The sequence below is a fragment of the Puma concolor genome, chromosome B2, assembly GCF_028749965.1.
Source record: "Puma concolor isolate L17-30 chromosome B2, mPumCon1.1.hap2, whole genome shotgun sequence".
In the NCBI taxonomy this organism is placed as follows: Eukaryota; Metazoa; Chordata; class Mammalia; order Carnivora; family Felidae; genus Puma; species Puma concolor.
Window position 1 is genome coordinate 125559925 of NC_141671.1, and position 66896 is coordinate 125626820.

General features: G+C 41.4%; 1 protein-coding gene and 1 long non-coding RNA gene across 6 annotated transcripts; both read right to left on the reverse strand.

Annotated features, from left to right (window-relative positions):
* Positions 1-8912: 8912 nt before the first annotated feature.
* IL20RA (interleukin 20 receptor subunit alpha) lies at positions 8913-45164 on the reverse strand. 5 transcript variants are annotated; one of them, XM_086707963.1, is made up of 8 exons: positions 44421-44781; positions 42714-42979; positions 23929-24064; positions 17778-17956; positions 15876-16051; positions 15170-15314; positions 12012-12151; positions 8913-9799 (listed from the first exon to the last, which is right to left on the reverse strand). In XM_086707963.1, exons 3-8 carry the CDS (start codon positions 24003-24005, stop codon positions 9014-9016), a joined length of 1503 nt encoding a protein of 500 aa, XP_086564089.1. In that variant the 5' UTR covers positions 24006-24064; positions 42714-42979; positions 44421-44781; the 3' UTR covers positions 8913-9013. The 5 variants fall into 5 exon arrangements, with proteins under 5 accessions (XP_086564089.1, XP_086564087.1, XP_086564086.1 ...); XM_086707961.1 differs by lacking the exons at positions 42714-42979; positions 44421-44781 and adding an exon at positions 44937-45164 and having other exon boundaries at positions 15876-16015; XM_086707960.1 differs by lacking the exons at positions 42714-42979; positions 44421-44781 and adding an exon at positions 44937-45163.
* Positions 45165-52714: 7550 nt separating this feature from the next.
* On the reverse strand, positions 52715-54381 carry LOC147581235 (uncharacterized). The gene is made up of 2 exons (XR_015250877.1): positions 54162-54381; positions 52715-53030 (listed from the first exon to the last, which is right to left on the reverse strand). It is a non-coding gene; the product is annotated as an uncharacterized LOC147581235 (long non-coding RNA).
* Positions 54382-66896: the final 12515 nt, after the last annotated feature.

Here is a 66896-nt window from a genome sequence, read left to right on the forward strand (position 1 = left end):
ACACTGTTGTAGGTGCTGGAAGCATATCAGTAAAAATTAAATAAATAAATAAATAAATAAATAAATAAATATCCTTGCATTAAAAAAATCCCTGCCTTCATGGAGTTTGTATTCTAGAAGTCAAGTAATATATAACATATGAGAATATTTTTATTTTATTTATTTAATTTTTTAAGTTTTCTATTTCATTATTTATTTTTAAGTTTGTTTATTTTGAGAGAGAGTGACAGAGCAAGAGAGAGAAAGAGAGAGAGCATGTGCCTGTGGGAAAGGGCAGAGAAAGAGAGAGGAGGAGAGAGAATCCCAAGCAGGCTCCACACCATCAGCATGGAGTCCACTGAGGGCTCAGTCCCACAAACCCATGAGATCATGACCTGAGCTGAAATCAAGAGTAGGACACTCAACTGACTGAGCCACCGAGGGGCCCCCGAGAATAGTTTTAGTTACTCACATTTCTTTCCCAAGTAAGTACAGCACGCGCTTAAATGCCTGTATCTCCGTTTATGTTTCTCAAAGCATTTGTTCATCACAAATTTGAGCTAAGTGCTGCTCCCTGTGCAAGGTGCTGGGTATTTGCAGATGTGCCCTTCCCTCCCACCTCTCATTCCGTGTTCATTTCTTCTATCTGTTGGAAAAGCACAATACAGTTAACCCTTGAACAACGCAAGTGTTAGGGGCACCAGCTCCCTGCACAGTTGAAAATCCAAGTACAACTTTTGATCCTCCCAAAATGTAACTGCTAATAGCCTACCATTGATTAGAGGCCTTACCAATAACATAAGCAGTTGATGAACACGTATTTTGTATGTTCTATGTGTTGTATACTGTATTCTTACAACAAAGTAAGCTAGAGGAAAGAAAATGTTATTAATATCACAAGGAAAATACATTTACACTACTGTACTCTATTTACTGAAAAAAATACGAATCTAAGTGGACTCATACAGTTCAGACCTGTGTTGTTCAAGGGTCAACTGTAATATAATTTTTAGATTTAGGCATATCTGAGATGTCGAGTGCAGTAAGACATGAAATACAGGCTGAATTATACTTCACAGCTCACTGTGATATTTCCAGCACAGAAACTCCATTCCAATGTTAATGGCCTTGGGGTTTTCTGGATAACTGGATGAGAACAGATAATATTTATTCAGATTGAAGGGTCATATAGACAATGTCTTCAAAATGTGAATTGCTCTTTCTTGATCACTTATTTGTACTTCATGGATATATATTTGTCCTAGTAATATCTAGTCCTCGTCCAGAAGTCAGAAAGAGATTTACAGAAACAAGTTGCCTTCTGAGCCTTGTTTGTGTACAATAATCTTCTGACAACCCAAAAACCTAAGAAAAAAAAATAATGAAAGAGGCTTGCTAAGCAGGAGAGCAGTGAAAAGGGAAAATTAAAAAAAAAGATGACATTTCTAGGCTCAACCTAATTTGGGGGAAAAGTGAAGGCTCAGAACCGTCTGTCTGGCTGAGAATTTCTAAGCTCCTATGTATCACATTGAAGGAAAGCTTGGTTCCCCTTAGCTACACAAAAAAGGCACGTGTATGGCGATTTTTGGAAAAGAATGAGTTACTAGCTAGTGAACTACTTGGAAGAAAAAGGAGAAAAGAAATGGGGCAAATAAAGATGATTCTAAATATTGTTTTTTCATAGTAGATATTTGGAAGGTGGAAGAGACCTTAGAGACCATCTCTTCCAAACCCTTAGTTCCATGGAGGAGTTCCCTCTGCAGAAGTCTTAGCAGCAACGAGCCTGTGTTGGAACGTTTCCTGTAACAGGGAACTTAGTGCTTCATCTGGTCAAGAATTAAGAGCTGCCCATTAATTATGGAAAGCAGTGAACTGAGTTCTAACTTGTAGCAACTCCCAGATAGGTGTTTTAATTCCATTCTCTGAAGCAACAAATGCGTGTCTAATGTCCTCATTCATAGGAGGTCCTTTGCAATGGCAGCAATCTAGGCATCACTAAGTTCTGGATTCCCCCCACCCTTCCCCTTATGTCCTGCCTACTAGACCCTCTTTGAGATGTTTTCTGTTGGTTAAAGCCTTTGTTAAAATACGATGCTCGGAATGAACATATGTTCCAGAATTTTGAGGGTTTAAATGATGGAGATTTCTAAGAAGAAAGATCAACAAATGTCTTTATTGTACTTCTGTTAAATTTTGGGGGGGAGTAAAGTTAAATGTTTAAAGTTTATCATTATGCCTGAATTAAAGGTGTTCCACTTACAGGTGTTGTTGAGCCTCTGACTCATGACCTCAGGGTGGAGAGTTCAAGCCCTGCACTGGGTTTGAAGATTACGGGAAAACAACAACAACAACAAACAGTCTGTAATTTCACAAATCTCTCACTTTGGAAGCTGGTGGCAACAAGCTGGCAGGAAATATGGCACTTAGGAAAAGCAAACACGCTCTATTTGCTAATGATCACTAAACATTTGTAACCAAGGTAAGCTTATTACAGAAAGGAGGAGTTAGCTCAAGTGTAAGGGCAGAGCATTTAAAAATCCTAACCTTCTTTCTTGCATGCTAAAATCAGTTAACAGAGATCAACTATTAGCTGCTACAGAAGGAAGGGAATTGTTTACACTATGCGATTTTTGTCAGAGTGACTGCTTGACTGCCTGCCTGTCCGAGATTTTATTACTTATTAACTCATGATTCCCAGTGAGTAGGAGAAGGCGCTTGGATTTCTAAAGTTTGTGTGAGGCTGGTGTCCTCATTTTTCTGCCAGGGCTCTGGTATTCGCTCTTTGAATAAGGGCAGTTCTCAGCAAAGCCAAGGTTTTCCACGCATGCCCTTCACTGTGCACACCCAATTAACGAACGGTTAATTTCTGGTTTCAGATTTTGGACATAATCAAAACGTTGGATACTGAGAAGCTTTGTAAACAGAATAAGACCGTACGTGTAGTTGTTTCTGACTTCCAAGGGAGGACGTCTAACAGCTCTCAGCTTCCAAATGCCTGGACCAATGGCACAAAGCTGACACTGATTATGGAACCCATGAGAATGCACAAAATTCAGGAACGCTGGGGCCCTGTTATTGGTTTTTTTTTTTTTTAAACAAAATATTCATACATTAGTGTTTGTGGAACATATATACTCAGTTTAAAGGAGAATTACCAAAGAAATACCCAGTTTCTTCCCATGTTTAAAGAGAACATTGAACCAATTCCACCAAAGCTCTTGAGCCCCATGTGCACCCCCAGTCCGCGGGGGAACTGCGGTCCTGCACTTCCACGTTAATCATTTCCTTGCCTTTCTTTTCTTTTCTTTCCTTTCTTCCTTCCATCCTCCCTTCCTTCCTTCCTTTCTTTTTTTTAAGCCCTACCCCAACCTGGGGCTTGAACTCCCCTCCCTGAGATCAAGAGTCGCAGGCTTTCCCTGCTGAGCCAGCCAGGCACACCCCGTCTTTGCCTTTCTTTATATACTTTTTACCACATATATATGAATAGTGTTTAATTTTGTAAGCTTTGGGACTTTATGTAGATGGATTTATCCTTTGTATAGTCTTCTAGGAATCACTGTTTTTTTTTTAAATTTATTTTAAAATTTATTTATTTATTTTTGAGACAGAGAGAGAGCATGAACAGGGGAGGGTCAGAGAAAGAGGGAGACACAGAATCTGAAACAGGCTCCAGGCTCTGAGCTGTCAGCACACAGCCCGACGCGGGCTCGAACCCACCGACCGCGAGATCGTGACCTGAGCCGAAGTCAGACGCTTAACCGACTGAGCCACCCAGGCGCCCCTAGGAATCACTGTTTTTGTTCAACATGTTTGTGAGAATCATTCATGTTTCATGCATAGGTATACTTGATTCATTTTCATCGCTTTCTCCTGATGATAAATATTAGTGTTTCTTCAAGGTTTCTTTTTTTTTTTTTTCTTCAATGAATACTTCTTCATTGAATACTTCTTCATTGAATACTTCAATGAATACTTCTATGCAAATTTTTGCATGTGTCTCCTGGCGCTCTGTCCATTGCTGACATTTATCAAGCACTTATTTTTGCGTCAGGCACTGTTCCAAGCACTTTCAATGTATTGATTTATTTAAACCTTCCACAACCCTATGTGGTAGGTATAATTATTATCCCCATTTCACAGATGAGGGAATTTGGTCCAAAGAGGTTAAGTAACCTGCCTGAGGTGAGAAGTCTGAGAAGAGATAGGGCTGGACTTTGGACCGAGCTTCTTAGCTACAGAGTCTATCCTAGTCAGTACAACATCCTGATCCTTGTGCTAATCAATCACTCAGGTAATTTGAGAAATTCTAGGGTTTTGTTTTGTTTTGTTTTCATTTGTTCACGTGTATCTTTGTTAGTCAAATTGTTAGTAAGATGAGTCAATTGTTAGTCAATTTTGTTAGTAAATTCTTTTAGAAGCACAAAGTCAACGAATTTAATAAAGATCCCATGCCTCCCTTTTGGGGGTTGGGATTAAAATTCCCATTGTTTCTCTCCCCCCCACCCCCCCGCCACAACATCTAATATCCTGAAGTATCTGCATTTTGAATCAATTTCAGAATGGGGAAGAATGTACTTCACGAAAAGAAGGATTACTATGTAAACTATCTTAACTGTATGAGGCTTTGAAGACCAGTGGCTAATTTATATGTCCCACAGAGAGCAGTTTCAGTGGCAGGCAAATGGTGGATGGTATTTATTCCCATCAGTGTTCATTATCTCAATGGCCTGCGTATGAAAACATAAACATGAGCCATATGCACGTCTTCTGAGTTGGTGGGAAGCCTCCAAGTACCACCTAATCCAGAGAATAACAGGTTGAGAAATCAAAAGAAATCTGCTGAGGAAATAAGGGAGAAAATACCTCATTTGCTTCCAAATTTAGCAAAGAGTCAGAGACAGGTCTTAGATAGAAACACGGACAGTCATTCCTGAGGACAGAAGGAGCCTCCCTCTACCTACACAAAGACAACATAACACAACAGCCCTCACCTCTTTCTGAAGCCTTGGATGTAGCAATATGAACCTTAACCTGGCATCTTTACTGGCATTCAGAAAGGAAAATCAACTGGAAAATCTGTTACAGACTAAAACTAGCAGAGCAAGAAAGAAATCTCGCAGCTTCTACAGGTAAAGGAGACTGGAGAAATATCAGTGAGAAACATGAGTGTTCATCCAGGCTTAATAGTGCGAGCAAGGTTGTCTTCAACCACTTTCACCGAAGGTCCTGAAGACAGGAGGCCAATACCTCAAAGGGCAGATAAATGACCACCTAATAATCAACCAGCCGCTCTGCAGAGGTAGTGATTTTCAGGAAATGACATTTTGGAAAGGTTCAGTTATCTCTAAAGGACTCACGGCACTTTGCTCTTAACAACTCCAATTTTTGGTTGCTGTTTGACTAAAACAATTTTAAAGCGTTAAATTTAGAAAAAAGAGTTCACAATCTGCCATTTCAACAGTTTCTAGTTTGACTAAGACTGATGCTTCATAAAGTTAATCCAAGTATAGTTAAGATTGTTATATTTTTTGAGTGAGAAGAGCAAGTTATAAAAGAGTTCAATATGATCCCTCTTTTTGGGAAAAGCATATACCTATAAACATGGAGAGTATCTGGAAAATTCTACACCAAGATTCATCAACCTAGGCACTATTGACATTCTGGACAAGAGAACTCTCTGCTCCAGGGGACTCCCCTGTGCATGGGAGGAAGGTTAGCAGTATTCCTGGTCTCTCCCCTGCCCCTGACATTAACAGCACCTTTCCCCTGAGTCCTGAGGATCAAACATGTCTCCAGCCATTGCCAAATGTCCCCTGGGGGGTGAAATCATTCCCAGGTGAGCGTCATTTCTCTACCTTAATGTGTTTACAGCAGTTAGACCTGGGATGGTAGATCATAGGTAACTTTTATCCTTCTCCCCTTTATTTCTAGTGACTGCACACTGAATATGCGTATTTATCTTCTATAGTGGAAAAATAAGAACTACCATTAAAATACCTTTCACCATGGCACTCTTTGGTAAAAAAATTACGGGCACATGCTTTGGAGCAAGGTCTTTGGAAAAAAAGAAAAAAAAAAAAGACATAAAGCTAGAAGATTCATGGAAGATTTCATGAAGGGAACCACAAAGAAAATAGAGAAAAACAGTTCTTCCAAGAATTCTTCTGCAAAAATTCATCTCCAGACAGGAGGGTGGTAATGTGTGGGCCAGAAAGAATTTGATTTGTGATCTGGGTGTACTGATTCACGCTGATGGAGCCCTTTCTTCAATGTTCTCATTAGATTTACCATGCTGGACAGACTTGCGCTCTGGGCTGTACAACTAGTTTTTCTCTGCATTAATTTCCTTGAGTTGAGCTCAGCCCGGGAGCACCAGATCTTTCCCATGTTGTCGGCTGAGGGGTAAGTGTCCCTCTTCACGTCCTTCCTTCCCATACACATGATATGGCACTAGATTTCACTCACTTTGTAGCAGGTGTATTTTCATTCACCCAATTTAGAATTTATGGCGTGCGGAAATAGAGCCTCTAGTTGTTTTCACGAGGAAAACTTACCCAATGTGGAAGAGGTAGAAGCAACAAAATTTTTAAAATGCTCACTACTTCTGACACGCTTAGGATGGCAAGAGATGATGTAAACGCTACTCAGAATTAGATTCCCTTTTATAAAACCACTGACGATTTCACTCTGAAGGCATAAAGGAGGGAGCAAGTTAATGATTGTGCTTTTAGGTAAGAAAAACAGGGTGAGGCAAACTCTGCCTTGGAGTTGAAACAGTCATGTCTAAATGGCCTTTCTGGAGCTGAGCACACGCTCTGGCAGTTAACAGTAAGTACACAGTGCTCCCTACACATCAGACACTGTTCTAGGTGCTTCTATGGTCCCGTCTTTTCATCTCAAAACAGCCCTAAGGGAGTTGTTATCCTGATTTCATAGACGAGGACACTGTAGGACACAGCAGGTACTCAAATAAATCTTTTGTGAATAAAACCAAGAAGCCAAGCCATCATCAATCACTTTGTTCTCTTTCTGCTTTTAATAACGACTCGTTCTTTCCTACTCCTGAACTTCTTTTACAGTTCGTGTTAGAAATTTGGTCTTCAAAACCAGCAGAATCATGTCTACAGGGGTTGAGAGGAACAGGACACTCTAGTTAATAGGATTATGGTCTAAATTAAATCATGAGCTCAGAAGCTGTTTGGATTTGCGGGCAATCTCAAAAGACCACGACTCCATGGGGCGCCTGGGTGGCGCAGTCGGTTAAGCGTCCGACTTCAGCCAGGTCATGATCTCGCGGTCCGTGAGTTCGAGCCCCGCGTCGGGCTCTGGGCTGATGGCTCAGAGCCTGGAGCCTGTTTCCGATTCTGTGTCTCCCTCTCTCTCTGCCCCTCCCCCGTTCATGCTCTGTCTCTCTCTGTCCCAAAAATAAATAAACGTTGAAAAAAAAAAATTAAAAAAAAAAAAAAAAAAAAAAAAGACCACGACTCCAGAACTCATCTCTCCTCCCAGGGTTGTCTGCCTGTGCCAAAAATATAAATAGGCAAATATGGATGATACCTGTTTTCCTGCGAGAGCATCAGTGGATTAGGAGTTCATGATTAAAACAAATATTTATTAAGGTAAAATAATATGATATTGCTGTTCCTCAGGTCAAAAACTGTCAAATGTCTATAATTTTATATGGTTCAACTTCATAGATTCTGTCGTATTTTAATGCATTGGCTGCAGAGTTTAATTTTCTAGGTGAATGGTAAAGGAGAGGAAACTGGTTAGTGGAAATTAACTAGGTTGGTAGTGTTTTATAGTGTATTTTATTTTTCTTACAGTAAATTGCGTCAAATTTTAATACGTTCTCCTTTACATATTTATTTAACTTCTTTCTTTTGTATATCCTTGTTTGTTTATTGATTTTAAAATTATGTAGATAGGGGATATTCATTCATACATACTCCAAGGAACCTTTGAGGCATTGCTCATTCAAATAGAATATTTCATATTATAATAGTAACGTAGTGTTTCAGCTGCTAAACATGTGTCAATTTATAGACTACGTAAATATCTTTTTAAGGGCACATTTCCAAGGGCACCTGGGTGACTTAATTGGTTAAGTGCTCAACTCTTAACCTCAACTCAGGTCATAATCTCAGGGTCATGAGTTCAAGCCCTGCGCTGGGCTCTGCACTAGATGTGAAACCCGATTAAAAAAAAAAAAAAAAGAAAAAAAAGAAAAGAGAAAAGGCACATTTCTAGAAATAAATGTACTGTTTTATCACAAAAGGTGGCATTTTCTTTCAGGTTAGTCCCCTACTAAAAAGTGCCTATTAAGTTACTGAGAGGACATTTTCTGACTACAAAATCATAATAACAATTTATCTTTCCACTCCAGAAGTTCTCACAAAATATGAATATGGCCACTTAAAGTAGCCAAAAGCGTGTAATTTCAAGGTCTGTGCCTGATTTGCTCACTCTGAACTCAGATTATTACAACTGAATAGGGGGTTGGTGTCCTTAAATGTGACCAACTGACCACCAACTTAGTGGTATTTGTATGTTTTCAGTACTTCCTCGCTCTGACAATAATCCAAATTCTAAAAGAAGAGTCATATTTCTGAAATGAATGGTCTTCATGAGATATTTTTCTACAGTGCTATATGCTTGTCAAGTGCCCGGAAAAATAATTGCAGAAGTAAGCTTGTTACACAATAATAAACAGAGAGGCCATACATAGCCCACTCACCTGCAGGAATTCTTTATCCGATTTGGCAAACATTTTTGAATGCACACAAAAAATGAGCCGGCCACTGCATTCCAGATACCGGCCCCCCCATCACTATAAGAGACCCCATGCATGACCCAACTCCCTTATGAGGCAGGATGAAACCAGTCCTGTGAGAGCAGAGAAGAAATAAGTACTTCTCACTGACAAATCTGAGTCACATTTCTTGTATCCCGCATACTTTATTTTTCAGTCCCTTATACGTTTGCACCCATGTGCCTTGTAACAGTAGGGGTGTGGCAAAGGGAAGTTTGGGTGTCAGTCTTCCATCTGCACATAGAGTCCCCATTCCTCCATAAACTTCAGGAGGTCGGTTTCCTTGTCTTCCGACGGCTTGTCTGGAGCCTGCTCCTCATACAGTCTAGACAAAAGGCCCTCCTCCACGAGCTCCTTGGACTCAGGCTGCTTGCCTCCCTCTGAGCCATGTTCAAAGCTGGGGAAGGACGGTATGCACAGCCTGCCGGTCCGAGGGTCCCAATCCACCAGTGTGGTCGACGGCTCTTCCTCTCGCTCCTCTTCTGTGCCCACGTGCTCCTGCAGCAACTGGTCCAGGTCTCGGAGCTGAGGAGCATACGAATACAGTGGTGCCTGGGGGCTCACGTCTGCCAAAGCAGCCTGTTGCTCAAAGAACGTTCCTTGTAGGGACACCTTCTCCTGCAAATTGAGCTCAGGGCCGCCAGGCCCCACACAGACGTCTGCAGCTCTGACATCATATTCGTATTCAACAACTGCCTTCTCGGTGGGTATTGCTCTGCCTGGCGACCCTTGCTGGGTTAGGGAAGTGCCCTGGGTGCTTTCCCCAGAGTCACAGGAAATGTCCACCAGATGTGAAGCATACCCTAAGTGTTTCACCTCCATTTCCGCCTGACGCGGCCGCTGGTCCCCGCCGGGCTCATCCCCATCCGACCCATCGTCGCTTTTTTCCACTACATCCTTATGAGAAATTTTAGAATCCTCCAAAATATTGAGGGTGATAAAATTAATCACAATTTTTTCAGCAGGTACAAAGAATCTTTTGTCAAATTCATTTCCATAAATCAAAATCTATAAAGAGAGAAGAGAATGGTTTTCACCTTTTCACTTGAGAAAGACATGAAAAACAGCTGTTAAGTAGAACTTATACTGTCATCAGATAGTTTTAAAGACCTATTCTTACCCACTCATGGAAGTGAAAGTTATTCTTGGAATAAACAGGAAGCCTCATTCATGGAGGCGAGAGACCCAAGACTCGAAAAAGGCATTGGAAGTGAAAAGTGGTTCCCTGGGTGAGTGTTTATCCGACCCAAGGATCAGGGTGAGACAGTGCCCTTCCCTCCCTGGCTGAGGGAGTTCAGGGGAATTATTTAATTTCTTGAGTCTCGTTGTTAATTCTGTAAAATCTGGATTTCTGCCACGTGAGAAGTGGTGAGGACCGAGTGAGCTAGTTTTGAAACTGCTTTGTTAATTATGGGTGATGACGTATTTCTTAGTTAGCTATGGTTCCCCAGGTTACCAGCCCTGTGTTGGATATACTCCGGACATGAGATGTGGGCGGGCATGAAAACTGCATGTAAAAAAAGAAATACGCACATGAGTAGGGATGGTTTTACTCATTCCCCGGATACCACTCTAATCACAGTATAATGAGGCCAAAAAGGGAAATTCGTCTGCCTGTTTCTGGCAGATAGAGAAGCTCTAAATCGTGTCAGGGAAACTGGTTTGAGATTAAAATTGTGCTGGGGCTATGGGGAAGGTGACTGTTTAGATGGCAAGTCATGAATTATGTGACAATCCTCATTGTCCACCCCATGAAGTGATTCCATTCAACACTACAAAATATGACATTCAGGGGCGCCTGGTTGGCTCAGTGGGTTGAGCGTCCAACTCTTGATTTCGGTTCAGGTCATGATCCCAGGGTTGTGGCATTGAGCCCGATGTTGGGCTCTGCACAGAGCTTGGAGCCTGCTTAAGGTCCCCCCACCTCTCTCCCTCTGCCCCTCCCCGACTCGCTTGAATGCAAGCGCGCGCGCTCTCTGTCTCTCTTAAAAAAAAAAAAAGACAAAATACGACATTCAGCCTCATTCCTTTACAAAATTTTGGTTCCAGAAAGCCACTTGTGATCAATTCCCTTATGAATTTTCCTCCCAGGAAAGGTCTCCCTGTGCCATTAGGAAGCTAGCTCTAAAGCCTAAAAGCAGGCAGAATAATAGAAATGTTTAAATGCCAAACTACCAGCTTGCATTGCGTACATGGATGCATTGTGCATATGTGAACATATATTTTAATAACAGGCAAAGAACCCATTTTATCATTGAAATATGCCCAGCCCTTCAGAACCCTTCAGTGCGCAGTCCAGAAGCATAAGGTTTACTCCTTCTTCTTCTATTTTCTTGCTCTCCTTGCTGTGAATGATTGTCCTGGCCATTTTCCTATGTTTTCCACTCCATGCCTGTCTCTGGCCCTACATCCCACCCTCCTCTTTTAGACTCTCCCCTTGGCTCCCCTGGACAACTGCCACAGTCTCCTAGCTGCTCTTCTTGTTTCTAGTCTTAGTCCCTCCAAAGCTGTCTGAGACCCACCATCCAGTTGGATCTAAAACCCGATATTGACCATGAAGCTTCCTACTCAAAACCCCACAGAGATTTCTCCTTGCCAACAGAATGTAAAATCGAAGCCCCTTAGAATAACATCCCGATTCTCCTGTCCCCTGGCCCTAACACCCCCCTCTCCACTTTCACTTCTGTAGCTCCTCATCAGCAACTGTATGGTTCAGCAAGACCATGTGGTTTTCCAAACATCTGCTCACCTTGGTCCCTGCTGGTTTCTCTGCCAGCAGTAGGTGCCCTCTTACCCCCCTTTCATAACCAAGGCAGGGCATAAAGCTTCTCCTGGACCCTAATGTGGGGTTCAGTGCCCTGCCTGTGTCCCTAGAGTCCTCAGTGCCTGCTTTCATCTTAACCTTCACATATCATTTTGAAATTCGAGTCCTCAACTGAGCTTGAACGTCTGGAAGGGCATAGATCGTGACTTAATTTATTTGTGTACCTCAAGACCCGGTCTAATCTGCTCATTAAACCTAAAATCTTTGTCAAAGCTGAGGAATCTTTCTCTTTCGTTATGTTAGTGAGTTAACCTAGTGCCAAAGTGTTTCTTTTTTAATTAATTAACTCTTTAAACTCACCCTGCTTGTCAAAGGAATGTGTCTGTTCTAGAGCCTCATTTTCTACTCTGCTGAAAGTGAGTGGTTATAATGACTCCTGCCACACTGAGCACTCACCAAATTTGCTGGGTGTTTCTCTTTGCCAACATGGATATATCTGTACATGGAGTAGCCCATCACAGAAAAAATAAACACGGCAACAGATATGGGCAAAACATACCAGAAGATGATTTTAACCTTCAATGCTGATGTTTGATCTGTAACAAAAAGGAGAGGGATAGATAGTTGTGATGCGGTATGGTGGGAAAACATTGGCAATGTCATGAGGCTTTGGGCCAGTTACTTACACTTAGGAATTCAGTCTTATTTATTAATTGAGAAGCTTGAACTAAACGTGATAAGGGGTTTCAGAATTCTTACTCTTTGACAATAGCTGGTCTTAGGGAATCATCTGGACTTACGGATGCCTTAACAACCCCATCAGCAGACATTCCAACATTTTATGTCTGGCTATGAGATTGATGCTGGGTCTTATATATCTGAAGCTAAGTGTGTCTAACATTCAGACAACTCATATGCTTTAAGCCAACCCACAAAACCCTCTTGATAGGATCCCATTAAGCTGCCCCACTTTTCCATGTACTCATTGGACTCAATCTTTTCCATAGACTCAGCAGAAGACAGGAATGTATGGCATCACCTTGTGTGTTATTAATAGAACCATCCTCAAGTGGGTTGGCTAGACTTTCTGGGTAGGGAGCTTGGGATGTGTGTAGGGAGGTGGCTGAGCTGGTGTGTGTGAGGATGGGCAGTTACTCCTTTCCAGGTCCTGTTGCACTGTCGGTTCATGATGGATGAAAGTCCATAGGGGACTGGAAAGACCTGGTGAATAGCTTTTGAGAAAGCAGTCCTGGCCCACCATCAATCAGACTATACAGTTGTGAATAGGGCTTATTGTGACTCACTTATATTTGTTGCACTCCTGTAGAATACTAGAAGTTGTGATGGATATTTTTCTGTCCCCATTTGGCTAATCCATGGTACCCAGCTCTTTGGTGAGATATTCTAGATGTTTCTGTGAAGGCATTTTTAGATGATATTAGCATTTAAATTAATAGACTTGAGTAAAGCAGATTAATTGTAAAGATGAAATCTTTATAATGTGGGTGGGCCTTATCCAATCAGTTGAAGGCTTTAATAGAAAAAGTAGTGACCATCTCAAGAAAAAGACAATTCTTTCAGCAGATTACCTTCAGACAAGAACTATAACATCAACTCTTTCCTGGCTATCCAGCCTGCTGGATTGCCCAACATATTTTGAGCTTATCTGCCTCTACAATCATGTGAGCCAACTCCCTAAAGTAAATGTCTCCATATATATATATATATATATATATATATATATATGAGAGAGAGAGAGAAAGAGAGATGGGTTCTGATTAATAAAATCAGAGTGTCATAGGAGCTCTCTAATCTATACAGATGTTTGGATACTCTTGATGCCTAGGCCTGAGACAAAGTAGCAAAGTCACAATCCAGTTAAATACCTAGTTAAAGATTGGAAATAGAAGTGTCATGGACAATGAGGGTGGTTGCCAATAGCCAGTGGGAAAAGTCCAGGACCAGGTGTCCAAATGCAGGCTCTTCCACCCCAAACAATTCCTGACGAGCACATCTGTCCTCAGGTTCCACATAGAAAGGTGCCAACAGCACAGCGCAGATGTTCAGGTAGCCAAGCGTTACCTGCCCCTACATCAGACTACAATTCAGTCTAGCCCTCTTAATACCACCTCTGGTCTCGGGACTGAACTTGCCTAATTGAAAACCGCCATGACGACATTGACGGATGGCACTTAGTATGTAACAGCACATGTTCGCCACAAAAAAAAACTAATAAAATGTGTCTATATTTTAGGGATTGGGGGACTGTGGAGAGCAGAAATATTTTTCAAAGAACAGTCCCCAAAGAGGTAGTATGGCTGGGATACCATGGAAAGGTCGGAACCTGAAATGATGCCTCCTTATTTTGTGACCTTTCTCAGACTAGTGAGACAGGTGGTTCCACCTGTTCCCAGGAAGGATTTAATTGAACCTGTACTTGGAGCTGCTCTCAATCTGCCAAGTGCTCAAACGATCTCCACTGGAAATGCATCCCTACCTCCTGGCCACTGATCAAGCTCTTCGTAAACGGAGCGCTTTTTCCAAACACAAAGATGATCTCTTCAATCTGCTTTGTTTTGCCTTTTGCTTGCTTAGCATTTCCGTTTTATTGGCCACACGGCAGAGCCCCCTTCATTTTAAAGGGGAAGGTATGGTAAGGATAGAGATTCAAAAATAAAGCCTTTCACTTTTGATATGTACTCACAAAATCCCCTTTCTATTCCTTGGGACAGTTTCATCTTGTAATGCGGGTGGTGGGAGGGAGGATGGAAGCGGGGCTCCTGTCACCATTGTGATCCCAGAGCTGGCGATGGGACCGGGTTGGGGGAAGAGGTGTGGCACTTGTCGTAGGCCAGCATGTTTGGAAGGAGGAAATGGAAGAATGATGGGTGAAGAGCCATTCGATGAGGGTAAACTTGAGGGTTTATTTTCAACGTTCAGGCTTTGAGTTCAAGCTCCTCACAACTGTGGGGAGGAACAAGAAGACAAACACCTCGCTCTGAACTCTGTGTCTCCTAACGGGAATGAGAATCTTCAGGCAAGTTCAGAAAACAGGAGGAGAAGACAAGAGGAAGGAGAGAGAGGCAATGGCGGGGGGAGTAACTGCTGATCTGCTGACCCCAGACCCTCCTGCAGCCAGTGAGTGACATCTGAATACAACTTGCAGAGCCTGTCATCTGCATTCCCGAGGGAGAGCAACAACTGCTGTCTTCAAGTGTTTCTAGGATAATGTTTTGTTTCTAGCAGTGCAATTTGATGTTGAAGACCACAGAACTTCTATTGACAAAAGTGATTACAATTAAAAAAGAATAGACATGCGTAAAAATTCTCAATTGTTATTTTCCCACGGAAGAGGCTTGTTGGCATTGGACACCAAGGGACGGGTGCTGAGAGTTCCCCAGGGGGAGCAAACACACCCTTCACGTTGGCCAAGTTCAATGGCCAAGTTTCAATTCCAGGCTGCTCCACGCATTTCTGGTGATGGTTGTTTCTGCCTCTGCCTCAACTTGTTTCTGGTAGATATGGGTTTGTCAAAATCTTGTTTAGAACTGCCAACCTTCTTCTACTTTGATCAGATCTCCTTCGCAGACCAGCTGAGATTTTTTTAAGCTTACCTTTCTGAGTACGGACACACTGCTTCTCAGAAGGCTGAGCAAGGCGAGGGGGCCCTGGGACAAAGGTCTCCACACGCACGCAGTACAGGGTGTCTGGCTCCAGCCAGCTGAGCACCAGCGTGCGGTTGGTCACACACTGGGACCACTAGGGCAGAGGATTGCAAACAGCAGTTAGTGCCACAGAATCCCAGCACCATCCCAGGCAGATAGCTCTAGAAGGAAATAAAACGCTAAGATACCCCTAAATCCTTTGTAATCATTACAAGCTTTTCTTCCGCAACAGTTTTAAAACATCCCTTTCCTTGAGCTCGGCAGAGCATGATCAGGAAATGGACCCATTCTGGGAACAATTCTAAATAATAACACATGGATGGATTTCTTAATCTGCCTTGTCCCATGTTCTTGCTGACATCTTTTTTTCTTGCGTGGAATGTGACCGACAGATGTTATGCAAGTAAAAGCTCTCCATCAAAGTGACGTGGACAGTGGTTCTCCATCTAATAGCAACATCAGATCCCATTAACAGAGACTCTGTAAGGGAAACCTGAAGGAAGTTCTCGAGTTTTCTACGTATTGGCTTCCACTGCTTCTTGTATGGCATCTCTTTTGAATATCGTATCTTCTCAGGTTCACATGCGTCAGGCTGCCTGTTCCAGCACTAGCTGCAAAAAGTAATGCCGATGATATGTCCCCATTCCAGGCTTACCGTTCTATTAGACTTAGCATTATATACGGACACGTTGTACTTCAGGTTAGAGTAAATTTGTTGCATGGAAATAGAACTTTCTTCTGGATTTCTCTTCCACTTCTCTGGAGCCATCAGAACAATAGAAATGGATTTCTCATCTGTAGATAAAGCAACTTCTGGCGGGCCAATTTGTGCTTAAAGGGGAGGGGAGAGGGAATGATCATGTTCAGAGGTAGAAATCACTGTGGATAAAACTACAATATAATCCTACGGGGATGAAAGCCCTACAGCCCACCTCTTAGTTGAGATGCCTCAGAATGCTCTAAGGTGGGCCCAAGTTACGCTACATCTTGAAACGATCCCTTCACACACCCTGACACAATTTTAAAACAGAACATTCAAGTGTTGTATTTACTTAGTTCCTAGTCACATGGGTAAACAGATGGAAAATAGAATTAAAAGTGTTTACGGCACTCCTATGACATCAAATGAAAAGTTGGTGATAAATTGCATTAATACGAACTGTAAGTGGTGAAAATCAGACATGGAGGAATGAACCACTATTAAAAGACCTCTGAAGGGGCGCCTGGGTGGCACAGTCGGTTAAGCGTCCGACTTCAGCCAGGTCACGATCTCGCCGTCCCTGAGTTCGAGCCCCGCGTCAGGCTCTGGGCTGATGGCTCAGAGCCTGGAACCTGTTTCTGATTCTGTGTCTCCCTCTCTCTCTGCCCCTCCCCCGTTCATGCTCTGTCTCTCTCTGTCCCAAAAATAAATAAACGTTGAAAAAAAAAAAAAAAAAAAAAAACCTCTGAAGAAGCACCTGGGGGGCTCAGTCAGTTGATGTCTTGATTTTGGCTCAGGTCACGATCTCATAGTTTGTGAGACAGAGCCCTGTATCAGGCTCAGCACTGACAGCAGGGAGCCTGCTTGGGATTCTCTCTCTCTCTCTCTCTCTCTCTCTCTCTCTCCCTCTGCCCCTCCCCCGCCCATTCTCTCTCCTCTCTCTCTGTCTCTTTCTCTCTCAAAATAAATAAATAAACTTAAAAAAAGACCTTTGAAGATGTGATTGGAATGACCTATAACAGAGGATTCTCAAACTTTTGCCACAAAAGTCCATACAGGAAATGTTTTAGGCTTTACAAGCCCTATGATCTTTGTTGCAATTATTACTTATATAAATGTAAAAATCATTCTAAGTTCTTGGTCTGTAGAAAACCGGAAAGGTGGCAGTGCTTCATTTGGTCTGAGGGCATAGTTTGCTGACTTCTGATCTAGAAGGACACCAGAGGACAGGCTCTGGCCCCAGGACTTGAGGGACCAGTCCTTATAAATTTCATGATGTCAGCTTATAAATTTCATGATGTCAGCTCTGAGTGGGTCCTCTACACCTGAGTCAGCCACAGAATAGGAGATGGGAAAATTTAAAAAGCAAATATCAGGATGATGCTGCTTTAATTCTGAGTTACACCTACAAATTACATCATCACACTACCAAGTGTCTAACAAAAAGAGACTTAGTTTAGTAATCAGAGCACCTTGAATCAATCTTGTGGACTTAACGCCATGGTTTATAAACCCACAGCAATTAAAAAAAATATCTGTCAGTTCCTCAAATTTCATAGTCCCCACTAAATAACCAAACAAAATTGAACTTGGATAATATTGGCATCTAGTGTTAATTTTGGACCTGGGAGAGATCCTAGTGATGACTCAACCAAGCTTCTCATTCTATAGATGAAACTGCGATCCAGCGAGATGAAGCCCCTTGGGCTGGTCATTCTTGGAGCTGAGGGACAGAATGAGAACAGAGCCATGCAGAGCACTGGTCTCGGGCGAGGCTGTCCATGAGTCTAAGACTGTATACTCGACGGTCAGATGAATTTGATATTATACGTGTTTATAGACAATTGTGTTACTTACTCTCTAAGAATGGATAGAATCGTCCGGTTTCTGCCCATTTGGAACAATTCGTTTCCCAAATGGCCTTAACTTTGGCATAATATTGATGTTCATAATCGGAAGTTTCCACAGAGAGATCACAGCAGGTCCTATTGATATTTCTACATTCGGATTTATTCAGCCATTTTTTTTGCCCATATCTGCTGAGAAAGAAACTGAATTAATAACGAGGTGCCCTCTGTGCTTTACAATAGAGGAAAAAAAAACAGTCCTTATGCAAAACTGAATGGAAGTTAAGGCCTTCTCTGCAGAACAACAAATGTGCCTGTCATTGAGATAAAAAGGAATCCACGTTTGCTGCTGGCAATTTTTTTCATGAGCTGTCAGGAACATGAGTCAGAGTTTCTGCAAGCACCTTTCTTTTCTGTGAATTATAATGTGGATCGTACATTTTGAAAGCATGTATTTTATTATTATTCTTGGGCTACAGTAAAAATTCTACGTATTGTGTGATCAATTCTTCTAGTAATTATCCACGTAAGTTTTTAGTCCGCCATGCCTACAAAGGTCAATTTGATGGGTTGTTTTAAGAAAAATTAGTCATTTTTTTCTTGGAAGAAAAATTACCTTGACATTCTCATAAAATTTAAAAATCTACTTGCTATCAAGGGTTCTAGGGAAAATTCACTAGGTAGAAGTATATGCCACAGTAATTACAGTGATGATGACGACAGTGACTACGCTGTTTATATTATTTCTCCTTTCCTTTGTTGAAAACACAAAACCCATAGCAAGGAGGGAGGGGGAAATACTTTTAGAACTTTTCAGGGGGGGAGACTGAGGGATAGAGAGATTAAGTGACGCCGGATGAGCCAGTGTGAGAGACCGGGTTGCATGGGAGGCAATGAAGGGATTAATGCAGGTGTGTTGGGGTTCTAGAAAGCCAACTGGTGTAGCATGGAGAATGCAGTGGGTTAGGAGTGGCAGCCTGGGGAGCAGCTGAGAGGATACTGCAGTGGTCCAGGTGGAAGATGTAGGTGGCTTGGACAAGGACAGTGGTGGCAGAAGAAATGACAGGACAAAAGGAAGAAATGTTGGGAGCCAAGACTTGGTAATTGAGGTGAGCAGGTGAGAGATGAGGGAGATAACGATGTTCAGGATGATGTTTCTTTTCTGTCTGGGACAGTGGTCATGTTTGCCAAGATAAGCAATGCCAAAGAATGGGTTTGGGATATGTGGAGGACGGATGGGAGGAAAGAAAGGTAACAAGTTGTGTTTCTGCCATGTTGAACTTCAGGTATGTGAAAGCCATCCAGATGCAGATGCCCAGTAGGCCCTGGGGCTCAGCAAAGGGGTGGGAGTGGGAGGCAGTGATTTTGAAACCAATGGCACAAAACTGCTCATTGAAGGCACAGGCGCGAATGAAATTATCATGGAGACAAAGCAAAGCCTAGGATAAAATTCCAGGCTCATCAGGGTTTAAAGGTTGGATACAAAGTACCGTTGGAAATAGCAGCTAAAGAGGCAGAAGGAGAAAGAGAGATCACAGAAGTCAAGACAAGAGTATGTCTTGAGAACAAGGAAATGTCAACTTTATTAAGTGTTGACAAAGTTTAAGGGTATCCTCTCTTTTCAGAATATGGCAACAGATTCGTGAAAGCAAATGTCTCCTGTTTCATAAAGTACCATACATTCCAGAAGGCACTAGAAATACAGGTAAGATCCTGTTGACCAACTTCTCCATCAAGTGGTTACCATTGCCTAAGGGGTTTCAAAACTTTTTGTGGCTGTGAGCCACAAAAAGAAATCTGTTTTATGGGGCACCTGGATGGCTCAGTCGCTTAAACATCTGACTCTTGATTTCAGCTCAGGTCATGATCTGACAGTTCATGGGATTGTGTCCTGCGTCTGGCCCTGTGCTGACAGTGCGGAGCCTACTTGGGATTCTCTCTCTCCCTCTCTCTCTGCCCCTCCCCTGCAGGTGCACACTCTTTCTCTCTCTCTCGCTTTCTGAAAATAAATAAAGAAATATTAAAAAAAATTTTTACACTGGGACCCGGCTCCCATAAACACACATATATTTAACATACTAAAAACAAAGGTTTTATAAGATAATATTTAAACTTGACTACATGCCATGAATTCCGTTATTTTCCACTCCAATCCTGTTCATGCCATTCCAGTCCCTTCTATAAAGATAATGCTAGTTATATCCCTCAAAATTGATTTCATGGTCCATCAACAAGTCTTGACTTATGTGTGGTTTGAAAAATACTGCCATCACTGATTTGATGCTCTCTCCTCAAACTTCCTTATTCTGCCAAGGGCAGGGCAACTTCCCATGACAGAGGTGGGTGGAGGAGAAAATACTCTTTCCCGGATTCTGGACAGTATGCTTTGTAAGTCTTACAAACTGATAGACCTCAACTATTCAATGAGTACTCCAGTAATGATGTTTATGCAGGGCAGAAAGTCCTCTGGAGCCCTCAGTGGTCTCTGACTGGTTTCTAGTAATGGCAGTAAGTGCTTATTAAGTGCTGGGACCCATGCTTAGGATTTACATGCTTAATCTCATTTAATTATCCTAATGACCCTAGCAGGTAGGTGCCATTATTTTCACCCTCTTGTACAGATGAGGAAACTGAGGCCCATGGAGACAAATTCATATGACTACTAACAGGCGTATCTGGGATTTGAACCACTCTTCCCCAATGCCAAAGCTCGTGCTTTTAGAACTACACGATATTTTTTCGGCATTAAATTCTTTTGACAGATAGAATTTAAACTTTTGTTAAAATTTCATCTTTTGCTTGGAAACAAGCTTCACTCCAAAGGGTAAAAAGCATAATATGTAACTTGCCCAAGGATACCTGGGTAGGTTCCTAGGCTAGCTACAAACCACGGACTGTTGACCGTGCTGCTGCGCTTGGGAGCCTTGTCGGTGACATATGCTACTCTGTATTCTTGTCATCTCACACGTGCACAGGCATGTAAGGCCTCTAACATGGCAAGTTTCTTTTAAAATACTCACTTCTGAAAGTTGTACCATCTAAACTATTTGCTCTCCCAGAGCAGTGATGACTCTGCCTCTTTTCTCGTTATCCTTTTCTGAATCAAAGGAACATGTAAAGGACAGAGCAAGCTCTTTGCTCCACCTAATAGAAAAGGAGGCCAGGGCATAGTCAAGAGCCATTTCTCTTTGCAGGATGATGTCTTCTTTGCTAAAACACCAGCTTCCAGAGAAACTCCTTGAACATGAAAGTGAGATTCTGGATAAATGAGGTCATTGTGAATAGCAGCTGAAATATTTCACTGCCTTTAGTGGCCAGAGTTTTTTTTTTCAAAGACAAAAATGGCTTTCTTTCTTTTCAAATGTGGTATTTTTTAACTCAATCAGAAAAATATAATCAAGAGAGAGAAAGAAATAACCCTAAAACCTATTAGGCCAAAAGCAGTTGGCATACCTGATTCTGGACGTCTCATGCTTCTCTATACACACGGGAATGATTATATGACTGCACACAGAGGCAATAACTAGATTATACCACGCATATCATTTTAATCAAAGCTGTAAATTTAACTTGATTTGAACTTGAATAGAAAAAAATTGAAGCGAAAGTAAAGGAATTGCTGTGGTTCATGTGTTTCATCACCACAAGAGATACTAGTTCCTAAAAGATATTTTAAAATAAGAAAATAGTTTATGAAAAATATTGGGAGTTTAGTTATTAAGATAATGAAATATTTTCAGTTTAGATCACATTTAATGGCTTCCTGCTATGAAAGTCTGTACATTTAAAGTTTTCCCCTACCTCCTAAAGTTCCATAAGCACATTTCCCATCACTGTTTAGTCTTAGCTCTTCACTCAGATGGTTTCGGTGTGTTTACCACTCTTTTCACAGTGACAAATAATGTTGTCAGTACTAAATTCTTCATCCAGGTTCATCTTTATCTCTATCGGACAGATATCATCTTTAGTGAGTGGTTTTCTCCCCCTCAAGAAGGTCTCAAGGGAGTACCATCCTGAGATCTCTCACTTGCTTGAAAATACATCTGGTGAACTTGACAAGAATCCCAGATCACATCTATTTCTCCCTTAGAAGATGTATTGCTGTCTTCTGTCGAGTTTTGCCAGACGGAAATCACCCCACTCCCCCTGTTCCGTCCCACTTGTGTCCCGCTCTTGCTATGATCATCATAAAGTACTTCATTTTCTTAAAGTTCAATAACCTCACCAGGATATGTCTTCCAATGCTTTTATTACATTTTCCTAGACAGAGCATGCATTTATGATGTGTAATTCCAGACAGTAATTATCACTTTTCAATTATTCCTATCAGTTAGCTATAGGTTTTTCATCTCTGTAACATTCTTATTTTCCATCTTTTCCCTAAGTTCTGCCCACTTGCCTTAAAAAAAAAAAAATTCTTCCTTTTGTTTTAGAATCTCTTCTTTGTTTGCTTTTTCCTTCCTCCTTTCCCTTCTCCCTTCCCTTCCCTTCCCTTCCCTTCCCTTCCCTTCCCTTCCCTCCCCTTCCCTTCCCTCCCCTTCCTTCCTTTTTCCTCCCTCCCTCCCTTTCTCTATCCTCCTTCCTTCCTCCTTCCCTCTCTTCCTTCCTTCCTTCTTCCCTCCCTCCTTCCCTTTCTCTATCTTCCTTCCTTCCTTCCTTTCTGACTTACCATTAGAGATCATGTTATGTATGATTCAAACTATGAACACTTATTTGTCTGAATTTTTCTCCTTTTTCCATAAGAAAGCTTTTCAGGATCTTTTCACTGTTGTCATCTCCCTCTCCCTCTCCTTCTCCTCTTCCTCCTCCTCCTCTTCCTTCTTTTTGTCTTTCTCCTTTGCCAATAATTATGGAGAAATGCTGTGCCAGGTTCTGTGGGACTATTACTCTTTGAACAGGGCCAGCTATTTACTGAATATTAAGTGAATGGGTATAGGAGTGTGGGAAGTCAGACACCTGTTCTCTAAATCAGATCATTCCCTTTGCTGGAGAGCCTGCTCACCCTCAAGTTTTGGAATTACAGGAGGCTGATGTGCCCCATGGCACATCAGTAAGTCACGGTCCCCCTAGGCTGCCTCCCAGCCATCGTCACCTCCCCTCCCTCCTGCACCCACCTCACTAGGGTGACTGGGCCTACACAGTGGATATGTCATTTGAATCCCTTTCAGCTCCTCTGTCTCTGACATTCTGTGGCACTAACTGGGGCTCATGGGGACACTTCCTCAATTTCTGGTGGTGGAAATCCTTAGATTCCACATCCTAAGACTGTTAGGTAAGCCTCTTAGTACTATGACATTGATTCTTGTATAAAATTATTTTCTACTGTTGAAGTTCAAGAAGATTAGACAGTGTCAGTGTCTGTGGTTGTTTTCCTTCAGATTTCACAGTATTTGGCTTATATCCTTCATAGTTTATGGCTTGGGGTTTGGCCATTTCCTCTGTTTCTTTGAAGATGGACACAGTCTATCTGTTTTGCATTCTTTCTCGCTTTCAATGACTTTTGAGGGAGGGATACAATGTGAAAATGTCCGTCGCACTACTATTTTTAATAGGAAGAGCTAGTGGCACAGAATTCTGCACTCAGTTTCACTTAAAATTGTCTGTTAGTAACAGTAAGTTTAGACATTTCAGAGATGATGGATTTCCTTGTTTGCTCAGCTGCAGAATAACATTTTGACCAACTTCTCTCCTCCATTTAAGTAACTTTCCCTCGCCTAAGCACCCAATGCTTCTGTCTCCACAAAGAAGTGTTTTTCTTTTTTTAAAAAAATTTTTAATGCTTATTAATTTTTGACAGAGAGAGAGAGACAGAGCATGAGCGGGGGAGGGGCAGCGAGAGAGGGAGACGCAGAATCCGAAGCGGGCTCCAGGCTCTGAGCTGTCAGCACAGAGCCCGACGCGGGGCTCAAACTCACAGACCGCGAGATCATGACCTGAGCCGAAGTCGGACGCTCAACCGACTGAGCCACCCAGGCGCCCCAAAGAAGTGTTTACCTAATTTAATCTAGCAGAACGTCCCAAGAGAATTTAGTATGAAATATCTAAAACTTTTCTTTTTCCCAAATGCATACTTAATACAACAGATGGTTTATCTTTGCACAATTAATAGGTGCCTGAGTCTTATGTGTATAAACTATCAAAAAGGAAAAGAACTAACTTACATGAAATACTGCACAGTGTAAGTAAGTTCAGCTTCTTGTAGACCCTCTGGCGGACTCCACTGTAGGATATTCCTCATGTTTATGGAAAAGAAGGTGATATTCGTAGGCTTAGGTAAACCACCAGAGACGCAGGGAACTGCAAGAGGAGAGAAGAGCTGAGGTCTTAATGGAGAAAAAAGAAAACGAAGTCCCTGTAGTAGATGGTCTTCAGACATGGCCCCCACAAGCCACACCTTCTGGGCCTCATGTCCTGTGTATTTCCTCCCAAACCTGAGCTGACCCCATGGCTCACTTCAACCAACAGAACGTGACGGAAATAAGTCCAGGACTGAGGCTTAAGAAGGTCTGGCAGCTTCTACCTTTGCCCTTTGGAACGTCCTGAGCTGCCATGTAAAAAGCTGGGCTACTCTGCTGGAGAAATCACATGAAGAGGCCACACAAAGAGGGAAGCATTCAGTGGTCCCAGCTGGGCCCACCTTTCCAACCAGGGGGCCAGAAGGAAGCCACCACGGACGTTCTAGCCCCATCTGCCGTAGACTGAAGCTGCATGAGAGACTCCAAATAAGACCAGCAGAAGAACCAGTTAACCCTCAGATTTGTGAGAAATAATAAACTGATTGTTTTAAACTACTGAATTTTGGGGTGGTTTGTTGTGCACCAGCAGATAACTGAAAGAATTCATTTGTTAGATACAGAAAGAAAACTTAGGATGGATGGCCCTGACAGGTTCGAGTTTTGGAGGTTGGCGTTAGGGGCAGCTTTGCTAAAGTATGGAATAAAGCCATAATTAGAAAATAAAGCAGTGAAAGAAGACAATGCTTTGAATTAAATGCTGAAATTTTCACATAACTGTGCTTTAAGAAAACTATGCTAGAGGATTCCCTTGTAGAAGTTCTTTGTAGAGAAATTATAAAGAATTGAGTCACTCCCAACAAGTTCAAAAAGGACGAAAGGCAAGTGGAGGGTAGTTTCTTATAAAAGGATAGTCTTCCATATGACAAATAAAACGAGGATGATCCTGGAATTAAAATAAATTAAAAAGATCACTGGTAACAGGTAAGAATCGAAATATTAATTTAAAATATTGGAGAGGCTCCTGGGTGGCTCAGTAAGTTAAGCGTCTGACTCTTGATTTCGACTCAGGTTGTGACCTCACGTTTCGTGAGATTGAGCTTCGCGCTGGGCTCTGCACTGACCCTGTTTGTATGCACTCTCTCGCTCTCCCAAAATAAATAAACAAATTTTTAAAATTCAGTAAAATAAGGTATTGAAGAGATCACAAAGTCCTGGGTAATAAACAGTCAGATTTTATAAACAACATGTCTTATTAGAAATACACATTTTAGTCATGGAACTTGGAGAGTAACAAGTTTTGACCCTTCAATCCAACCTTAGGAAATGAAATTTAGCCTACTCACCAAAGACTGGTCAATTCTTAGCTAAAGTCTCATAATTCTTGTGTAAATTTGCTGGGACTAATTTGGAGAAGGAAATTAGCTTTATCCTGAGGGTAATCATTGGTTAAGATTAGGACTATGCAACATATTATAACTCCACAAACCAAATGAAAAGAAAAAAAAATTCTTCAGAGTTAAATTTTGTCATAGAACCCGGTTTCTAAGCCAAAATAAGCTCTTTAACCGTGTAGCAGAGTAACCAAAATATAGGTGGTTGAGTATGTGTTTGGGTGTATGTGCATATGCTATATACACATATATGCACAATGGCTCCTACTTTTAACCCTGATCATTTTTTTAAATATCTGTTTTATTTTTAAGAAGAAAGTTAAATACTCAAAGAGAAGCCCTATCAGCTGATTACTGTGTGGGTTTGAGTCTGGTAGGAGTAGAGAGGATCTCAAAAAACACAGCCTACTCAATGTCGTCTTTGATTTCTAACCTTTTAACTCTTTGGAACCACTGTGTTTCAACTGGTATTGGCTTTTTTTTTCCTGGAGATTATAGGCCGTGAATAATTATCAGTGATTTCGTACTGCTCTGTGCTGTCAATAGGTTCTGATTTTTAATCAGATTTTGGAGGATGAAACAGAGAACATGGAGAGGCAGTACCAGGAAATATAGTACTTTTCAACCCTTCAGAAGTGAGGAACACTTTTAACATAAAAAGCTCCAAAGGGTCTTTTCAGATCTAAAACCTGGAGTTCTATATGTTTATATGACACATACATGTGAAGAGTGGTTAGCATCTTGTAAGAACTAAACTTAAAATAGACCGTGTGTTATAATATCACAGATGGAAAATATTACCAAAACGTGACTTCACAGAACTAACTGATAAGAAACCACAGTATTTGGTTTGTGGCAACTTGAGTTTGGAGATATAAAACACAAGTTATACTAGATATTATAGTCTAGGCACATGTCTCCGTGTTTAATCTATACAAATCTTTATCTTCAACAACACTGATTTCTGTTCATCTTTATTTTTAAATGTATTTTTAAGTTTTTTTTAATGCTTATTTATTTTTGAGAGAGAGACACACACACAGAGTGCAAACAGGGGAGGGGCAGAGAGAGAGGGAGACACAGAATGCGAAGCAGGCTCAGCACAGAGCCTGACGTGGGGCTCAAACTCATGAACCGTGAGATCATGCCCTGAACTAAAGTTGGACACAACCGACTGAGACATGTTCAGTTGTTCACCCTTAAGTGAAAATAAACAGTTGACAGAATTCTCAAGATTTCTAAGACCTACTTTAAAAATTTTTAAGAAATAACCTGGAATAAAAAAAATGGATTGTTCATTCCAATTAACGTAACTTAATTTTCTCGGTCACTGTCACGGGGGAAACAAAGCATGAAAAAGGAGGTCACGTTCTGGTATCCCCCCATCTCTGTCACACCGGGACACAAAATATTCCTTGTTATGACATGGTCTGCAAGTTTCTGAACCATTTTTTATCAGAGTAAATTAAGCCATGTAATCATCTTTCTTAACATCTTGACTGTCTGCCTTTATTTCCAGAAATGGATATTTATCAGTTTTGGGGGGAGGGTTGATAGTGATTTATTTACCTGTATCATTTATGATATTTGTTAATTGTGGAATTTTAATGATTTATCTTTGATCAATGGAAATAGATATTTCTTGCTATGGTGAGGTTTGACCTTTCCGCAAAGAAGAGTTATAGGGACAGCTTGCTCCCTTGGATTAGTTCTGGTTGCAGTAGGACATGAGAGGTCTTTAGGCATGATTAACAATTATGTTGATAGTGAGATCCATTCATGACAGGCTAAAAGATTTTATTTTAATAGTAGATATAGTATGTGAATAAAACTCAATTTGCATAAGACTTTAAAAATTTTTTAATGTTTATTTTTGAGAGAGAGAGAGACAGAGTGTGAGCAGGGGAGGAACAGAGAGAGAGGAAGACACAGAATCTGAAGCAGGCTCCAGGCTCTGAGCTGTCAGCATAGAGCCTGACACGGGGCTCGGACCCATGAACCATGAGATCATGACCTGAGCCGAAGTCGGGTACTCAACCGACTGAGTGACCCAGGTGGCCCTGCATAAGACTTTAAAAAATATAATAAATATGAAAGCCTTTATATGTCATAGTATTTAGTTGAAGTGAGCAAATGGCTAGCATATAATGAAAATAGTAGCTAACCTTTATTGAATCCTTACCATGTAGCCGACACAATTCTATGCGCTTTATACAACCAAATCATACAATTCTCATAACAGCTCTATGGAAGGTACCCTTATTATCATCTCCATGATACAGATAAGGAAACTGAGGCACAGAGAAATTAAGTTGCACAAGTTCACCTAGCTAGTAAGTGGAGGAGTTGGGTTTAGAACCCATACTCTTAACCTCCTCACTCACCTGCTACCTCTTTGCAAATTAATCCTTATCTGAATTTAAACAAAGAGAAGACTGATAAGAAAACACATATTATCTTATGTTCATATATAAAATAATTTAAGTTTTAATAAATATTTGATATTTACGTAGTCAGTAAATTTCTTTAGATCCCACCACACCTTGTAGTAGGAAACCCTTTTCCTTTTCCTTTCAGAGTATTGTCTTTTATTTCTGCCCATATCTGATCCTGCAGAATGCAAATAGGAATTCTATTTTTTTTTAATGTTTATTTTTGCGAGAGAGAGAGAGAGAGAAAGAGAGAGACAGCATGCAAGCAGGGTAGGGGCCGAGAGAGAGGGAGACACAGAATCCGAAGCCGGCTCCAGGCTCTGAGCTGTCAGCACAGAGCCCGACACGGGGCTTGAACTCATGAACAGGAATATCATGACCTGAGCCAAAGTCGGATGCTTAACCGACTGAGCCACCCAGGCGCCCCAGGAACTCTATTTCTGCTTTGACACAATCCCAGGACAACGTATGGTGACCAGAAAAACAGATTTTTAGAAGGCTGTGTTTGAGTCTATTCTGGTGTCTTTTTAGTTGTTGAGTACATCCCCTCTATCAATTTGAAACCACAGTAACACTTAAAGATGTAGAAATATGTGTATCTTCCTTTGGCCTTGGGCTTTAGCTCTTTGTCTCCTATACAGAATACACTGTAGTCAATCCCCCTTATATTGATGAGAAATTTCGGTTCAGTCATCATTTTATTTATTCACTCAACTAATATTTGTTAAGTGCTATTACAAGTTGAATTGTGTTCTCCCCAAAAAAGATATACTGAAGTCCTTAGTAGTTAAGTAGGTAACTTAAGCAGTTAAGTAGTTAAGGTGAGATCATACTGGAGTAGAGAGGACTCCTAATCCAATATGACTGGTGTCCTTACAAGAGCATATGAAGACACAGGGACACAGGGAGAACGCTCTTTGCAAATGGAGGACTGGAGTGATGCTCTACCAGCCAAGCAATGCCTGGGACTACCAGAAGTTGAAAGAAGCAAAGAAGCAATGTCCTCTAGAGGCTTCTGAGGAGCACAACCCTGCCAACACCTTGGTTTTGTAATTCTACCTCCAGAACCGTAAGAATAAACGTTGTTTTAAGCCACCCATGCTGCGGTACTCTGTTAAGGAAGCCCCAGGAAATGAATACAGGGGCTACTATGTAGACATCTCGTGGTGAATACACATGTGCTCCTGACTAGAGTTCCCAGACTAGAAAGAAGAGGGACAATGTTAACAATGTACTCGTCGCCGAATGAACAAACATGTACTCGTAAATTTGGTGATCAGGCTATGAAAGGGAACAAGGTTGGAGCAGTGGGTCACAGAACCTACTCAGATAGGGTCTTAGGAGCCAGCTTGGGCTGGGAGGGCAGGCAAAGGCCCCTGAGACAGGAAAAATGTCATCCCAAAAGACAGCTCCTTGGAACGATCAAAAGACCAGTGTGTTTGAGGGGCGCCCGAGTAGCTCAGTCAGTTAAGCTACTGACTCTTGGTTTCCCCTCGGGTCGCGATCTCATGGTTCGTGAGTTTGAGCCCCGCGTCGGGCTCTGCACTGACAGACCCTGCTTGGGATCTTCCGTGTCTCTTTCTTTTTGCCTCTCCCCCTGCTCATAGTCTCTCAAAAATAAATAAATAAACATTAAAAAGAAAAAGACCGGTGTGTTTGGGGAAAAAAGTGAGGAAGAGGAGAGTGTGGCCAAGAAGAAACTTTAGTACAAAGGTGCTAGAGTCCCCATCTCTGCGAGCCCTGGGAAGGAATCTGGATTACATTTGAAATTCAGTGGGAAAGCATTAATGCCTTTTCAGTAGGGGATGCCCTGAGCCTATTTACCTTTCAAATAGATTACTTCATTACTGGGGGTAGAAAAGATCCGATGGGGGCAAGAACAGAACTGGAGGGACCGGCAAGACCATCAGTACAGCAGTCTTAGTGAGGAAGGATGGGCTTGCCCCCAGATGCTGGCTGTAGATATGGAGATGGGGGGGGGGGGCAGGCAGCTCGAAGCCCTGTTTTCAAAGTAGAAACAACAGGACCTCCTGATGAAGCGGAGCTACAAGAGTCTCATCAGCAACAGCATTACTATGTTATGAAAGCTAAGTTAACAAATGAGGATTTATCAAGGAATACTTGCCTTTTATCTGTTTTGATGATGCAAAGTGTAGAATAGAATAGAAGTAGCATTAAAAATTTTTTTTTAACATTTATTATTGAGAGAGAGAGAGAGACAGAGCATGCGTGGGGGAGGGGCAGACAGAGAGGGAGACACAGAATGTGAAGCAGGCTCCAGGCTCTGAGCTGTCAGCACAGAGCCTGACGAGGGGCTCGAACCCACGAACCGCGAGATCATGACCTGAGCCGAAGTCGGACGCTTAACCCACGACGGAGCCACCCAGGCGCCCCTAGAATTAGCATTTTTTAAAGAAGAAATGGCACACTTTCATGAAAATGATTGATAACTAGTGTTTTCTTGGGGTTTTTAAATCTTTGTGAAGGTTTTAGGTACTATGTTTGTTTCAAGTTTGGAAAACATAAAGAAGACACCCCTGAGTAAACATTTAAATTGCCATAAGTCATTTTTCTACTCTGCCAGTACTGATAAGATAATTTATTCAACACTGAAGTGAAAATACGTCACACCCACACTAATATCAGGAGTCATGTGCCAGCTTATGGGTAACAAAAGCATTTTTTTTCCACACAGATTTATGGCCTGTAAGTACAGGTCCGATTCCTTGACATTCTGTCCATTTCACATCCTAAATCATAAAGCTGTTGGACTGGCACACGGAGTTTTCCAATACCTTGTATAGATACAGGTCTCAGGTGTAGTGCAGTGGTATGTAACATTTTCTAGTGGCCTCAAAGCTAATCCTACGTCCCTGCAAGAATGTTGCAGTTTTAACTATATGCCTGACAGTAAAAGATATTTCCATCTTGCTGCACTGTGGGAAAAGCCTATGCATAAATTAGTGCCTGATGAACACCCACCAAACGTGGTGAGGTTTTCAGAGTGAACTCACGAAGGGTCAGGGTAATCAGGCTCAGGGTTACCCAAACCTCTGTCTTTGGGGGCTGAGGCGTTATGACTTTCCTATCACAGACTGTATGTTCATTCAGCAGTGAGCAAAACAACCAGGCTGTAAGAGGCTCAGCAGTCAAAGGCATCCACCTCTGGTGAGTTCCCCTTTGGGGCCATTCAAGTTTCTCAAGCCTATGACTAACTAGGGGACCTCAGCACAGAGGACACCCGGCCCAGCCTTGCCCAGAGACAGTCTCCAGTTCCCAGTCCCCTCTCTCCTTCTGAAGCTGGAGCAGAGCGAAGGAATCACCACCCTCTGAGCTGTTGGACACTGGACTCCATGACTTACAGTCTTTGTAGCCCCAGTGCCTGGTGAATGAATGCTTTTGAACTGAACTAACCAGGGGCTAGTGGGACTCACATAAATCCTGGAGACGGGGCAGGACCCAGAAGCACATGTGCACTGAATGGGGATGGAACACCCTGAACTGCCAAATCTCGGTGGTACCTTGAAACCGCCTTGGTAAACCTACATTGTACCCAGGGAATCGTCACCAGCAGCAGACACTCCACAGATGATTTTTCTTAATGTTTAGCTTTATTTTTGAGGGAGAGAGAGCGAGAGCGAGAGAGCAGGGGAGGGGCAGAGAGAGGGGGAGACACAGAATCCGAAGCAGGCTCCAGGCTCTGAGCTGTCAGCACAAAGCCTGATGCGGGGCTCGAACTCACGGACCGTGAGATCATGCTGAGCCCAAGTCGGATGTTTAACTGACTGAGCCACTCAGAAGCCCTTCAACAGATCCTTTTGAATGAAGGAACAGTCATCCATGCATGACAAGTGGCTGCTACCTATTGTATCTTTTGAAATAGGAAAATACCTTAATATGTCTGTATCAATCCTTTCTGTGGGGAGTGAGGGTGAAAGAGGTAAGAAAAAGCACCAGAGGGTGAGTAACTAATTTCGGGAAGCAAAAGCTGTAAATAACTCATCCTGAACACACCAAGTGAGAGCCAAACAGCATTGCTGCTTTTATGCATTGATGCAATCCCTTAGATATTGTTCTAACGTCACCATGCCAAAAGGAAAAGCAGATTTTCTTTTGTCTCAAGTTGTAAATCATCTCTCCTGGAAATTATTAACTCCTCTCTCTTTTCCTCCTTAATTATATATCAAGTGTTCTTAAAAATCAGTCATCTAGGGGCGCCTGGGTGGCGCAGTCGGTTAAGCGTCCGACTTCAGCCAGGTCACGATCTCGCGGTCCGTGAGTTCGAGCCCCGCGTCAGGCTCTGGGCTGATGGCTCGGAGCCTGGAGCCTGTTTCCGATTCTGTGTCTCCCTCTCTCTCTGCCCCTCCCCCGTTCATGCTGTGTCTCTCTCTGTCCCAAAAATAAAAAATAAACGTTGAAAAAAAAATTAAAAAAAAAAAATCAGTCATCTAACAACAGCCCTTAAAATGTGAGTCAGGAGCTACGTACCTAAGAAAAGATATGCAGCTGTCTATAAAGGCGAGAGCATGGTTCGGTGTTAACATTAGTTCCTGTAAACTTGATGATTTTCCCTTAACCGCCATCTCCACTGTTATTTCTCTACTGTATCTTTGCCCACTCTCTGCCGGATGTGTGTGCTCCCTCACTTTTCTCTCTAATAATAGTGTACATGATATAGGGTGGTCACTGGCCTTCTCTCTCTGGCTTCTAGTAATTGATTATGTGAGTTGGTCAGAGAGAAGTTCTAAGGCGAGAGTTCTAGAGCTACACTGGGGTCCACTCCCTTCTCCACCACTTACCAGTCGTGCATCCCCAAGTTAGTTATTTATGTCTGCACCTCAATTTCCTCTTTCTAAAACAAAATAATACTATCTGCTTCATAGGCTTGATGGGATGATTAAATAAGATTCTTTCCAGGGCGCCTGGTTGGCTCAGTCAGTTAAGTGTCCGACTTCAGCTCAGGGCATGATCTCACAGTTCGTAAGTTCAAACCCCAGGTCGGGCTCTGTGCTGACAGCTCAGAGCCTAGAGCCTGCTTCAGATTCTGTGTCTCCCTCTCTCTCTGCCCCTCCCTGCTCACATTCTGTCTCTCTTTCTCAAAAATAAATAAACGCTAAAAAAAAAAAAAAAAAAAAAATAAGATTCTTTCCATAGACCTCTTGGAACAGTGCCCGGCACAAAGAAAGGGCTCAATCATTATTAGCTCAGTGTTGTCCTCGATAGTTACTATTCTCACGTTACAGCTGAATAGACAGAGCCCCAGAGAGGCTGAATGATTTGGCCATGGTTATTCAGCCATTTGGAGGAATCCTTGGTTGAGTTCAAGTGTTCTGACCATGACTGGGCTCCTATAGTAGGCCACTTGCCTACTGCCTTTCAGAAATGATCCTGAGAACACAGTTGCAGGAAGAAGGGATTGTATGATCATTATAGATTTTGCATGTCATAGATGATTGCTTCTAAGGAGAGATATAAGAAATTCAATGAGGAAAACCCAAGTATTTCTTCTTCATTGAAGCTTTTCCTGGTGAAACTGTACATAGTCATATCATTCATTCAACATGTTTACTAGGTACCTACCGTGTGCTAGAAAGAGTGCTGACAGGCGCCAGGGCAGTAGAGGAGAGAAACACACAGAAGGCCTTGCTCTCAAGGAGCAGACAGGATCTGAATCTGGGACATGATCCATCAATATATGCTTTCCCTGCCAGGTATGTGAACATTTATGTGGATGAGTGATGCATAAGTCATACAGAAAAAGCGGTATTATTTCTTTATAGCCACACCTCAATAAATAAATTTATGTGCTTAAACATGTTTTTGACTACTGCTGTCGGTTCTTGATAGCAAGGAGGCCTTAGGAGATTGGAGTTGACCCATCAAAGACAGTGTGCATCTTCCATGTAGTTCCTGTGGGAGGGTTTATAATTATTGCTAGGGTATTGCTCAGCTCGTGGCATTTAGGGCACACTTCCTTTCAGCTATAATTGTTTTCAAAGGTAACTTACAAACATATGACTATTTCCATCTCATTTTTTTTTTATAATCACACCTTGTTTTTGCAAAACCATAACCCGACTTCTCATCTTGATTACCCAAGTTTGTTGGAAATGGCTTGGAACGCGTTTGAAAATTAAATCCCATCTCCAAGATGAAGGTTTGCCACTTAATGGGTTATTCTGACCAATGCATGCAGGCTCTACCCGGAACTCTGAAAAAAGAAGCTTAAGAAATACATTGTTGTGAGATATTTTGTGCATCGCCTTCTAAAATGCCTATCTTGAAGACACCATTAACTTGAATATGTCAGCCCTGCTGTTAGAAAACCAGTTGCACTAAGTTATATCACCTCTCATATAAATGTCTTCGTTTCTAGAAATTAGCCTTTTAAGGACAGGAACTTGATTTTCTCCACATTTTGTGATCTCTCTAAAGTAGCTTGATTTGTAATAATGAACATCAGAGTATCTGGAAAAGTAAGGTAGATTCAAATGTAGGTTGGAGTCTATACTATTGATAACTTGCCTCAGAAAGGAAATGAAAGTAAGAAAAGAGTCAAAGGCAAACCATTTGGGACCACTAAGTTATTAGAAAGAATAGCTACTGGGAATTCCAAGTTGAATCAGCAGGTATTCATTAAATATCATCGACTTTATTGTTCAAATCATTTTCACAACTAGTATTTCTTTATATTCTCACGGAAGCCATTCTTTCGTCAATACCTTCATCACTTGAAATTTTCAGAGGGAAAATCACCAAGCTAAAAATAGGGGAAAAAACATGGAAAAAGTAAGAGAGTTTCAAATATAATTGGTGGAAATTTGGAAGTAGTTATTAGTATTTGCTTCTGTTCACTGTAGACTGGAATTTTGAGGGAAATGAGGCTGATTAGTGTGGTCCCCATTGTGATCTCAGATTTTCCTGCTGAACAAGACAAGGATAGAAGCAGACAGTAGCCATCAAAAACAGTCAGGTAAATTTTTTTCAATAGGCTAGCTCTCCTCTCTAGTGACAGGTAGATGCTTTGATATTTTGGAGAATGACTAGAGTAGGGTTGAATTACGCCTTGAAGTTGTGTAACTATATGCAATAAAATGAACAGACGTTGCACGTGCTGCTTAGGCCACACTGAAGATCAGCTCTTTTAGGTCCTTAACTGCCACAAGATGTAAAAAAAAAAAAAAAGAACACTGGTGATGAGAAAAGCAGAGCAACCATGAAGAGGCCACGCACAAGGAAGAATCAAAGGCACTGTTGCACTCACAGCCTTGGAACTTGTCCATGAACAACTGAGTGGATCAATTAAGACACTGCCTTTGCTCACTAAAGCTAACAGGGCCTTCAAAGGACTGTGTTGATTAAGGAAGTGGGAAATAGCACCGAGGACAGAAGCCCCAGCTTGCAAAACCACAGCTGTAACAATTGTGCCTTTTGATAATTGTTTGTGGTTTGATTCAGTATTGCAAAGAGCCCCACAGACCACAGTGACTTGAGGCTGCCAATGACCTTGAAGTCAGGCCGTCCTACAGCTATGAGGCTTCCTACTCCTGCCCACTTTTTGTTTGTTGATGTGTAGTTTTATAAAAAAAAAAGAAAAAAGAACTGAAAAGTATATAAGAAAGAACTGTAGGTGTGAAAAAAGAATATTAACTATCTGGTAATTTATAGACTGACTATGCTTAGAGCAGGATTTAGCTTTTTGGGTTTCCGAGTGAATATAAAAGTTATGTTAACACTATACTGTTGTCTATTAAGTGTTCAATAGAAATAGAAATGTACACAATTCAATTAAAAATATTTTATTGCTAAGAAATGCTAACCATCCTCTAAGCTTTCAGCAAGTCACAACCACTGATCACAGATCACTGAGAACTATAAGAAATATAACAATAACTGAAAAGCTTGAAATATTGCAAGAATTATCAAAATGTGATACAGAGACACAAAATGAACAAATGTGGCTGGGAAAATGCACTGATAGACTTACCTGCTCGACACAGGGTTGACACAAATCTTCAATTTGTAAAAACTGGACTATCTACAAAGTGCAATAAAATTAGATATGCCTGTATTTTCCTGCTAAAATCTTAAATGAAAAAGACCTTAATTTATATTGAATGATATTATTTTATATAATATGGATGCCAGCCTACCTAGAACTATTTATTGAATTTTGTTTTTCCTAAAAGCATTTAAAAAAATTTTTTTAAATGTTTATTTATTTTTGAGAGAGACAGAGACACAGCATGAGTGGGGAAGGCAGAGAGAGCGGGAGATACAGAATCTGAAGCAGTCTCCAGGCTCTGAGCCATCAGCACAGAGTCTGATGTGGGGCTTGAACTCATGAACTGTGAGATCATGACCTGAGCCAAAGTCAGATGCCCAACTCACAGCCACCCAGGGGCCCCTAAAAGTGTTTGAAGTATTTGTTCATAGTAAGACATTTACTTTGAAATCTCATTGCTTTTCTAATGTATCTTTTCTCAAGTAGGGCAAATGTGAATTGATATATATATATAAAATTATATATACATATATATATACGTATATATATATATATACGTATATATATACACACCAGCAACTCTTGTAAGTCTCAGTTTAAAGGACCCTTTTTATAGAAAGCCCTGCCTGACTTCTAGACTCAATTGGTTAACTTGTTCTGTGCTTTTTTTTTTAAAGTGTTTTTTTTTTTTTTTTTGAGAGAAAGAGAGAGAGAGAGAGGGAGAGAGAGAGAGAGAGAGAGAGAGAGAGAGAGAGAGAGAGAGAGAATAAACCCCAATCAGGCTCCATGCTGTTGGCACAGAGCCTGAAGAGGGGCTTGAACTCACAAACCGTGAGATCACTGCCTAGGCCGAAATCAAGAGTCAGACGCTTAACCCATTGAGCCACCCAGGCACCCCTGTGCTTGTAAAGAGCTTGTTTTTCTCAATTCTGGCATTTATACTTTATTTTCTTTAGGCTTATTTATTTATTTTGAGAGAGAGAGGGAACAGGAGGGACAGAGAGAGAGGGAGAGAGGGAATCCCCAGCAGGCTCTGCACTGTCAGCACAGAGCCTGATGCAGGGCTCAAACTCACAAACCTCAAGATCGTGACCTGCGCCAAAACCGAGAGTTGGATGCTTAACAGACTGAGCCACCCAGATGCCCCTGGCATTTATACCTTAATGTAATTGCCTGTCTGAGACCAAAAGCTCTGTGAAGAAAGAGACCTTGTTTTCTTGTTCACCTCAGTGCCTAGACCTCTTCCTGATATGTATGAATGAATGACATTGCATGAATAACAAGTGTTCAAAAGAAAATTATTTAAAAATCACAGTGTGTCAAGTTATATATTAATTCCTGGGAACTCCAAATGGATGCATGGGCTGTTAAGGTAATTCTTTTTCATTAAATCTGATCACCTCAACTACCTTATCCCCCTAAGTTATTTGCTCCTGAGCTGAATGCAATATTCTATTTTGCACTTAGAAATTAGGAGCTAATTTTTAATAACAAAGTAGAGCATTTAGTAGAAATTTAGTGGGCCTTTTGAAACACATATATTTTAATCAAAATTGGAGGAGGAGGTCTGGCTTGGAATTAGATGGATAGTTAACCTGAAATATGAAAATGGTCCTTGTTGGATCAAGGGTGAGGATTTTGTAGTTGAAGTGCCCCTCAGAGAAGCCGGAGGTAGAGATCTCAGGAGAGTGAGCCCCTCTGCTGAAGAAATTTAAACTTCACTGTCTTTATTACATACCTATTGATGGCTTTCCCTTTTTATTTTTATTGAGGTATAATTGACCTATAACATTATCTTCGTTTTAGGTTTACAAAATAAAAATTCAACATTTGTGTATATTACAAGATAGTGGCTCTCTCTTATGTTCATGTTATGGAACATACAAGAGAAGACCTCGTCTCTGCCTTCAACATTCTCAGGGGAGGCTTCCAAGCATGACGCTCCCAGGAAAGTTGTCCTTCGGCAGTGGCCATGTTGAAGAGGAGAGCCACTGCATGGGGATGAAAAGGTCGCTTTTCTCCACTTTAGAAGCCAAGCCCACGGATCCTGCCCTATGAGCCTGTGCTCACTGCCCTGTGAGCCTGTGAGGGTATGAATTCAACTGTGCCTCCCAAAAAAAGTATGTTGAAATCCTAACCCCCAGTACCTCATAAAGTAACCATAATTAGGTATAGGGTCCTTGTAGAGATGATCAGTTAGAAAGAGGTCATTAGGATGGGCCCTAATCCAATATGGCTGGCATCCTTATAAAAAGGGGAAGTTTGGACACAAAGAGAGAAGATTATGTGAAGAGACAGGGAGAGCGCCATGTGAAGGCAGAGAATTGGAAGGATGTTCAACAAGCCAAGGAAGGCCAAAGATGGCCAGCAACCACCAGAGGCTAGGAGAGGGGTCTGGAACAGATGTTCCCTCATGGCTCTCAGAAGGAGAGCTGCCCATATCTTGATTTCAGACTTCTAACTTCCAGAAACATGAGATAATAAATTTACATTATTTTAGGCCACCAATTGGTAGTATTTTGTTATGGCGGCCTTAGAAAACTAATCCAGGAGGTGTCATTTGCTCGCTTCTATCGTTCCTCAAAAATGAACACGATGCTTATTGAGGAGAATGATAAATTCCTTAAGGGCTGCCAAACCTCTAGAAAGTAAAGATGAGGGGACTGACGTAGGAGATCATTTAAATGGGGGAAATGATGGAAACAAATGTTTTAACTAGGACGACGCAGTCACCAAAAAAACCCTCATGTCACCAAAATACAAATGTAACTGTATGGGCTGGAACTCTGAGGAGGCTGAATGCATAGTATACATGTTGACAATCTGGAAGTATAAGGACAACTTACTGACAAATCTGTACACGAAAAATTATGCTATTTCTCTGTGACTGGACGTAAAGCTGGCATTTGGGAAAGGAGCGTGTGTCTGTGTGGAAGCCGTTTTGTGGCTCAATGTGTAACGCGGTGACCATCACAGGCAAAAAACAGAACCAGAGTCGAATAGATAATCAGCAAAAATTTTCTTTCCAGGAAAAGGTATCCAAAGACCCCCATCACAGACCTCACAAGCTTTAGATGAAACATTATGCCATATTTCCATCCTCTATACTCTGAGAAGCCAACAGAAAGGAAACCACTTTCGCAAAGTGAGATTGTCTTAATGTGGAAGTCTGAGTTTACATGAGGGGTCAGAGTCTGTGTCTCCTAGGAGAGGAGAACAGAGAAAATGAGGGCACCTTATAGGCATCAGGAACCCTGTGTTCACCAAGAACCTGAAGCTGAGTTATTTAAGAACAAACACGCCAGGTGTAGGGCTTCGAATGTAGTAGACCAGCCATGTCATCACGATCTACGCGGAGGCAGCCTGGGAGCTTGCAGACAAACTGGAACACACACATACTAGAAAGACCAGGAGAGAGAGGCTGGCATGACATGACGGGAAAGGTGGTTAGCGGAGAGGAAAGAAGACACAGATGGCTACATTCAGTTACCTGCACAGCTCGTCCCGCATGGCCTTCGCAGCATACAGCGAGCACCAGGAATGGGTGAAGGTCAAAGAGATTAAGAACTTAGCTCATTATATGGAAGAACATTTTCACGGTAGGAAGTCTGCGATGACAGCACATCCCACCTTGAGTGCCATGCAGTGAGTTGCCCGTAATGACAGGTACTCAAATAGCAGACAGGCAATGACCTGGAAGTAAAGCCACCAAGGAGATTCACTGGAGAAGCAGCTGGATGGGACTTGAACGTCCTGTCACCCCCAGGTTTCTATACCCAAAGGAATTCTGAAGCTAAAGCAGAGGAAGGATTTAATTTTAATGTCTCCAGCCAGCAATTTTTTCCTAAAGTTTTCTTGTCCTCCAATTTTATAAGTAATTGACACATCCTGGAATTGGTTATAGTGATTTAATTCATTTTTCTGGTATCAGCATTTGTGTCAGATAATCATAAATGTGGACCAAGAACAAGTAAGAATGCTGTCAGAATATCACAATCATAGCATGAGTGTAATGTTAATAAGATGGATAAAATGATTTCACTCGTTAAAATCTGATTATTCAGATTCTAAGATGTCTTTTTCTTTTTTTTAAATAATCATGGAAGCGAATATGTCAGTAATACCTGGTAAAGCTGTGCAAAGAAGAAAAAGATGCAAATAGAAAATCATTTTAAAAATAACATGTATGTAATGAAAGGTGCTTTTAAGCAAAAAATGCAAATTTACTGAGCAGTATTTTGTGAAAAGTACTATGCCAAGCACTAGCAAAGGCAACACACAGATATGCAGTTTTATTTATTTAAAATATTAAAATAGGGGCATCTGGGTGGCGTAGTTGGCTAAGCATCGGACTCTTGATCTCAGCTCAGGTCACAATCTCATAGTTTGTGAGTTTGAACCCCACACTGGGCTCTGTGCTGATGGTGTGGAGCCTGCTTGGGATTCTGTCTCTCCTTCTCTCTGCCCCTCATCTGCTTGTGCGTGCTCTCTCTCTCAAAATAAAGACACCTTAAAAAATTAAAAATAAAATAAAATGTTATAAAAATAGCATAATGTTTTACGTTGAAATGCTTATGCTAACGTATTTACTTTATAATACTAATAATTCCATCCACCTATTCCTTTGTCCAGAGTTTATGTTTCAATGGAAAATGTATGTCCTACCCATGGCTCTGACAGCCAGAGCTATACGAAAAGTTACACTCAGAACTGTCACTCCCTCCTCATCCCTACCCCCTTGTTCCTATACCACACCACCTGCCAGAGGTAACAAATCTCTTTACTTATTCTCTGGAGTGTGAATACTGCCTTTCTTGAATTTATTCTACAGGAAGATCAATGCATAGTTATAGGCAGTGGATGCACACATTTTGAAGACTGAGGCTGATGATGTCTACAGCTACATGCTTGGATCTGAGGCACATGATTTTCTCCAGACAGGCTGGGGATGAGCCTCAGCTGATCAATGTGGAAGCCATGCAAAGATACAAGAAATTGCCTCATGTCTGCTCCAACATAACAGTAACTGCAGTGAGAATCCCTGCAGACACCATCTTAACCAAGTGATCAAGGTCAACACCACCACCAAGAAGACATTGATATCATAAATCCTTGGCTATGACGCACTGAGAAAGACAACACAATTTGCTCAAGAGGAATAACCTCACTCTAAACATGAAGAGACATCAGATGAACCCAAATGGAGGGACATGTTAAGGAAAAGATGGCACTCCAAAGTGTCACGGGCATGAGGAACTGTTACAGATTGGAGGACACAAAGGGGACAATGACAGCTAAATGTAAAGCGGGATCCTGGAACAGAAAAAGAGCCTTAATGGAAACATTGTTGAAACATGAGCATGGTCTACGGTTCAGTGAATGTATTATACCAAAGTTAATGTCCGGGTTCCGAACATCGTACAATGGTTATGTAAGATGCTAAACTCGGGAGAAACTGGGTAAGGGATTTATGGAAACCCTTCTGTTTCTGGAACTTTTTTTGTAAGCCTCAAATTATTTCAAAAGGAAAAGCTACAAAAAAATAATGAAGGGAATTTTGTTAGTTCACCGGAATCGTTTGTGTGTGTACAAATAACTTCTCAGTGAAACAGAATACCCAAATGCTGCTGTGTTGATATCAGAGAAGAGACACTTCAACAAATACCTTCACCGTGCTAATATAGTATATTAGTCTAATAAGCATAGATAGGTGTAGTAGTAATATTTAGACTGTAATCCAAAAGCTCCAAAACTAAAGTTAGGCTCATTTGTTCACAGACATAATAAACTCCATATTTTTTTCTTTCTTCAGGGATTTTGGGGAGATCTCCTTGATGAAGGCATATTGGAGGTGAGATGCCAAGCGTGAGCAAGCAGTTAGCTGGGACTAGAGTGGGTAGGAGCACTCTAGCAGAGGGAACTACAAGTATCTCATTTCTCTGAGATGAAAAGTGGTTTGGCTTTGTTCTAGGAACTGGAAAAAGGCCAGTAGAGCAGGAAGCAAGCGGTGTGAGATAAGGCTGAGAATCTGGGAGGAGTGGTCCACAAAAAACATTGTGGGGGAGGTCAGAATTATTCTACAGCAATCGGGGCACCTGGGTGGCTCAGTTGGTTAAGCGTCCAACTGTGGCTCAGGTCATGATGTCCGGGTTCATGGGTTTGAGCCCCGCGTCAGGCTCTGTGTCGACAGCTTGGAGCCTGGAGCTTGCTTTGGATTCTGTGTCTCTCTCTCTCTTGGCCTCTCCCCTGCTCACCCACTATCTCAAAAATAAATAAACATTAAAAAATTAAAAAAAAAAAAAAAAAAAAACCCAAATTATTCTACAGCAATGGATGCCCCCGAAGGGCTTGAGGAGAGGGGATACGGGACCTTGGAAAGTTTTCTCCTGCTCTCTCTTACTGGCTTTGAATGCTTTTTATATAATGCTGACTACAGCTCTTTATGTTCACTGAAGAATAAGTATGGGAATGAGCTGCCAGGGCAGAGTTTGAAACGTACAGGAATAAAACTTCCTGGTGAAACTTCTGTCCCTGGAGAGTTTAGAGAGTGAAACTGAGCATGTGTCACGCTTGCATCACAGATGTTCTGAATTCCATTAAAAGCTTACCTGAAATGAAATATAACTATTTTCCCAGAGTGTTGATGTCTTTTTCTCTCACTCTGAGTGTTTGGTATTATACAGTCTGACCCAAAGCCTGAGTTGGGTGAATGAATTTTTGTGCCAAAAAGTTCAAAAACTTAAAGTATTCACCTGCCCAAGAGTGGCAATGTCATCCAACCCTTAGAAAGCTCACATTGTTTGGTGCATATTGTGGTTGGTCCATCAGGATAGAGGTCACTCGCTATTAAGAGGTAGGTATGGTATCTAAGTAGCTTCTAACCTGCTTTTTCCAGCGGTCCTTAGGGTACCTGAGGACCCAGAAGAAAATAGCACCTGGGTCTCGTGGATCAGAGAAGAGTTTCATCTGGGCTTTGTCAAGCCGAGAATATTACTGCCTTCTGTTGTAAGTCCCCAACCCGATTATGGAGCACACTTTATGTCCGTCTTTGATTACAGAAACAAACAAATTCCTATCTGTTAGTTTAAGCCTCAATATTGGCGTAAGTCAAGAGCAGTCTCATCCCGTTGAGCCTATGTAGGAAATAACTAGAAAATAATACAATACAAAATCATATGATAATATATTATAAATAAGTTTATAAACACAAAATAAAATAACCATAATTTTAAAAAATAACCATAATTTTTGATAAATTTAGGATTTAGACGAGAAACGCATGGGGGTATAAAATCTATTGTTGAAAAATATTACGTTTTGGAACTGTATTGAACTTCTTGCATGTTTACTGAAGGGCAGTTGACACACAATGTTACATTAGTTGCAGGTGTAGACATAGTGACCCCACAAGTCTATAGTTACGCTATGCTCATAGTGATCCCACAAGTCTATAGTTATGCTATGCTCACATGTAGAGCTGCTGTCACTCTACAGTATTATAATACCACTGACTCTATTCCCTGTGTGGTACCTTTTATCCCTGTGATGTATTCATTCCATAACTGGAAGACTGTATCTTCCCCTCCCCTTCACCCATTTTGCCCATTTCCCAGCCCCCCTCCCTCTGGCAACCATCAGTTTGGTCTCACTATTTATGAGTCTGTTTCTGCTTTTCGTTTGTTTCCTCATTTGTTTTATTTTTTAGATTCCACACATAGTTAAATCCTATGGTATTTGTCTTTCTCTACCTGACTTATTTCACTTAGTGTAATACTCTCTAGGTCCACTCATGTTGTTGCAAAGGGCAAGATCCTATTTTTAAAAATTTTCTATGTTTTTATTTATTTTTGATAAATAAAATAAATAAATAAAATTCTTTTTTTTGAGTGTGTGTGTGTGTGAGAGAGAGAGAGAGAGAGAGCGCACAAGTGGGTGAGGGAGAGAGAGAGAGGGAGACACAGAATCTGTAGCAGGCTCCAGGCTCTGAGCTGTCAGCACAGAGCCCAATGAGGGACTTGAACTCGTGACCCACAAGATTATGACCTGAGCTGAAGTCCAACGCTTAACCTGCTGAGCCACCCAGGAGTCCCTAGATCCTATTCTTTTTAATGTCTGAGTAATATTCCCATGTGTGGTGTATGTATGTGTGCATCACACCTTTATCCATTCATCTACCATGGACACTTGGGTTGCTTCCGTAATAACTGTATTGCACATAACTTTTTCTTTGACTACTAAGAACACTGCACTTTCACGGACAACTTTCTGCATTCACTGTTGTTCAGCTCTGGGTTAACAGTAAAAGTTAAAAGCCTGAACCACGTCTCTACAAAGTACAGTATCCTGGGAAGCTTTGCTGGTTTTAATTAAAAAAAAAAAAAAATCCCAGATATCTTGCTTTAAAAAAAACATCTTTTTCTTATATATCAGAAAAGCAGAAGAAAGAAAGAAATCAGGTTAATGAATCATCCTGGCTTACTGGATCCCACTTGGTAGAATTTAAACTTAAAAACACAGCAAAACACATTTCGGTTACCTTATGTCAACAATAGAAGTTTTGTGATTTCCGAAACATCAAAGAGCACTTACCTGTAGACGGTCCTAACCACAAAGGGGGAAAAAAAATGACGTGCTCAGGAGAAGTGATCTTATTTTAGAAACACTGTCGCTTTCTAGACCCTGTTCTTTCCGAGCAGACCCTTCCGGGGAGTCCGGTATAAAGCGCCGTGGTCACCGCCGGCCCCGGGGTTGGCCCCTGTTAAAGGGCGGCAGGTCGGTGCGGGCGAGGGCGCTGCGCGGGGTCACTGGCGCCCAATGCAGGCTCCGAGCTGTGGGTTCCACTCAGAGCCACCACTGTCACACTTCCTCCGCCTCCCTGCCACCCGCGCAATGGAAAGTGTGAAACGCTCGGTCCTGCAAACTTGACTCAGAAGCAGGCGCGCGGCGGGCTGCGGCGAGTTTCTCCGGGGGCTCGCGGCGCAGACCCCCAGGCAGAGCCAGCGCGACACCGGCCGGCGGACGAGCCGGTCGGCGCTGCGCCGTCTGCGGAACCGGCCCGGGAACGTCCGCGTCCCGCACGGGGCGGCCCCGCCGCCACCGACCTACCTGCGCATCCCGACGGCGCGGCCGCGAACAGCAGCAGCGGCGGCAGCAGCAGCCGCAGGGCCGCGCGCCCGGGCGCCTGGACCCCTCTGGCCGCCGCCCTCGCCGGGGGTCGGCGGGCCCACATGGGCGGCGGGGCTGGGTCACATCCCCGCGGGCGTCCCGCAGCCTCCCGCGGCCCCCTCGAGCCGCGGCCTCAGTCGGCGCCCGGCACCCACCGCTCGGGCTGCGCGCGGCGCTCACGGTGGCCCGGCGCCCAGGGAGGCGGTGCCGCGGCCGCGCCCCACCCGCGTCCCGCCCCAGCCCAGCCGCCAGCGCGATCTCCAGTCCCCAGGCACGCAGCGCCGAGAGCCTGACCGAGCATCCAGGGCCCCAACCAGCGAGGGCACTGGTGCAGGGAGGACCTCACTCCGGGGAGGAGAGTGAGGGCGGCGCAGGGAAGAGGGGTTCTGGTGTTCGGGCCTGACTGTGACATTCCTCTGAATGTGAACTGTGGGAGTTCAGTACCGGAAGAATGAGATGGACGTTCATCTCTCAACATCCCGCCAGGCACTCTGCCATGCATTGTATTTGATTTCACGCAGTCCCCACCACCCGCAACTAGGTACTGTCCCATTGTACAGAAGAGGAAAGGGAAGGACGACGTATCTGCTTGAATGAAGTCTCCAGGCTTGTCAGCAGTGGCCTGCAGATGTCCACACAGGCCGGGTTCTAGGTTCCAGGCTCTTCATAACGGGATGGTGGGGGGTTGAAATTAAGAAACGTGTGCAGGGGCGCCGGGGATGGCCCAGTCCGTTAAGCCTCACAATCTGGATTTTCACTCAGGTCCTGAGCTCAGGGTTGGTGACATGGAACACCCTGCGGACTCTGCTGACAGTGCGGGGCCTGCTTGGGATTCTCTCTCTGTACCCGCCCCCCGACCCCCACCCTTCCCCTGCTCTCGCTCTCGGAAAATAAATAAATAAAACATTAAAAAAAAAAAAAAAAGAATGTGTTAAAATAGTTGAAGTAGTATAAAGAAAACCTGAGAGCCAGTCTCAGCTCTGGTCCTTAAGAGGAAGTTGTAAAGGCTGGGAGATGTACCCAGATGTACCAAATTAGATCCCTAAATTTAGATCAACTACCTCCATCCTAGAAAAAAGAATCTAAAGCAATTGAAAAGAAAGAAGTCTTTTTGCTGGGAGGAAGTGAGAGGTCGGCCAGGATTTTCAGAGTTCTCTAAATATGTTACTTCCTTCTCCCCGAAAGACTTGGAAACAGAGGTTAACAAAATCCAGGTCAGATCGTCCGTTTGGCTGGGACTTCGGCCATGTGATGCAGAAGCTGGGACCCCACCTAAACGTTTGTCATCCAGGTCCTTTAGGCTCCACCAATAGGGGGCGCTGGAGGCATGCTGGCAGCCAGGGGAGGAGCCAAGGGGCCGGGCTTCCTATTGGCTGTTCTTGGCCACACTGCCCCACCGTGTCCCTTCACCCCAGCAGGAGCTTCTGGTTCCACACTCCCAGAATCAGCCTCATTCTGCCCCCACAGAGATTCCAGCAATGGGCTGACAGTGCCCATTCTCAGAAGCCAGAGCTCCAGTTTCCGGGGTTCCTTCTCCAGGATGTAACCCCCACATCTTCCCCTTGTTCTTTCTGCCCTGGGTGCTGAAGTTGCTTTTGTAGTTACTTTCACTGCCTCAATCTGAGAATCCCCCCTTTTACATTTTTAGTTCTCCAATATCTGTTTCATCAATTCTACAGAGCACTTTTTTTTTTTTTCCTGTTAAAATAACTGGTATGGTTTCTGATCTCCTGGCTTGGGTCTTACTGATTCAGTAAGATTTAGGAAGGACCGAACACTTTAGGAAGGACTCCATGTGAGCAGGACATCATCAGCATTGTTGTGAGTTGCTGTTGTTCTTATTATCCACGAATTATATTAGTATAGCTTCATCCTTATTTTAAGTCTTGTGAGTTAATGTGACATGTATTTGCCACAAAAGTATTTTGGGCCAAATGATTTTTGGTATCTAAGGTTTAGGACTTGTATGCATTTCTGTTCAAATATGAATCGTTTGTGGCCCTAAAGGGGCTAATGCAGAAAGGTACTAGCCCTTCCCTTCTTAACTTGAGCAGTAACACTTCGTTGTTTCTCCACTAGGAAGTGGAAATGAGTAGGGGTCCTTCCCCCTCATAAGCGGGCTACCCTTTGTGAACCAACAGCCTTCTGTACATCCGCCTTCCCTCTGGCCCTTCTCAGGTTCCCCTTTGCACTTAGCAGCATGTCGGAATCTCACTGGTTTCCTACCTGTTATCAAATTCACCACTCAGTTGATGCCTGTGGTTTTTGTATGATGAGTGTGACCTAAAAAATTGCTGAGTGTTCAGTTGATGTTTCCCATGCATTAAATTAAAGACTGTAGTCATGACTCCTTTTGTTTTTACCCATGACCTGGAACTCAACTTAGGGAGTTTCCTTTGTACCTTCAAATTCTTACCCTCTTACCCACCCTGTGAAAATCAGGAAGAGACCGTCCAGTACCCTCCCAGTCGAAATCTTCCCAGTCAAAATAAATCCTAGTACATCCTTCAGATGATTTTTGAAATGACTCAACACATCCAAACTGGTATTTTCTTCTACTCATGAAGATTACAACCTTTCTGGGTTTTTTTTCCCTTTGGTGCTTTATTTCTTTTATTAAGTTTTTTATTTTAATCCCAATATAGTTAATACACAGTGTTATATTAGTTTCAGGTGTACAATATAGTAATTCAACAATTCATTGCATTACTCAGTGCTCATCATGGTAGGTGTGCTTTTAATCCCCACCCCCCACCCCCCCCCAACTCCCCCACCTCCCCTTTGGTAACCATCAGTTTGTTCTCTATAGTTAAGAGTCTGTTTCTTGGTTTGTCTCTTTCTTTTCTCCTTTACTCATTGGTCTTGTTTCTTAAATTACACATATGGGTGAAATCATATGTCATTTGTCTTTGACTGACTTATTTTGCTTAGCATTATACCCTCTAGATCCATTCATGTTGTTGCAAATGGCAAGATTTCATTCTTTTTTTATGGCCGAATAATATTCCAGTGTGTGTGTGTGTGTGTGTGTGTGTGTGTGTGTGTGTGTGTATGCCACATTTTTTTTTCATCCATTAATCTATCAATGGACACTTGGACTGCTTCCATAATTTGGCTATTGTAAATAATGCTAATAAACATAGAAGCCCATGTATACTTTTTTTAATTCAATTTTTTTAATGTTTATTTTTGAGAGAGAGAGCACACGAGAGAAACAGAGACAGAGCATAAGCAGGGGAGGGGCAGAGAGAGAGGGACACACAGAATCAGAAGCAGGCTCCAGGCTCTGCGCTGTCAGAACAGAGCCCGATGTAGGGCTTGAACTCATGAACCATGAGATCATGACCTGAGCCGAAGTCGGACACTTAATCGACTGACTCACCCAGGTACCCCTGCTTGTATCCCTTTGAATTAGTGTTTTTGTATTTTGGGGACAAATACCCAGTAGTGTGATTACTGGATCGTAGGGTAGTTCTATTTTTAACTTTTTTGAGGAAGCTCCATACTGTCTTCCACGGTGGCTGCACCAGTTTGCATTCCCACCAACAGTGCACAAAGGTTCCTTTTACCCCACGTCCTCGCCAACACTTGTTGCTTCTTGTGTTTTTGATTTTAGCCTCTCTGGCAGTGTGAGGTGATAGCTCACTGTAGTTTTGATTTGCATTTCTCTGCTGTTGCATGATGTTGAACATCTCTTCATGTGTCTGTTGGCCACCTGTGTGTCTTCTCTGGAGAAATATCTAGATGACAATCCTTCTTGCCATGATTTACCACCTACCGAGATCTTAATTTTGTGGAGTCTGATGTATGGGATTTTAGGCTTTCTGATCAGCACAGCTATAAATCAATACCCTGCACCCTCAACCCTAGTACTAATACCACAAACAAAAATACAAACTTTTTCTATTCCAGTTGAACTCCTAAATAGTTTCCAGGGATGATACATCATCAGCACTATCAGCACCATTAGGTGAAGTTATTGAATTCTTACCTTGAGCTAGGTAGTATGCTAAGAATTTTACACTTACCACCTTACAACAATGCTAGGAGTTAGTCACATTACCCTGAATTACAAAATGAGGAAACATGCTTGGACAGGTTGTTCACTTAATAAACGACAGAACTGGGATCTGAAGCCTGGTTAATCTAATTTCAAAGTCTGTGTTTGTAATGACTTCCTTATATGCCTCTGCACCTAAGAAAATAAAGGAAATACATTTACCAGGTGAACTGCAAAATAACACACATACAAAGATGTATACTTACTAATTTATGGAAAATGCAGCATTGGTGTCACTTCCATATTGTAAACTACATTGTGAATGGAAACAGATGCCCGTTTTTTGAACACTCAAGTATGGCCAGGGGCAGGTCCAGAACGTACTAAGAATCCAAAAGTAAACCTGAAGGTTAGAGGGCAGGCCATTTTGGGGGGAAAGGAGGAAAGGAGAGAGTCCGGGGGAGATAGTAAGCATCCAGGACTAAGGAGATTTCTGAAATCCTTTTAGTCTACTCTGCTGTTCTCTGTGGATATTTGGGACCCCTGACAATGTTTACATTATGCTGTCTGCTCAAATCTAAATAATATCAAATAGTTAAAATCTTATAGAATCCTATCTCATCAGATCTTCCTCCAATTCTTTCAAAAAAATTTTTTAGAAGTGGTCCACGCATTAAAATTTTTTGTAGTTGGGGGCGCCTGGGTGGCGCAGTCGGTTAAGCGTCCGACTTCAGCCAGGTCACGATCTCGCGGTCTGTGAGTTGGAGCCCCGCGTCAGGCTCTGGGCTGATGGCTCAGAGCCTGGAGCCTGTTTCCGATTCTGTGTCTCCCTCTCTCTCTGCCCCTCCCCCGTTCATGCTCTGTCTCTCTCTGTCCCAAAAATAAATAAACGTTGAAAAAAAAAATAAAAAAAATTTTTTTTTTTGTAGTTAAGTATAATACACATACAGAAAAATGCACCAAGACAGATGTTACAGTTCAATGAGTTATCACTAAGGGAATACGTTGGTAAGCATCACCCAAGTCAAGAAATAGAACAATGGTAACTCTACATGGACTGTCCTCTTAACCCTTCTCTTCTCCCCAAAATAATTCAGTGTGCATTCCATTGTATCTGGCTTCTCTTACTCAACATTATGCTGAGAATTATCTGTTACTGCCTGTAGCTTTAGTGCAACACTATAAAGTTATCCATTATGTAACTATACTATAATTTATTTATGCATTTTCTTTTGATGACATTTAGATTGTTTCCAGTTTGCAGCTATTGGCAATAGTGCTTCTTGGAACATTTTTTTTTTTTTCTGGAACATTCTTATTTGTGTCTCTTGCCTAGGTGTACATATTTCTGGCAGGTACATACCCAGAAGTGTAATTACCAAATCATAAGACAGACATAATTTCTGCTTAAGTAAATAATGCTAAGCCTGTTTTCCAAAGTGGTTATAACAATTTACACTGCATCAGCAGCAAATGACATTGAGAACTTTTTCATAAGTTTATTAGCCATTTTGGATGTACTCTGTGTCAAGGATCTGCTCCTGTTTCTTACCTATTTTTTTTATATCATATCTTTTATGTTATTTTTGTTTGGAGAAATTTGTTACATATTCTGAATATTAAGCCTTTGGCAGTTATATAAATATTTCTCCCCTTATTGTGGTTTGCTTTTTTACTCTCTCAATAGAGTAATAAAAGTCCTTAAATGTAATATAGTATAATTTACCAATGATTTCTCTTATGGTCATTGTTTTTTGTGTCCTGTTTAAAAAATGTTATTCCGCCCTAAGATCATGAAGATATTCTTCTAAGTTCTTTTCTGAAAGCTTTATTGCTTTATTTTTCACATGTAAAATTATGATCTGCCTCGAATTGATTTTTATATATGATTTAAACTAGGGGTTCAAATTTTATTTTCTATATGAGTCTGACTGTCCCGGCACCATTTACTGAAAAATCATCCTTTCCTTAAAGCATCATCTTCTTCATAAACTAAATGTCGTTCATTAACACATCTGTTTATAGACTCTGTTCAATTGGTCTCTGTCTATTATTTTGCCAAATCCTACACTACTTTAATTATTTTATTTTTTTCCCTTTCAGTCCCTCTACTTTGTTCTTATTTGAGTACCTTGCCTATTTTTTGCCCTTTGTATTTCCACGGAAATTTTAGAATCACTTGTTAATTCCCACAACTGGAATTTTTAAAGTTTTTTTTTTAAATTAAAATCATAACACACATAAAAGAAGGTGCTTAAAGCACACTAATCTTAACTTTTCATACATGCACAACCATGTTACTAACCTGAGATCAAAATCTAGAGTATTTTCAGCACTCCAGAAGATTCCCTCCTGCTGCTTCTCATATACCTCCCAACAGGAACTCACTGTTTTGACTCTCATTACCATCTGATTAGTTTTGACTGTTCTTGACCTTGTTATTAGGAGAACCATACAGTATGTATTCTTCTGTGTCTGGCTTTTTTTGTTCAACATAATGTCTTTGAGATTCTTTCATGTTGTCCCATGTATGAGTAGTTTTATTTTGTTTTGTTTTGTTTTGAATTGCTAGGAGTGTTCCATGATAAGTTGTTAATGTCTGTTCATTTTTATGCCAAAAGCAAATACCAGGTTTCCAGGGCAGAGATCAGAGTTATTAGTATTACCTACAGCAATAACTGCGTCTGTTCCCTCGCTCCATTCCTCTCTCTCTCTTCTGGGGAGACGTGGTGAGAGCTAGGTGGGTTCTGTGCATACACTACAGGAGAGGAAACCCAATATTATTATAATCTGGAAGCTTAGATTGACGACACACTGCTTAGCTGCTGTCCTGTCTTTCTGAGAGAGGGAGAGAAACTCTTTGTCTCTAAGGTTAACAAATACTTTGGAGAGTAAATGAATTCTTTCAGGAAGGCAAAGGGGAAAGTCCCTACCTTGGACCGCAAACACTTGGCTCTGGAGGAGGTAAGTTTTATCATCTTCTGAATGAGAACATATGGCTCCAGGTCTAACCCCCTTGCAATTTTAAGGAGCAGATGAGTCAAGGAAGAGGAGACATTCTATGGTGTGCCTTTTTCCTTTGCTTAAGAAGACAGACTGTCCAGAAGTTGAAAATATTCATGGATCACTGTTTCCCTGACATTCCGTTATATGAATTTACCACATTTGATTTGTCCATTCTTCTGTTGATGGGCCTTTGGGTTATTGCTTGTTATTGGGTTGTAAGAGTCCTTTATGTATTGTGGATATCAGATATGTATGTTGCAAATATTTTCTCCCAGTTCATGGCTTGCCTTTTAGTTTTTACAATCATGTCTGCAAGAGCAAAATTTGTAATTTTGAGAAAGTCTATTTTTTCAATCTTTTCCTTTATGGTTGTGTTTTGGTGTCTCATCTTCAGAAATCTTTGTGTATTCCAAAGTTGAAAATGTTTTCTAGAAATTTTGTAGTTTTACCTTTTACAATTAAATCCACAATACACTGTAAGTTAGTTTTTATGGATGGTATCAGGAAAAAGTAGAGATTAATTCTTTATCTCAGGCAGCTGTCCTTTATTTCTGTGCTATTTGTTGAAAAGATTTTTCAGTCCACGTGAAATTGCTTTGGTCACTTTTTTTTGGAAATCTGTTGACCATATGTGTATGGGTCTATTTCTGGATCTCTATTCTTCTCATTGGTCTATTTGTTTATTTTGAGACGAATACCACATTACAAAAAATAAACTTTTTTGTATTTATTTATGGACTTTTGTACAGAAAATTTGCAAAGGCAGTACAAGGAATTTACATACTTCTTACCCAGTTACATTACCACAGTAAATTTTCTAAACTAAGCGAGTCACACTGGCATATTACTGTTCAGTAAACTTCAGACTGTATTTGGATTTCTCTGATTTTTTTCCATTGCTGTTCCAGGATCCAATGTAGGGTACCATGTTGACATGTTTCCTCAGTCTCCTCTGGTCTGTGATACTTTCTCAATTTTTCTGTGTTTTGCATGACCATGGCGGTCTTAAGGAGTACTGGCCACGTATCCTGTAGAGTGAAAAAATATCTATGGGTAAATATTAATGTGAGAGTTTAGCAGGGTTTCTAGACATGAATTCAATTTCCAAAAAACAATTGCATGTCTACACACCAACTAGTAGAATGTATAAAATTCTAATGAGTGACATCGAAGAATATTTTTCTAGACATAGAAATGTAGATTGTGGTTATGGGTTGAGAAATCAATATCTGTTAAAATTAGGTCATAGATACAATGCAATACCAATGAAAATTTTAACAGATTTTTGTGAAAGGTGATTATAAAAGTCTTGACAAGGTGATTATAAAATTCATGTCAAATCTCAAAGGTCCAGAATTAATAAAGACATCTTTCCAAAGGTTCAGATGGGAGGACTTGCCCTTTCACGTGTGAAGTTATTATAAAGGTACAGTAAGATCATGCGGTAGAATAAAGGATCAATGAAACAGTCTGTGGAGTCCAGCATTTACACACATTTGATAAAAGAGAATATTTTAGATGAGTGGGGGAAAGAATGGGATTTTCAGTGGATGGTTCTGGGAAAATTGGTATCAGCAGGTTTGTTTCTTCTGAGAGGGGGAGTAAGGGGGAATCTGTTCCAGGCATCTCCCCTAAGCTTCTGGTGGTTTGCTGGTAATCTTTGGTGTTCCATGGCTTGTAGATACATGACCCCAATCTGTTAACCTTGTGCCACATCACCTACAAAAATCATTTGAGGTGGATTAAAGAAAGAGCTGTTATAGGTTAAATGATGTCCCCTCCCTAGTTCTCAGAAAATGAACTAATTTGGAAATAAAGTTGTTGCAGATGTGAATTAGTTAAGTTCAGATGAGGTCATACGGGAGGAGGATGTGTCTTTAATCCAATATAACCGGCGTCCTTACAAAAAGGAGAAATTTGGATGCAAACATGCACACAGGGAGAAGGCCATATGAACATAAAGGCACAGATTGGGGTCACGCATCTACAAGCCATAGAACACCAGAGATTACCAGTAAACCACCAGAAGTTTAGGGGAGATGCCTGGAAGAGATTCCCCCTCATTCCCCCTCTCAGAAGAAACAAACCTGCTGATACCTTGATTTTAGACTTCTAGCTTCTGGAACCAAGAGATAATAAGTTGATGTCATTTAACCCACCTTTGTGACGGCAGCACTAACAAACCAATCCAAGAGCTGTGAAGGCAAAGCCAAAAAAGATTTTAGAAGACAGTATAGTAGAGTATCTATATCAACTTAGAGGAGGAAAGCATTTCTTAAGCATAGAAAGCATTAACTATAAACAAAAAAATTGATGTTTGACTACATTAAAATTAAGAATTTCTGCTCATCAAAAGGCAATGAAAGAGAGTTAAGAGACAAGCTACAAATTGTAAGACTATATATGCACCATATGTAGCATAATGTATCATATATATTATATAGAATATATATTATATATACATATATAATACATATACATATTATATACATATATATTCATATATACATATACATATATTCATATATACATATATTCATATATACATATACATATATTATATACATATATAATACATATACATATTATATATAATATACACGTATGTATACAGAATATATGTATATATATTTCTGGATACTAAACAATTTTCATTTAATTTCAAAGAACACTTTTCACTAAGAGATTTGTGATGTTGTTTTGGTCATTTCTTTTCTATTCTGAGGTTCAGAATTACTGTGGAAAATGGAACACTAGTCCTAGAAGAAACAATGGCTTCCGGTAGGGTTTATAAACACCCACAGAAGTTATGTTCATCAGTACCATACCGAATGGTGGCAATAAAGAAGATGAAAATTCTTGAAAATATTGAATGACCTTGGCATTTGTGATCATCAGAAAGTTCTCAATGCAACAACTGTTGGTATAATAAGTCCAGCCGGTGGTTGCACCTGCTGGGAATGCTAATTAGCTAGAGTATGTTAAAAGAAACCAAAGATTCCTCTTTTCTGGTATGGGAAGACAAAGCACAACACTAATAATTTGCTTTAGTCCAAATCCAGAGGTAGTCTGGCTTTACTTGGTAGTAGCATAGTTCCCTCTGCTGGGTAATTTAGGGAATTCAGATTTGAAGACTTTTTTAGGTTGGCACATAGCTCATTGCAGAGTTTTTATTTCAAAAGGAGAGACCAAGATAATACTGAAGAAGAATGAAACTGGACAAGTTACACCAAGATATCAAAGCTTACTGCAAAGCTCTAAATTAGTAACTTAGAATTCATTAAAATTAACAACTGCTGTTCATCAAAAATACTGTTAGAGAGTGAAAGAGCACAAGCAGAAGGTATTTGCAACGTATATGCATGTGGAAAGAATGCAGAAAATATGAATAACCCCTACAGACCGATGAGAAAAAGGTAGACCACCCAATATAAAAAGGGGCAAAAGTTTTAACAGGTACTTTAACAAAAAAAAGCGATTAAAATGACAACAGGCCTTTGAACATCAGCCTCATCAGTCATCAGGGCAACACAAACTAAAAGTGCAACGGGATACTAATACCCTCCCAATATGATGGTTAAATGATACCCAGTGTTGGTGAAAAGTTAGAGCAACCAGGACTCTCATACATTGTTGGTGCAAGTGTTAAATTGGTACAGCTACCTTGGTAAACTGTTTAGCAAAACTGCTTCTAAAAAGGACCGGGTTCAGGGAGAGATGATCTCTGTAGTTGCACAGGGCCTGAAGCTCAGCAGAGCTCTATTGCATGGTTTAATGCCCTGCTGGCCACATCTTGAAATTCTGAATGATTTTCTCTTTAAACGTGTTTTTGTTTGTCTGTTTGTGTTTTGTTTTGTTTTGTTTTTGGTAAGTGAAGTCTTGTCGCGAGTAGGGACCATGCACCTGAGCAGGGAGGTAGCTATAGCCTGTGGGTCTGCCATTGTTCTTTGCTGCCTCAGTCACCTACAGCATAACACCATGCCCGCGAGCACCAAATTCTGTGCAGCCCATGCCTGAGCGGTCACTCAAAGGAGTACAGGGTGCATGGGTGCTGCTGACATCCCCAAGGAGCCTCGTTTCCACCAGAACCAGAACTTGCCCTGAATGTAGAAAGAAGGCAGTGCTGTTTTCAGAAACATGAAAAACCAAAGAATCCTGTCATATCCTTTCTTACTGATGTCACTTCCCTGCATTAGCCAAACACATATGCAAGAAATAAGAACATGGAAGGAAAGGAAAAGATAGGGCAACCTACAGTTCTTTATCCTTTTAGTCCTTCTTTCTCACCAGTAGGCGGAGGGTAGGAAGTGTTGGTATAATGTGCACATACCAAGAAACAAAATAAAGATATCTGATTTAGGGGGTGCCTGGGTGGCTCAGTCGATTAAGCTTCTGACTTCGGCTCAGGTCATGGTTCGTGGGTTTGAGCCCCAGTGTCAGGTTCTGTGCTGACTGCTCAGAACCTGGAGCCTGCTTTGGATTCTGTGTCTCCCCCTCTCTCTGCCCCTCCCTGCTCACGCTCTGCCTGTCTCGTTCTCTCTAGCTTGAAAATAAACATTAAAAAAAATCTGATTTACAAAATGGAAGAACATAAGGGAAGGAAAACAAAAATAATATAAAAACAGGGACAAAACATAAGAGACTCTTAAATATAGATAACAAACTGAGAGTTTCTGGAGGGTTCGTGGGTAGGGGAATGGGCTAAATGGGCAAGGGGCATTAAGGAAGGCACTTGTTGGGATGAGCACTGGGTGTTATATATAGGGGATGAATCAGTGGAATCTACTCCTGAAATCATTATTGCACTATATGTTAACTAACTTGGATGTAAATTTAAAAATATATATATCTGATTTAGTTCATTGTAGCATTTTCAGTGTTCTGTTAAGAATGGAATCCGTATGCACCTACAACTACGAAATACAAACTGTGTAATTGCAGTGATTCTCATACAGATGAAATGCTTTTACATTTGCATTTAAAACTGCCAATGAACAGTATAACGGGGAATGGTGAAATCCATGCTAATATCTGAACGTTTTAATTTTTCTTTACTTAAAGTGACATTAAACGGCAAATAAAAGAACACAACAAGTTGAGAGAGATCGTGGAAAAGAGGAAAGAGTTTTATGTTTTAGTACCTCGGATGGCACTTTCCCCTTACCTTTTAAGCAAGAAGCCTTGCATTTTCATTTTGCACTGAGCCCTGCAGATTATGTAGCTGGCCCAGTTTATGAATCAGTAATTTTAATCCTGGAGACGTACTCAACAAAAATGAATGCTTACTTTTGCCAAAAGACACGTATGAAAATGTTAGTAACAGATTTATTCATAATAACCCCAACTGAAAAATAACCCAAAAGTTTACCAACAGTAGAACATATCAACCGTATATGTATATATCTATACTAGAATACTAGCATACTAACAATACTGGCAATAATACTAGCAATGAAAACAGATTATTGCAACAAACAGCAATATGAGTGAATCTGACAGATGTGATGTTGAACAAAAGAAGTCAGACATAAAAAGAGTATATACTCTGTGATTTCATTTATGAGTTCAAAAAACAGACTAAACTAAATACATGCATAATGACGGGCAGAATAATGATTACCTTTTGGGGGTTGTGAGAGGGAGGGAAAAAGAGAGACTTCTGGGGAGCTGGGAATGTTTTATATGTTAACCTGGATGGTAGTTAAATTTATGCGTATGTAACATATGTAAAAATTAAGCCAGTTGAACCCTTAAAGATATGTATAAATCACGCCTCAAAAAGAGGGAAAAGGAATAAATTATCTTTCTCAAAATTGTGTCCTTATTATATACCATGATAATTGTGAAACTTTCTGCATTGCGTGCCTGTGAGAGAGAGAGAGATACAGAGAGAGGCAGACAGACAGAGGTAATGCCCTTAGCTACCACTGGGTGGCCTATTGTTCCTGTTCCTGTTGAGTGCACTTGGGTAAGAGACCTAAGGAAGCATGTATCTGTCTACATTCCCGACTGTTTGCCTTTTCATTGACATAAACTGTTTGTAAGTAGTGGCATTTTGTTATTATAGGGCACTATTTTATTTTAGGTCTGAATTCCTGATTCGAAGATCGCCTGTAATTAACTTTTGCACTCTTCTGTCTAAAGTGTGCAAGTTGAGTTTAGGCTCATAGCTTAGGCGTTCATGTATAATTGCTTTCCTGTATAATTATTTTTATTTCAATACTGATGATCTCATTTTCTTTAAAAAGTTTATTTATGGGGCGCCTGCGTGGCTCAGTCGGTTGAGCGTCCGACTTCGTCTCAGGTCATGATCTCACGGTTGGTGAGTTCAAGCCCTGTGTCGGGCTCTGTGCAGACAGCTCGCAGCCTGGACCCTACTTCGGATTCTGTGTCTCCCTCTCTCTCTCTGCCCCTCCCCAGCTTGTACTCTGTCTCTCCCTCTCTCAAAAATAAATAAACATTAAAAAAATTTTTTTTAATGTTTATTTATTTATACTTGAGAGAGAGAGAGCATGAGTGGGGAAGGGGCAGAGAGGGAGACAGAGAATCCCAAGCAGGCTCTGAACTGTCAGCACAGAGCCCAATGAGGGGCTTGAACTCATGAACCAGGAGATCATGACCTGAGCTGAGGTCGGATGCTTAGCCAACTGAGCCACGCAGGCTCCCTGTAATGATCCATCCCATTTTTAATTTTCTCTAGAATCTTGATTTCATATGACAGTTATTTTTATCACTTGCTTTTTTCTATGTTTGGAATGTTCCTCCTCTGACATACACATTATCTGACCCTTAATTTCAGGGTGCTGCTCAAATGTGCTCAGAGAGACCTTGTATGATCACCATGCCAAATAACACCAATCCCCTTGTCAGATTCTATGTTCTTACCTTGTTTCTCTTGTTTCTTTTCCCCCCTCCTTCCTTCCTTCCCCCCTCCCTCCCTCCCTCCTTCTTCTTCTCTTTCTTTTCTTTCTTTCAGCACTTAAGATGACTTGAAATGTCTATATATGTATGTATACTACTGTCTTGTCTTCTCCAGTAAGAATGTAGCCTCCAAGAGGGTAAGAATTCTTCTGTTGCTCACTGCTTGGCACCTAGTAGGTACATGATGACCATCTGATGAAGGAATGACAAAGCTTGGTCTCAAAACCAAGAACAAATATAATTTTGGAATTTTACATTTTCTCATCTGTTGAACATTAACATCTCTTAAATTTTTGATGCGATTTAAAACATTGCAACTCTGGAGAGATGAATGATTAGGCCGAAAGAAAAACCCAGAAATGAGGAAAGATAAATATGATTGGTAGAACCCGGTTGGTCTGAAATGGGAATCTTCCTGGAGTTTCAGAGGGTTCCGAGGTTGGAAGGACAAAGCAGAAGTGAGCATCTAGGGAGAAGAGTGAGCCTCATCCTCGTGTGCACCGCACGCACGTCAGAAATGCACCCCGCTTGCCACTGGATGTCACTGTTCGCTCACGCTCTGGAGTGGGGTGTCCTCCCTAGTCCCTCTGTGCATGAATATGTAATGTGTTAGTTTACAACCGTGACAGAGGGCACAGCCTCACCTGTGCAGGCTTCCTCAATATGGGACCACTTACTGTTCCTCCATAAAATTGATGTTCGGTTCTGAGCGGCACAGAAAGGTGTAGAAGACATGAGGGATCTCGAGGGCGGCTCTCCACTCGGGTCTCAGCCTTACAGCCAGGCTCAGGAGCAGGAACGCAGCTGCCAGGAGGAACAGAAGTGCCATTTATCTTTCATTCAAGAGTGACTGACTCTTCTACAGGCCCAGACTTGGAAGCAGGGACAAGGAGTTATTTGGGTTTCACAACTGGTTTAGATTACATTGGAAGGTAACTCTAAGATCCTTCCATTAAAACAAAACAAAACAGGAAATGACAAGTAGGGCTTAATGAGTAGGTTATGTCAGAACACGACAGTTGCTCTCACTTTGAAAGAACTTCTTAACAGCTCGAGGTTACAGCCTGACTCAAAAATGTATCTTCAGCCAGTCCCATTAAGCTGTTCAACCGAAGACATTACCTGTTTGCCTCCCATACTTATCCACACATAGAAACAATAAAGTAGGCAAGTTGCTACAGCCTTCTGACCCACTGCTTCCCTCCTGCCCCTTTAAGCCTATCCTCATATTTATCCTTCATATCAAGGTATAAATATAGGCATTTGCTACACCCCCATTAGGAGTATTTCCTTTAAAACTCACTTATTCAATTTTTCAACAACTTTTTTTTTTTTTATTTTTTTAAATTTTTTTTTCAACGTTTATTTATTTTTGGGACAGAGAGAGACAGAGCATGAACGGGGGAGGAGCAGAGAGAGAGGGAGACACAGAATCGGAAACAGGCTCCAGGCTCTGAGCCATCAGCCCAGAGCCTGACGCGGGGCTCGAACTCCCGGACCGCGAGATGGTGACCTGGCTGAAGTCGGACGCTTAACCGACTGCGCCACCCAGGCGCCCCTCAACAACTATTTATTGAGTACCACCTTCTAAGACTGAGCACTGTTTTAAGAGCTGGGGGACACAGCAGTGACAAAGGACATTAAGTCTCTGTTAACAGTGGAGCCCACCTTCTAGTGTCTAAATAGAGATTAAAATCTTAAACTAAAGGGAAATGGCCCAGGTTGTTTCTGTTGACGTCAACCAGTAAGTGGAGATGCGTTGGCCTTCCCATCACCCGAGAGGGTGGTTTGACAGCTCGGTGAGTGAAGAAGGTTCTAGAGAGAATCACCGCATCCCAGCATGGGCCACTCCATCTACCTTCACGAGTGCACGGACTCACTGCACAGGCCTCTTCACAATGTGGGATCACTTACTGTTCCTGCACAAAATTGACTTTGGGTTCTTGAGCAGTGCAGATAGCCTTTCCTCCTGTACATTTTCGTTCTCTCCAATCGGTTCACAAATAGCAGAAGAGATTTTTCTTTTTTTAAGGCAAATCTCTTCTTGTAGCTTTCTTGCTTCAAACCCTTCAGTGCTTTATCATCACTCTTAAGATAACAACAGTCTCTGTTGTGCTGTGACTTGTCCCCTGCCTTTGCCTCCAGCCTCATCTGGTTCCTTTCTTCCCCTATTTCATTTCCACTCTCTAGAGATTTATTGGCCACTCTCAGTTCCCCTTAGTGCCAGGCACGTTTCTGTACCAAAGGTTCTGTAGATGCTATTTCCTTTGTCTGGAAGGCTCTTTTGTAACCATTCTTCCCCCTCACACACATACCCCTTAGTGTTGGCTTGAACTCCAGTCACTTCTGCAGTGAAGTCTGTCTCCCTCGATGAATCAGGTTTCCCCTATTCCGTAGTCCTGATAACAGTGATGCCCACTGCACCTCTCAGATGCCTGAGTCTGTGCACTGCCTTTCCTGTCATCTTATCCCAGTTCACCGTCGCTGAACCCTTTGACGGTTGACCCATACAATGTATCAGGGTATCAGTTTTCTACTTACCACCCTCGGTGGGGTCCTCATTGCCAGCTGGCCAGTGGGCAATCTATCTCCAGAATCCCATATCAGAGTCTACTTCCCCGAAACCATTGCTGTAACCAAGTGTCTTTAGTTGGGTCCTCTGGAAAGAGCTCTGAAATGGAGACTTATGGTTGGTTGTTTATTGGTGAATGCACCAAAGATCAACACTGGTGATGGACTGAGGAAAGCAGTCTGGGTAAAGTGGGGCTGAGGTGTGATGTAGTTGTAACAGAAGCTTCAGCCAGCCCCATCAGGGGCTCTGGAGCCGGGAGGGCCCTTTACGGTTGTCGCAATTGAAGCAAGGGGCTGCCGGGCTTTGTAACTCTACCTCCGTGAGTCACTGGGGGGGGGGGGCAGCTGCTCCAGAGGGAAGCATAAACTTGGGTAAGGCAGCTTCTTTCAGCCAAGAACAGTTATTATTGTTATTACTGCTAGATGCAGTAATAAGATGAAAACTAGCCAAAAAGTGGCAAAAGGTATTTTACCATTATATTTAATATATTATGAATTACTTCATCATTTTTTAAGTTGCTAAAACTGATGCATCCTTACTACTTAACATGAACTTTGCCATAGCAAGAACTTTTAATATCTGCCTTATACATTTTTGTATGTACATTATCTGCAGATTTCTGGAAACAATAATTGCAAACAGGAATGGATTTTTAAATGAATGATTCCACAGCTCTCCAGAAGCATGCTAAATCCTATACCGTGCATTCTATAATTCTGAATGGGACATTTATTTCTAGCCCCTTGTAGTCCCAACTGTGTAGTGAAAATTGAAATGTATATCACCTGGATTGCCATCATATTCTTTTGTCTATTGACCTAATATTTTTAAAAACTTTGGATCATTATATATATTTTTTCTTTTTCATTTTTAGAAAGAGAAAGCACATGCAAGCAGGAGAGAGGGGCAGAGGGAGAGAGAGAGAATCTAAACAGGCTCCAGACTCAGTGCGGAGACCTACCCGGGGCTTGATCCTGTGACATGATCCCATGATCCTGAGATCATGGCTTGAGCCAAAATCAAGAGTCCCCTAGATGGTTATATGGTGATCTTAGAGTCTGTTCACTATTTTTAGCTGTGTTCCATATGAATCAGCTATTCCAATATTCAGTCTAATGGGATTAGCACAGGATGAGAGGTAGCCCTGGTGACCAGAATCTAGTGTGGGTTCTAGAATGAGCCTCTGTGTTCTCTTATGTGAAAAAGAGCTAATGTTTATATCAGATAGTGCTGTGAGATCAGCTAAGAAAACCTATGTAGAAGAGCTTTGAAAACAGTGAGATTTTAAAATGAAACCATTATTACTAAAAAGAAACATATAAGGAGAAAGAAATGTAAAATACACTAATTGACTGTGTGCTGTGTACCAGGTACTTTATACAGATTATTTCACAACTATGCTAAGGGGCAGGTATTATCATCCCCATTTTAAGGATGAGAACACTGAGGCGGAAAGAGCTTAAATAACCTCTTAAAGCCACTGACTAGTAAGTGTCTGAGCCATGATTAACGCTTAGTTTAGGATTCCAAGCCCGCCTTTCGTTCGCTTCACCAAAGTTGGTTTTCAATTAATTGTGTATAATCTGTGCAGATCGGTTTACTACTGTAAGTTTTTCCATCCCTTCTCCCGCCTATCTCTTTCCTAGTCATCTCCAGTAGTGCTCCTTGAAATCTCACGGAGGCAGTGGGTTACGATGTAAAATCTCTTGCTTTGGGCATTGCGGTTTACCTTGTCTCTCATATTTGTTTTAGCTCGAGAAATCTGAACTCGAGAATGCATATTACCACTGCTAGTCATGTGTATCTTTCTATATCTAATTTCAGTCCTTGGAGGGAAGAAATTGGTTTGAGGATGCATCTCACAGGTCAGTTCCAGAAGGTCAGGAGGTGCAAATGAGCTGAGCTGTTGATTCAGCTGAAGTAATTCTGATGAGCACATGCTTGCATGCAGGTCTATAATGTGGTTCATCTCCATAAAATCCCAAGCTTTATGGGTTTGAAAGCATTAACTCATGTCTTAGGAACATCCCACATAGATTATTATAATTCTTGGTATGCTGCCTGACCATCTGCTTACCTACAGGAATTACAATCAGATAGAATGGCCCCGCTCAAATCTAGGCTCAGAAAAGAAATATGAGAATACCTGAGTCTTTTTGTTTTGTCGAAACAGCACTATTTTTGTACACCCTGCCCAGCATAATAATAAAAAGTATGTTAACTTGGGATTTTTTCTTGCTTCAAATTGATTAGAGTAGGACCGTAAAGTTCTTTCTCCTCCTCTTGTTTTTTTTTTTTTTTTTTTTTTTTTTTATGAGAATGTATCAACGATCTCATGCAGCATGCCTGTAAATTAGTGATATTTAAATGCTTGTTGCCTTGTATTCTACAAAGGTGTCTACCTAATTTCCGTTTGCAGATTTAGCTAAATCACAGGGAAAAAATTTACAGCAGCTCTATTGGGTCACCTAGGCATGGTTTTATTTAAATTTTTTTTTTTTTAACGTTTATTATTTTTGGGACAGAGAGAGACAGAGCATGAACGGGGGAGGGGCAGAGAGAGAGGGAGACACAGAATCGGAAACAGGCTCCAGGCTCCGAGCCATCAGCCCAGAGCCTGACGCGGGGCTCGAACTCACGGAGCGCGAGATCGTGACCTGGCTGAAGTAGGACGCTTAACCGACTGCGCCACCCAGGCGCCCCTAGGCATGGTTTTAGTGGAAGAAAGGAAAAATGTGAAGCGGAATGAGCAGATTCTCTTTATTTCCTTTACCTCTGATAATGAAATATTAATTTTTTATGCACTTTGATAGCTAAATAACTATCAGATAGCCAAGCATCTGACTTCAGCTCAGGTCATGATCTCACAGTTTGTGGGTTTGAGCCCCGCGTCGGGCTCTGTGCTGACAGCTTGGAGCCTGGAGCCTGGAGCCTGCTTCGGATTCTGTGTCTCCCTCTCTTTCTGCCCTTCCTCTGCTCATGGCTTGTGCTCTCTCTCTCTGTCTCTCTCTCTCTCAAAAATGAATAAACATTGAAAAAAGTTTTTAAAAAAAGACTATAATGAGATTTCTGTGAAAATCATGATGATCAAATATTCATTTCTTAGTTGCATGCAAACAAGATAAAAATACTAAATTTCAACTCCCCTCATCCATTCCTTTCTTCACTTGATCTCATATGATCACATGACTATCTGGGTACAAAATCCGGATGGAATCCATTTAGTATGAGAACTACATTTTTCCCGTTATTCTATTATCATTTTTTGCTACTATGGCAAAGACTGATCAGAACACACGTGCATGTGAAAGTGATGTCATGACTTAATGCCTATGTGGGTTAGTTATCTCCTATCCATCGCCAGAGATTATACACTTAACCTATGGGGCCACTGGAAGAACCAGACGAAATAGTGTAAATCTGTGATCACTCTGGGATCATCAAACCTCAGAACGATCCCTCTCTTCTCTTCTTCGCTCCTCACTTCCTCCTGCTTTCCTAACTTCCACAAATATTTTATTGATATACTGTAAGCACTGGCAATTTACCACTCTTGAGGACGCAAAGAGGAGCAAGCAGACACAGTACTTTCCCTTAGGAATATCACAATCTGTCATATGATTTCACTCATATGTGGAATTTGAGAAACAAAACAGATGAATATAAGGGAAGGGAAGTAAAAATAAGATAAAAACAGAGAGGGAGACAAACCGTAAGAGACTCTTAAATTCAGAGAACAAACTGAGGGCTGCTGGAGGGGTGTTGGGTGGGGGGACGGGCTAAATGGATGATGGGCATTAAGGAGGGCACTTGTGGTGAGTGCTGGGTGTTGTATGTTAAGTGGTGAATCACTGGGTTCTACTCCTGAAACCATCATTATATTGTATGTTAACTAACTTGGATTTAAATTAAAAAAAAAATTTTTTTAAAAGGGAAATTACACTCTAGTGGGTGAGATAGACATTAAACAGCTCACTCATGTCACCAGAACCCATGACGTTACAGTTGCAGTAAGTGCTATGTCTAAAAATTCCTGGATGCTGTGGGGGGAAAATGTATTAGTATATTCTTTCCTTTTTGAAAAAAATATTTATTTTATTATTATTATTTTTTTGACAGAGAGAGAGAGAATGCATGCACAAGGGAGAGACAGAGAGAGACGGAAAGAGAGAATCCCAAACAGGCCCCGCACCCTCAGCAGAGCCTGAAGCAGGGCTGGAACTCACAAACCTGGAGACCATGTGCTGAGCTGAAACCAAGTGCTTAACCAACTGAGCCACCTGGGTGCCCCTGTTTTCTTTTCTTTTTATTAGTATTTCCTTTTCTTGTTTTGAAATTGAAATATAATTGACGTATAACATTATGTTAGTTTCAGGTATACAACATAATGATTTTATATACATATATAAATCCATATATATATATCCATATATATATATCTATATCCATATATATATATATATATATCCATATATATATATATATATATATATATCCATATATATATATATATATATATATATATATCTCAAAATGATCATCAAAATAGGTATAGTTAACATCCATCACCACACAGTGTTTTCTGAAATGAGATTATTTCTTTGCTATTTTGCTGTCAAGAAGAAACATTCTGGAATTCAACAAGCCATTTCTTATCACTTCGTTTCTGTTCTTCTCTCTACTTCTTAACCAGTCCCAACAACTGCCCATTGGTGTTTTGAGCTAATGCAATTTTATGAGAAAATAGTCATAGTTCTAATGCCTTTGCATAGCCCAAATACCATTATATACCTTTGAAAAGGACAATTTAAAAATCATATTTTATGTTTTCATTCTATTTTTCTTAGACATGACTCTAATATTGTCCTGCTTGGGTATGTGTATTTTTTCAAGTATTGCTAACTTCCACCTGAAGACAAAAGTCTGATTTTTATCAAGGCTCAAAGAACTTCAAAGAGTTTTGTCCTTAAAACAATGCTGGTAGGTAACTAGGGTGGGCTGCAGGGGGCGCCGGAGGAGAGAGGTGTTTTGGTGTTGGGACAGGGCTTGTAAAAGTAGGAAATGGATTGGCGCAAACCCTAAGGCCCCGAGTTGTCTGTGTGTGTGTGTGTGTGTGTGTGTGTGTGTGTGATTCTGGTACTCTAAAGTCTGGCTTTGAAGTGTAGCTATGGAATTCATTATCAATTGGTTTATCCTCCTCTTGGTTTATTTATAGAATTTTTCCCAGTGTGTGCCTGTGAATATTTATTCTATGGGATGTTAACAAGTGTTAATGTGGGGGAAAACAACAACAACAACAAAAAGCCACAAAACTGTCCATGGTCAGATAAGTTTCTTTACTGCCAGACTTCTCAGAAACTTTAAACACCAAGGCACATTGTGAAGTATCAAGAAAGGAATC

Bases quoted from the DNA above. Each gene is read 5' to 3' on its own strand.
- IL20RA (XM_086707960.1), bottom strand. From the start codon at position 45,060: ATGTGGGCCCGCCGACCCCCGGCGAGGGCGGCGGCCAGAGGGGTCCAG. The intron at 24,065-44,936 runs GTAGGTCGGTGG...CTCCTCTTGCAG, and splicing joins CGCGCCGTCGGGATGCGCAG to TTCCCTGCGTCTCTGGTGGT. The intron at 15,315-15,875 runs GTAAGCCTGGAA...CCTCTGCCCTAG, and splicing joins ATGCTAAGTCTAATAGAACG to TGGTCCCAGTGTGTGACCAA.